Below are 72,089 nucleotides of genomic sequence, written 5' to 3' on the forward strand. Positions count from 1 at the left end.
GCAGCTTCAGCTTATGGATCGATAAAAGCCCCTACAATTCTATGGGAGTTATGCCATAGTTTCTATAGGGCTCGTGATTATGATTCTTATTCCGATTCCCGGTGTACCACCAGCTAAAGCTCACTAAGAAAAGAACTGAAAGGGTGCCTGTCAATTATGGCTCGTATTGTATTGGGAGAGATTTGGAGTAAGTAATAGGTCTAGGGTAGGGGCGCCATTAGCCTGCTAGAGTAAGGGAAGGAATTAACTGACAGAAGTGCCTCACATTCATAAAGAAATAACGGCTTTATTGGGGAATGACGTATATAGTCCAAAATCCCCACCTTCAAAACTGCTTCCTATAAGCTTTCATTCGAGCAGTTAGGGCGACTGCCCGGGGGTTTAGCCCTCAAACACTGGACCTTTCATATTGGTTCGACCAGTTGTGCATGCACACTGTAATAACCGCATGCCTAGTATAACAAGGGGTGAAACCTCGACGCTGAACAAGAAGCTTGACTAGCGCAGGGGCCCCTTAGAATAGTGGGGGAGCTTGGAAAGTTAGTGGCGACTTTCCCCCCCCCTATACAAAGGTCATTGTCTACTCCAAGCCGTCGAACCGCCTCATGCCATTAACCATTAGGAACTACGTCCTGCTGTGTTTGCATTTGGTTAAGCTCAGCATCACCCCTGTATCTACTGGTTAAGGGCTAAGCGATTGCCCTACTATTCTATAGGCTTTCCCTGTATTCTCTCGGTCAAAGGATAGCCGCTCCCTGAGGTTGATGCCATACACCATTGGGCAAGGGTTGACGCTTTAGGTTTAAGCTGCCGGAATGCCCTTTTGACAACATCATCGGAACCCTTTAAATAGTAGGGGGCCGGTGTCTTGTGGCTGTAATGGAAAGGGTGAGCCCCCTTAGGAGCCAGCCTTACACCTATCCAGAAAGCACGGAACCAAACGGGCACCCTGCATTTGAACCCCAGGGATCAAAGAATGCAGGAACTCCGCTCAGGCCCAGCTAAATCTCGAGAGAATCCTACCAACCGAATAAGCACCCGCCACTCTCTTACTTCCACCCTGCAGGGGTGGGTGGGGGGCAACCCCTTTTGTCCTCCAGCCGTTCCCACCCCGCTACCATAGAATTGTAGGGGCCCCCCCATAGCAGAGACACGGACCCGTACCCATCTTTACCTAAGCACATAGGAGGCTACCATCCATTGAAACAGACGTCAGGCCGTGCGTCCCGCTACCCATTGACTTATAGGGGCGAGGCTGCCTTTTTAATATCATCATTGCATCTGAGAACCTAAACCTTACTATTAAAGCCATCCCACATTACATTTATGTTTATGACAGACAGAGCACCTAGCTATCTATGGAGGTAACCGAGCGAACAACCAAATAGGGAAGGGGTAGGAGACTTAATCAACCAGAACCTCCTATAATAGCCCGAAAACAAATGGCGGTCGCTCCGGGCCAGAGAAAGATGGTTAAGAAGATAGGGGAGGGGCTAGCAGATGAGCGAATGTATGATGCAAAGGTATAGGTAGCTTCAGTAGCACCAATTTCGATAGCACCAGTAGCTTCGTGTGGTGCGAGGTGTACTTCTTGTAGTGAAGGTCGAATGGTAGCATTAATTCATGGTGGTTCGATCGAGAGCCCTTTAGAATAGTAGGGCCCCCCCCCTTTCTATAGTTTTATAAGGATGATTGGATCTTAAAAGAATGGAGCCAGATTTGAAACGAACTATGACTTTAGCAATGGAATCGGTCCATTCACTGACTCTGTTACTGGTTATAGGTCAAAATGCAAATGCTGGGTGGAGGTGCTGGGTCAATTACCACCTTAGCTGCTGCTGAATCCGCTACTGGTTAAGGGATTGGAAGGAATGCCATCTCTACTACTTTTGTCTCTGCGGTGTGCTTTTGGTTTTTCAACTGGGCATGCATGCCCCCTACCATTCTATAGGCTAGCAAGCTGATTAATTGAGTGGTATACTGCCCATGCCTCTGAACGCTGGTGAAACTCCTGCTTTTCCCTGCTTTGCACGCCTATAGGGTGAGAGAAGAAACTACGGGGTCCTGATCTCAATCAAATGCCTCTGGAAACAGTGATGGGGCTGCTACTTAGAGCTCTTATGAATATGGGACTGAGCGAGGCCCTACGGCCCCCCCGACTATTATAGTTGCTGATTCGAGCCCTACAATTCTCTCGGGGTATCTCGAATTGTGGGAGGCTCCCTTAATTAATTAGCCTAGCTCAGTCAACCCCATATAATTGTTGGGAATAAGCTTGCTAGAGTAACCCCATAGAATTGTAGGGCTAGTTGGAGGTAGATGAATTGTAAGGGGTGGAGAGGTTGGAACTGGTGTCTGAGATGCTGGCTATAAAACGTCGAACAGGTGTATCTAGATATGCTCCTAGCACTCGGTCAATTGGCTCTGGATCATCAAGAGGCTCTGAATCTCCAATTGCTGCCCCTACCATTCTAAAGGGCCCCCTATCAATTCTATGGGGACCTCTACCAATTGAATATGGAACTAGCTATCGGTCTGACTCGGATGCTGGGTCAATTACCTTTGCCTCTATGACTTCTGCTCCTATCCGCCTCTACCACTTGCTCTACCACGGTTGCTTGCTCGGATGCTTCTTGCTCGGTAAACGTTTCATGTCGGTGGTTCAACTCATGGTCCTGAAACCGCTGCTTCTACCTCTGCTGCCGGTGGACCTGTTGGTGAGACTCGGGCAACTGAATCTGCGTATGGCACTGATGATAAGACTGCTTTATATGATGGGTCGACTGTTGGATCAACAGGTTCTGAAATCGGATAAACTCGCCTACTATTATTTATGCGATATGGATCCAGACGAAGGAAGGAAGGAAGCTGGGACTGGAAGGTATGGGAGCTCAGACGCTTACTCGGACGCTGCTATTGGTGGTTCTGGGGCCACCCTTGCTTCCTCTGCTGCTGCCACCTTAGACGTTATCCCTGCCACTGGTGAATCTGCAATGGGTTCTGCCTCTGTAGGTTATGGCGGCTCTGGAACAGATTATGGCTCTCCAGGCACTGCCCCTACGGGGATCTGCTACTAGGGACTCTGCATATGGAACTGCATCCACCGTTAACACTGGCTCCGTCCTAGCCTTTACCTATTCAGGTGAAAGTGGGGTCTCATATTGCCAGGGCTCTGCTCCTTGGTCCCTATGAAAAGCACTTCAGTGTCGGTCGATGACGAAAGCTTTGTTGGCTCAGTTTCGGTTTCCCCCATTATTTATATCGGTGATCGCAAGCAGCAAAGGCTTGCTCCTGTAGACGCCATGACAAAATTTGACCTCGCTACGTATACTACACGAGCCCTTGATGGCGACAAAGGTTCACTTTAGAGGGCTCGACGAAACGATCCCCCCGAGTAGCACGGGGGAAGGAGAACCGGGAGAACCTTTTTTTATGCTTCAATTTAGTACGAAAAGCCCAATGCTTGCTTAGCCGCGACAGCCTTAGAAAGTCAATATTCCACTGATGAATTCGGACAGCTCTAGGCGTGCTATTCGCTGGATCATTAGTTCAAGTTCCCCCAGATGTGCATGTTACCGGAAATACATGTGCTATGTTGTCGTAATTATGCCATGTTATCAGTGCTATGAAGATTGAATAACGAGAAAGAAGAAGCAGTTTAACCAATGGCGGATACGGAAAGAGGGTTTGACCACCAGACGCAATGGAGATAGTCTCAAAGGCAGCACCTAACCCTGATCCATATTTCTTAGCGGCTGACCGACTATACATACACTCTCCTATGAGACTTTCTCTGTACACTTTGGTAAACGCGTTCCGTACTTTGACCCGTAACTAGTCAATCTCTGTCTATGACTTTGGTCAAAAACTTCCATCCCTGCTTCCGGCTCCGATACTGCTACTAACACTGTTGCAGGTAGCGCTGCTGCTCGTTATTCTACAAATGGAATAGGATATGCATACGGTCCGATGGAGCTCGGATGTACGAAGGATGCCACTCGATCCGTCCAAAACCAACACCTTCGTAGCGTGGTGCGACCCAATAACTTCTTTCGGGGCGGAAGAAGTTAAAGTAGGGGTTTCAAAGTGGGGAGAGGCAAAAGCCTGGGTACAGGCGACATTCGAGTAAGCATTCCCACCATTGACGGATCGAAACCCAGTTCAGGGACCATAGCCCCCACCCAGCGCAGCCTTCGCCCGATTCCGGGTAACATAGCCCCCGCAGTAGATTCCGTCGATCGAGATCGGAACCTACCCGCATCAACCGCTGCGGTTTTATTCATTGATCCAGTTTCTTCATAAGCAAAAGCAACCATTTGACCAGTCAAGAAATCCTTCAGGTTCTGCTGCTGAATCCGCAAGGCAGAATGTTAAGCGGGAAAGATGTATCCTTTCCAATTATGTAGCCCCTAACAACGGAGCGAGCTGCGAGAGGGGCAGGAGCAGATTCATTTCGATATTCATAAGTAGCCGCAGAGGCCTAGACGAGGACAGGGGAGAGGGGTTTCTCCTTTCATTTCTCTTTCTTCTATGGGCCGGAACGGAATAAAGAAAGAATTCAACCTCAATTTTCGGAAAGCCTTTCGAACCAAGCCCAGCTGGAATGGAGTGCAAATCAATTTCCCTTCCTGGCGCTTCATTTTTGTTCCCCATGGATTTGCAATACCTGAACCAGCGGATTAAGCTTTTACCAACCCAAGATCAAAGGCAGAAAGGAATGGCAGGCTAACGCAGCTAAGCTAAAAGTAGTGGGCAAGGAAGCGCTCTTCACCGCATGCCCTCGCTACATGCCCCACAACCCTCAATGACACGCTGTAATAAATTACCCTATACCACGCTAACGAAAGCAACCTGACATAAGCGCACTAGCACACTCATTTCAATCTGTTTTTCATAAGTTTGAATCTACTCGTGCACCTGGTTTTTACACTTTTTGAGCCAAAAATGAGGCTTTCCACGCACTTCCTTTTGTCAAAGCCAACCCCGAAAAGAATCACTTTATGCCCCTTTGTACACTTAGTTTAGGCCACTTCTTTCAATTCCAGTTTAGGCAACTTCTTGAAACGTTCCAAGCTTAAAAGCAAAGAGGGCTAGGCCAGAACAGAAGTGGCAGGGTGCCAAGCAGTTCCTTCCATAGATAGAGATAGGTGGTATTCCCGGATCACGCGTAGAGAGAGCGCTAAAAGGGAGGAGTTAGCTCGTTCGAAAGAGGTACTATTACCGCGAAAGGTTCCGTTCCCTGGTTGCTCAACCCTGTTTAACCCTAAGGGACCGGGGCAAGCTGAGCAGTTTATCCTTTCCACTATTGACTGACTGATTCCAGGACCTGTCCTTATATACAACCATCTTCCTTTAGTTTAGTTGCGGTTGAGTGCTTTGTTTCGCTAGTTACGCGCGAGCTCTTTCTTCGCTGCTTCTCCTGGTTGCCTTCTTTTCTGTCGTGCTTGCTTATGGCAGGCCCTTACTGAGCATCCCACCCCTCCGCGCAAGAGGGCTTCTTCTTTCGCCGCTTCCGCTGCTTGGTGTTCCGAGGAGTTCCGGGCTAAGTACGAAGCAATTACTTTAACCAACCTTCTTTGGAAAGGCCTTCCTTTCACCAGGAGAAAATGTATCCTCGCTTGCTTATTCATATGATGTTGGATTTGCAATTGATGTTGGATTTGCAATTGAAACTAAAGCCTCACCAGCAGCTTCATCTTCTGCAAAAAGTTCCCCTCTGCCCTGAAAAACCGATGTTTTGGACCCGGGGACCTAAGCTTTGCTAAAGCCGTGAAAAGGAGTGGACGGTTTTCTTTTGGCCTAGTTGGACTGGTTCGCCTAATCGAAGAGCCCCTACCTTACTTGTTTACCGTACTAGACCTCCATATCATATGGCCCACCTCGGATACGAAAGAAGGACAGGATTGGTTCCACTAGCCGATGCTTAAGCGTCAGCCCTTGCCTCCTCTTCCCCATAAGCCTCATCTGCACCTGAAGAAGAGTCATAATTTTCCAAGTAATCATTTTCAAAATCTACATCCTCCGAAGCCTATCAATGTTCAATATTTAGTTCCATCCGCAACAAGTTACCCACCTACCTTGGGATAGGCGGTTGCCGGAGGCTTGAAGCTGACTTTAATGGGCCACCAAAGCAGGCTCCTTTAGCCGCATCGATTGTTAAAGCTCACTTCACACCAACAGAATCGTAAGCTTCCTTCTTCGCCTCAGCTTTAGAGCTCCTTTATACATAAAGATCTGGCCCTGCCCCATTCCTATCCTCGATCGACTCCGGCTATGGTGCGATTCCTTGCATATGTACACCATAGTAGCTAAGGCAACCCCGTCCCAGCTCGCATTGTATTTTAAGTTGAGGAGTTAGCTTCTGATGTAGTAAGTGAGAAGCTAAGTTCCGTTTTTAGCTTTAGCTAGCCTGTGACTGCCTGAACAGACTAGTCTACTTTCTCACATTCCGACCTTGCTTTGTGACTGACAGTTCAGTGGATGCGATCGCCGGGGGGTATGGAATTAACGAATCAAAGCACTGTCAAAATGCACATCCTAACCGCAGGAATCAAGCGCTCTCCCCATCTTTCCCTACGAGGATCTAGATATCGAAGTATCCCGGGCTGCTTGCTACAGCAGCTCTCAGATAGGTACTCACCTATTGCATACATCATATCTAAGCATCACAGAGAAGACAACACACACCCCGCTGCTGCCCTGCCCTCCCTTCACTCAGGTATCCCTTCCCTCCCTTATTTTCCGTACATCATCTCAGCAGGCACTTATATCTCTCCTGCTTCCAGATGGCACCCACCCTCTTACCCTTCTATTCTTCGCTCCATTACAAGTCTTTATTGATATCGTTTGTCGTTTTCTCTCTTATGCCCCTTATCCTTCCTTTTCCTTCCATTTTTGTCTTCCTTTCCTCTTCTTGTTGATCCGGCTTTATTCTTGACGGGTACAACTAGATCCGGCCATACTTGCTCGCTTGCTTGCTTGCCTACCTACATTATTGCTGCTCCTATCTTTCTTACCTTCCTTGCTTTTGCCAGCTGAATGAGTATGAGGTAGGATGAAGGCTTTCCTACTCTACCTTCTCTTCTAAGCTTAATGGATGAGTACCCTTATCTCCCTGCCTATGGAATATTCTTCTTTCTTTAGGCCAGCCAGGCCTGGAAATAGAGGTTTTCTCACAGGACCTTCTAATTCCTTTCTCGGTCAGATAACAGGACCTTACCTGAGGGAATCCACCAACACCCCGTAGTCTGTAGATCAAAAAGCTCTGGCAAGAGCCGAAATAACCCATCTATCACGAAGTGGGCTTCAGTGGCGGTCCGAAAATGCCCTGATAAGCCCCCCTGTTATTGTGTACTGTCAAGAGCATCTTGACCCGGTCTTGATTACTCGACTTTGATATGTAGGGAATAACCTTCTATAGTACCACTATAATTCGAGAAGGGAGTCAAACCTATGCATTGGACCTGTAATTATGACCGGCTTTTCATAGTCGATCTTACTTCCCTAGCCACATAAGGGCTGCGATGGGTTGGTAACCTGACTGCGGTAACCAGTCCGTCCCATCCATCTAGTTAGTTCCCGGAAGTCTGAAAAGTACATGCATTTTTTTATGCATGCATGCCACTAATATATCCTGTACCTCAACGATTGTTAGGTACAAGTTCAAATTCTTTCGGAAGGCCTGCTGTGATTGCTATTATCCGCCCTTAGACTAGTCAAAAAGGTTCATTTTGGCCCACCAGTACAAAGAATTCATAATCGTTGCAGCTACTTCAACTATTATGGAGAGCAACATATAAGTGGTATCTGCGATGTGGGTTTTTGACGAGCGATACTATTCATCATCTCATAGTCTTCAGAAGTCTTCACTACTTTCTAGCTAGTTCGATGCGGGGCTTCCCGGGTGGGAGAAGGAAGAGGTTTTTTTGACTATTATCAGTAACACGAGGGCGCATAGCTGTAATTAGAGTGTTGAAGGGCGAATACGTTTACGTTGGCGTTGGCTCAGCCCTGAGCGATACTGCAGTGAGCGTACTGCCTTGGTCACTGTCTATAATGGAGGATTGCTTACTGCCAACTTGGCCTAGATTTTGAATTTGTGTGTATGTTGGCAGTTCCCATGCTTAAATAAAGAAAGTAAGCAGTCGTCGAACGATTATGGAGAGGGGAACAAAGACTATAAAACCTCTCTATTTATTCCCTATTTTTCAAGGAGCTAGCTTCTTTATTCTCCCTTCTAGCTTGAAAAGACTATTTCAACGAGTTGTGACCCGCTGATTGGGTTTTGGCTCCTTATATAATGAATATCTAAAAGAATAACTTATGGAGAATAACTTATGAAGAATAGTGGCCTATCGGAACATTATGGCGAACACAAATGGCAAAAAAGCAACGGGCGTTGCTTCCGTATAAGTTCTGCTGCTGAATGCTACCAACACCGACACAGAGGTGCTGCTCAACCCTATTAGAGTCCTTAGCTCGGAGCATTCCCCTCCCTCCCTTCATACTTGCTTGTACAGTGAGCGGCAGCGAATTGGTTAATGCGTCTATATATATATATATCAACACGTTACTGTAATATGCCTATACAAATAAAGATAGTAAGAGTAATAGTGAGTGATCGAGGGCTTGGGAAAGCCAATCATATTACGTAGATAACGACACTTTCGAGCTCCTCTCCGGTTCCTTTCGCGAGAAAGGGGTCCACTCCCCTCCCTCTCTATTCCCCCGGTCAAAACAGACAGTGAGTTATTCCGAACATGCATGGGGTAAAGCTGAAGGAAATGAGAGTCAATCCAGCCAGAGTGAATCGGGGAAGCCTTTCTAAGGAAGGACTGAATCAAGGGGAAGGGCAGACGAAAGTAACGAAGATGCCCCGACTACTGAACCACCATCCATTCGGGGAGGGCCGCAGGTGCCTTGACTATTTGTTGTTTTGTGAGCCATTAGTAATTGTTTCCAGTTCGCTGCACGGACTAGCAGGGACCCGAAGGAAAGCCAAGTATCTAAGGCAGTAGCTGGACCTTGGCTCTGATGTCAACATCCTTCCAAGGAAGTCACGGGAATCGATGGGCAGACCAATGCTGGTTTGGTCACCCATCCAGTTGAGACTGGCCAATTGGTATAATAATATTGATCCTATTGGTCGGGTGAAGAATGTATAAGTAGAGATTAATGTAGTAAAGACCACAGCTGACTTCGAAGTGATAGAAATCATGGATGAGAAGGACCCCTATCTATCCGGCGGGGATAGACTGGGCATTTGACAATAACGCAATTCTGAATCGGAAGCAGAGATGTCGTTTTAAACAGATCAATTTCCCATAGTGGCTCCCTTAGATCCAAATGAAGGAGAAAGGTTCAATTAACCTATCAATGATGAGGTCAAAAGTTGAGTGAAATCAGAACATGACAACATTACTACATGAAAAGAAGACTATGTGAATCCCACTGCAGATGAAGAGCTGAGCTAGAGAAGCATCTGTTCCATTGGATACTGACTCAGAGGAGGTGTTGGATAGGTGGCAGACAGGAGAATACGATATCTCCACAAGGAAACCCCTCATCTTCATGAAATGAAGGTGAGTGAAACCCTCATCTTCATGAAATGAAGGTTACGGAGGTGCACATCTATTGAAAAAGAGATGCGTTGGATTGGAACAGAGCTTCACGACCTTCCGAGATTAGATGGGACTAAGTCCGTTACGACATTTGTGGAGTAGATGGAAGCCTGTGTACCAGAGAGCCAAAGATGACAAGTACTAGATGCAGCAGTGAAAGGAAACCCTGCGCGGTGGTGGGCGACTCATAGAAATTATATGGAAGATTCGACACAAGTGGTGAACTGTATGATTCTCTGATTTAATCCATCTAAAGAGTGATAATTGTTGAACAGGTATAAGGGCATGGCGGATCTATAAGAACGCCTTTGGTTCTTCCAGATGAGATGGACTGAGAATAAATTGACTCAGTAGGAATGGACTCACAAGTTCATTCACACCTTAGACGTTGTACCTAGGAGTTGGTATGTCCAAGAGGTTACTAGCAGACAGACTAGAGATTGGGATACGATTTCTCAACAATTCTGTGCGACATTCAGATTGACAACAGAAGATCCCGCGTTGTCTGGTATTTTGAAGTATATAACACATTTCATCTTCAGCAACGATGAAGCAAAACCTACAGGCCGAGCGCAGAGAATGGTATGTGTGTGTCATATAGAAAAGGAAAAGTTGAACAGGTCAGTGTATTGCTGGAAGATGGACCGAGAATATCCTACAGAGGAAGAAGAGCTCTGGAATATTCAAATTTCTTAAATTGTTGGAGAGAGAGAAGTCAGAGGAAAAGATCCAGGTAGCAGCAGACCTTATTTCAGGGAGCCCTTGACACCAATGAAATGGAACATAGGCTCTGAAGAATACCCTAAAATGGTTAGTATTGTAGCTTATTGGCATGAATAGACTGTGAACAGGTGGTGGAATTGCTGAGGGAATATGAGAACCTATTTCCTAAGAATTTGTCATAAATTAAAGGGCCGGAGGTCTTTTCCTTCTGAGGACAAGGAATTGTAGGATCCTTGGGAAAAATGAAGATTCAACTCAAATCTGATGCGCACCCTCTGAAGAAGAGACCATATAGAATTCATCCTATGTACAATGAAAAAGTCAAGCAGGATATAGATAGAATTCTCAAAGTAGGAATTCTTTTCCCATCTGAATGGATTAGCCCTATGGTGATTTAGCCCAAGAAGACAAGTGATATAAAGATCTGTGTAGACCTCAGGGGGTGGAATGCAGCTTGTGTAAATGATACTTTCCCCACCCATGTGGGAGGGAAGGAGGCATACTCATTCACCGATGGCTTCTCAGGATATCACTAGGTTAGGATTGCTGAATAAGAGAAAAAAAAGACCACCTTTGCGACAGAATGGGGAGGATTTGCATATAATGTAATGCCATTTGGATGAAAAAAACCCTTTTTTTTCTACTTGTATTATTTGCTGCTTTCAAGGTGCGTTTAGCTTATTTACCATTGGGGGAAGGAGCGAAGCCGCCCAGGAGGGGAAGGAATTCATGCACAAGTTCCTTGAAGTCTACCTCAATAACTGGACCATGTTCAGCCGAGCATATTTAGGTACTTAGACTAATGCTGGATAGATGTAGAAAACTGTCAATTTTGTTCAATCTGAATAAGTGTGTGTTCTGTACACCCTTTGGATTCTTGTTAGGGCATGTAGTGTGCAAGGAAGGATTGTTAGTAGACCAAGCAAAGATAGCAGTGATTGTTGATATGCCCCCTCCTACTTTAGTAAAGACATTGCACGCAACGCTGGGACATACAGGATATTATTACCGTCAATTCATTTTCCATTATGCTAAGATCACTATGCCAATGGAGAAACTGCTCAATAAAGATGCAAAGTTTATATGGACACGAGACTATCAGAAAGCCTTTGATGTGTTGAAGGAAAATATGGTGATTGTGCCTATTCTCATATTCCTAGATTGGAACTAGTTGTTTGATGTTAATGTTGATGCCTCTGCCATAGCAGTTGGCGCAGTACTTGCGCATCCTGGTGAGGGGAACATAGACCATCCCATTTCCTCTGCTAGATTCAAATTGTCTTATGTAGAGCGTAACTATACTACTATAGACCATGAAGGGTTGTCTATGGTCTACGCTTTACCACAGTTTATACACCATAAAAAGAAAAGCCATTGATCAAATTCTACACGGACCACTCAGTGTTCAAATCCCTGGTAACACGCCTGTGTTGGGGGGGGAGGATCTGTCGCTGGTTACTTCTTTTCTGGGAGTTCAATTTTCTTGTGGTAAAGCCTGGCAAACACAACGTGGGACCAGACCGGGTGGAGTCAGGAGAAAATGGAGGGAGCTTGAATGAGGAGTTTCCAGATGCATACCTATTTCGGGTTGAAGTAGTACCAGATCATTTCATAGATATTGCAGAGTTTTTGGCATCTGGTAAGGCACTTGAAGCATATACTTGCATGTAGAGGAGGAAATTGGTAACCAGAGCAGCAGATTACCAGTTCATTGCAGGGCAATTACACAAGCTAGGAGATGATAACATTCTGTGCATATGTGTGTTGGTACATGAAAATGAAACAAATTGACATGGTTTTAATGAAGTTTTTTGGAGGACACTATGCAGGTCAAAAGGCTGTGCAGAAGGTGTTGCGCGCAGGACTCTGGTGGCCATCCCTCTTTCAAGATGTCAAGGAGTATGTGAAGTGCTTTTATGTCTATCAAAGGATTGGAAAACCTTCCGGTCGGAATGAAATGTCGTTGTTTCCTATAGTTGCACTAGAACCATTTTCAAAGTAGGAAATTGCTTTTTGGGATCCAATCAATCCCCCGGTGCGAAGATCCGGTGCGCGCTAGATTATCACTGCGACAGAGTATTTGACGAGATGGGCAGAAGCTGCGCCGGTAAAGGATTGCACTGGAGATACTACTGCGCGCTTTCTTTTTTTACACATTGTGACCAGATTTGGTTGCCCGAGAGTATTGATGAGTGACCAGGGTTATCATTTGAGAAATTAGACTATCCATGCATTGAATCAAGAGTTGATGATACATCATCAGAAAAGCACACCATATCATCCACAAGCCAACGACACTGTTTAATCTGTTAATAAGATATTGGAACATGCGCTGACTAAGATATGCAATGTGGAGTGCGACGATTGGGATGAGAGAATTCCTGCAGTTATCTGGGCATACAGGACTACATGCAAAAGGTTAACAAAGCATACACCCTTCAAGCTTTTTGGAAAAGAAGTTATGATGCCCATGGAGTTTCTAGTCCCTAGTCTTCTAATTGTTGTCGCTACAAAAATGTATGATGAATAGTCCCTAGAAGCAAGGTTGAATTAATTCATGGAGTTAGAAGAAGATCGCATTATTGCTTTAATCAAACAGTGGAGAAGAGCAGGCAGAAAGCATGGCATTACAGAAATAGAAGAAGCAAGACTATAGAATCTGGTACATGGTTATTATCTTACAGTCAGTTTTGAAACACCTTTCCAATACATAGATCCAATACATAGATCCAATACATTCTTTAACCCGCAACAAGAATACGGGCTGGTCGTAACAACATTAGCACTACAAACAAAGGATAACCATAGCAATATGACCAACAATAGCAACAACAATAACCATACATTCAACCAAGTAGCAACGACTTCTACTTGTAGCCTCAATTTCATCATTATACAATTTGTGGTTTTTCTTTTTGACTTTCTAAAAACCCTAACTAACCTAGTCGGTGCCATAATGACAAAGCATTACATATAATAAATAACTAGCCAACTTAGCAAAAATAGAGTTTTCTTCCACTTTGTTGTGCCCTTAGGCTCCACATTGCAAAGCTAAGGCTATCCATGTGTCGTGTTATCATCCTTCTTATGCGTAATCCCAAAAATGAAGGGGCCAACAAGCCCCGACCACACCTGTTGACTCACCTTCGAGTAAACTCCGCTACTTTGTAGCATCTTTCTCTCTTCCTACCCCGAAAATGAAGAGGCCAAATCTAGAACTAACGCCAATGCATGAGTGTTGAATTGACTGAAGGTGTAAAGCTCCTTAGTCCATTTCCCTCAAAAAATTGATGCCTAGGTTTGTGCCTGATCATTGTCTGGTTTGGGGGGCTACATTTTGATACTAATTACCATTCCGCATCTGCAAAATATTCCAACTGCATGAACTCAAAATATGATTTTCTTTAGTAGGCTGAAAGTGCTTGAAGGCCACGAGTGTCTCATCATGCATAGCAGCAAGCTTATCATCTGCAACCAGGATCTCCTTCAACTTATCCGATCAAGAGGGTTGGGGATTGCACGTGCCTCAACAGTAATTTGTTTCATCTTATCCCACCACTCTTTAATTGGTCACTCGCACTTATTCAGAAGCCCCATCTAATCCTAGACCATAGTATAGATTAGTGGGCTCTCCTCCATAGCCTTCTTCAATCATGCTCGAACATCCCGACCTTGAACCAGGACAACATGGACATTATCCATGAGCTCCTTCAGATGTTTCTCTTCCTGACTGCACCCCGAATCCAACTCTAATTGCTATGAAATGGCATGCTAGTGCAGCTATCTCCAACCCAAGTAGATGGTGTCTAATGTTGTGGTAGGTAGACAAGCATGGGCAAAATCTGCTAGCTCTGAATCAACCTACTTCAATTAAGGCTAAAGATTCTCCAGATGAACCCTAACCATCTCTAGCTCATTCTTTGCATGCTGCCTTGCTTGTACCTACAAGTCTATATCAGATGTGATCTCTGCAAGTTGAATGCATAACTGCTGATGGGCCTGCTAGAGGTCTTCGTGAGTCTTAACCACCTGAGTCACTCTCTGGACGACTTCTTCAGTAGTGAGTTGAGCCATCCTCAAAAAACTTTTTCAAAGAAAACAGATAAATTGTTTGTCCTTACTAGCCACGCTGAGATCCTCCAGGTGGGAACCAGTTCAATGGTAACCCACTGTCAATAGAGTGCGAAGACCATGAGGGTGTATCGGCTTCAAAAACTGGAATAGATTGTAATCTGATGAATCATTGAAGGACCCTGTCTTGCATGGCATTTGTGAAAAATGGTCTAACATAAATATGCTCCTAATAGATCTGCAACATGGCTGAAAAAGACGGAGGATCCTATGTAAACTGCTCAATCTGTGCCATTAATGAGAAGTGCTCTAGAGGAGATGCTAGTGTCGGGATAGTCAGAGGCTCTCTCGGAGGAGAAGTGATCTGTGTCTCATTGGCTGCAACCTCTTACATGATGATATCTTCATCCTGTGGTGGTGTAGCAATCAAACATTTCATTTGTCCCGAAGGTCTATATATTAACATTCACCAAATCCATCCATTCCACCACATGCATGTATTTCTTCAGTACCGCTAGGGGCACTGTGTTTTCAATCTGATGGCGGGGTATTTTTGGCATATTCCGATGGTCATGATTTCTCCTGATGGGGGTATGAAACCCAAGCATGTTGTACCTCGTGTTCAATTGGGACACCCGGAATGTCCACAAGAACATCAGGAGCGTCATCTTCTATTTGGACCAAAGTAACAATAGGACCTTGTAGCTCCTCAAATTCATGAAATTCTTGTAAGGCAGAAGAAAAACCTCTTTTATTTGCAAAGTGAGCCAATTAGATGAAGAAAGCATTGCTCGCTTCTATGCGCAAGCGACTCGAACGCCAAACTGTAAAACCAACTGGAACATTTACTGGCAAAGGAGCTGAGGGCCTCGGTGGGATTACTGGGACTTCACAACTCAGAGGCTTCACAACCCAAGGATTCTTGTGTGGATTGTCACCCTATAGATAACTCATAAAAACACCTAAGCACTGCTTTATGTCACACCCTGATAAATTGGCGTCATCCAGAAAACGAATAGATGTCGACTTTTTTGGTCCATAGATGATGAGCCCCCTTCCACTTCACTTTATGTTTGGCCAACCCCTTTATATATATAGAGTCTTTGAACCGATTGATATCATTTGGATACTGGGGCAGCAATCAGAATAAGGAAGAGATAGCAGCTATATAGATGAGGTTCGTCCTTGGAAGATGGCGCTTGAGGAGGAGAAGCTAGGGTTTCTGCTCAACAGTCAAGTCATTGATGCAGGTTTGGAGGTTGTCAAGGTGAGTACTCCACCCCCTAGTCGCTTCGATCTAAGTGTGGAAGAATAATGGTCTTTCTAATGTGATTGGGGAGACCGAGCTATGATCTGCCGTACTTCGATTGGCTTCCTCGAACACGCTACGCCAGCCAGTAGCAACCGCCACGCCAACCAGTAGAAATGCAATACCAACCAGTGGAAACGTTATGCCAACTTTGATATACGCTTACGCGACGCCAACTGTGAGAAACGCTACGCCAACTTTAGAAGACCCAGATTCCTGCCATTGGGGTAGAGCAGTTTAGAGGCAATTATTGAGGGAAATAGGTTGGGAAATCACTCTAATTCCTGCCATTGGGAGAGCATCGTTCATAAGAGATAATAAGGCGTGAAAGAGGAGATAGCACCTGGCGTTAAGCAGAGTTAGGTGCCTTTACTGCGAGATCACACCGTTAACAGTCCCCCTCCTGCCTGTCGTTTAGTGGGCTTCACATCCCGAATCACGACCTGCGGTTGAGATCGGCTTCCCTTTTCTTCCTAGTAATATCGCTTTCCTCCAGTAAGACCGCTTTATTCCCGTTATTGAAGAGGTGCCTTAAACATCTAGAAGAGGTACCTTTACTGCGAGGTAAGACCGTTAACCAGCCCAGTTCCTTCCTTGAACTAGGTCGGCTTCACATACCGAATTATGACCTCTGGCACCTCTCGGATTCCTCCTTCCACTCAATAGAGAAGACCGAACCATGACCTCCGGCACCTCTCGGCTTCCTTATTCCATACTCAATAGGTAAGACCGAAATAAGACCTCCGGGCTAGGTTAGGATTCCTCCACATCTCCAATAGTCAGAAATACCCAGTCAAGAAGTAAGGCAAGGTGCGAGAGGAAACACCCAGATACGGTTTGGTGCTTTCCTGGTATTCTATCCAAGAGAAGACTCAATACGAGTGAATAGGAGCCGTTAGGCGAGTGAAGAGGAGCCGCGAGGCGAGGTTATACCATTAACCAGCCTGGTTCTTCCTGTAGCTTGGGTTTATTACATATAGAAAGTCGAGATCTGAGTTTGTCATAAACTATGCTTAGAACACACCCTGTAGGCGTTAGAACACACTATGTAGGCCGTTATATCAACCACACTATGTAGGCGGTTATTTTAACACAACTAGTGTTATTAGGGAGATCCGAGGCATAACCCATGGACTAGATCCGGGTAATTGAGTACTGATCTTATTAGGCGAGTCCCATTAGCTTCCCAGTTCCTGCCTTTTTAGTTAGGTAAGCTTCTCATGAGACTAAGAGACCGAGACAATACCTTCGGGTTAGATCGGTTATTCTAGTACTTATTTGTTTAGGCGAGGTGATCCCGTTAGCCAGCCTGGTTCTTCTTTGAGCTTGGGATAAAGACTTCTATATAAGGTAGGCCGAGATCTGACCTATGGGCTAGATCGGCTTCCTATTTTTCATAGGCAAGTCGATAGCTCATGCTCATGCCGAGACAACTTCGTAGGAGACGTTACGGGCCCGGATTCCATAGGAGACGTATTCGCAATTGTAACGGGCCTGGGCTCTGCCGGAGACGTATTCGCCATTGTTTCACCCCTGTTTCCATTCACCATTGGGCTATTTAAGAAATCATTCTATATCCCATCGAGCAATCAACAGAGCATGCCAATATATATGCAGTATCTTAAGGGTCAAAAGTGGTCATAGAACACCCGCAAATGCCTGCCCTTTTAAGCCGCATTTCAATCCATCCACGTCATGTCTATCTATACACATATATCTAGATTTCTTTTTATCGAAAGAAGTGGATTCTTAATAAGCAGCAGTAAAGGCAGCAAAGGCAAGGGTTACTTAGGTAGATATTGTCAAAGCACCGGCGGCAGAGCCTGTCCCAGAGCTTATAGATACAGGTCCAGATCCAGAGCCACCAGTAGCATCTAAGTAAGCACCATCAGTAGCACCATATTATCTGGTTTAAGTTCGAGCTGCAGTTAAGGATTTCAAACCAGTAATGGAATTAAACCACCCGGGGGTGCGTCGTCTATAATGGACGTATCGTTGTATCGTATTGGATTGACCCACGCCTCCCTAGCTCGTTACGATATTTTGCACATCTTATCCTGTTCCGGCTTTTTGCACACGCTACCTAGTTCCATTTCAAGTTCCAGTTCCAGCTACAGAGCAATCACCTGTAGCACATATTTCTGTTCCAGATTCACTTCGTCCAGTTCAAGATCCAGCAGACCCATACCCCATAGCCTACAGCAGTAGTTTAATATGTTGTTGACTCTAACCCAGTAGATCCAGTAGAAGCATCAAATTCTGATCGTGATCGTGACGAAGTTTCGGATGACCCATATGCAGTGCCTGTTTCGTAAGGTCCTTATGATCGTAATCGTGATGCAGTTGTTCCTTCGGATGATCGTGATCCTGATTCAGATCTTCGTGATCGAGATCCATAGCTAGCAGCACAAAAGTAAGCATACCTATAAGCATACCTAGGTGGAGTAGTTCCATACCCAGTAGTAGCAGTTCCTGGTCCAGTTCAAGATGCGGGACCAGCATAACCTGTATAGCCACCACCACGCTTAGCACCCCTTCCGGGTTTAGCTCCTGTTCGTCTCGATTATGCCTTTCCAGATCGAGACCCAGCCATCTGCTCGAGCTTCCTCTTTCACTCATTCACTCACCTTCATTTAATCGACGATTACGGGGTTTCCTCAATTAGGTTGATTACCGAATATCCAACGCCGAGGGAAAGGATAAAAGGCAGCAGGAAGGCTGGTGAAACCACTATAGCGTAGCGTACCTTACTTAGACGATGAGGGCTTATTGGCTTACTCCAGAAAAAACGTATTTATAGAGTTCCAAAACAACTGAGCTATATGGGCTTAGAGAACCTTCTAGCTCTTGATTTGGATATAGTGAACATGTCTCCCTCCTTATGCCCGTCCTTATTGAAAAGGAACAAACACTATCCATCCCTTTCTTTCACATGTAAATAGACAGGTCCAGTTGATATGGTTTCGGACTAGCTCCAGTAACAGTAAAAACCTCGCTCGAGGAAGGCAGGAGGCCCAATGAGATGCCAGATCCGGTCCCCCTTTTCTATATAATAATGGCTGAGAAGTGGACCGAACATAACCTATTCCTTATTCTGGAAAACTGGTAACCCATCCGTGAGCACGGATCCGAACCCTTGCCGCATCTCTCGACGGGCAAGGTTTGATTAATAAGCTGGGATAACTAATTAGACATATATTAAAGCAGTTTCCACTAGTTCTTAGTAAATGGAATAGCAACTTGCATATCCATAGAATTCGATATCACCCAGTGGACTCCATAGAATGATTCCCTCTCGGCGGAGCGGAATAGTCAGACCCCTCGCACGCACGAAAAAGTGATTCAAAGAAAGGAATGATATGAGTGGGGGAGAAATAGGAGCGGCTTAGGCAGGGGTGGACTTTGATTGGAAGGCAATGGGACGAAGAAGTATTGAGTGGTGGACCTTCGATAAACTTGAGCTAATGGTGGGTGGGCTTATAGAAACAACTCGTCTTATAGACGTATTAAACACTCTCCGCGCCCTGAGATTTCTAGCATCATTGGGGCTGGCGGGAAAAGGATGAACATGGGAAGTGTGCTGATCCATAGTACCGGCCCTCCCGACTGGATGTGCAGAACGAACCTGTGGGCTATCATAAGGAATGAGCATGGTCCAATTCCCATCTATCCACTGAAGGCTTTGATTCATTCCGGCCTTTCCGCGGGTGGGATAAAAGAAGTTGGCAGCAAGGTGGAATTTGTATCCTTCATTCACTTTTATTGGAAATGCCTTGGTTTGGGAAAAAGGTAGGTGAGGGGTATGGACATCCAGTAGCCAGAGTTGCTGCGCTATCCACCGCAATGGAAGTGGTATGACGGAGCAAAAAAGCCCCGCTATAAATCATCCGGCCGGGAATCATCCTTTCACTTATTCCGCCGTGACTTCCAAGCCTCATAGATCTACGAAATGGTGGTAGTAAAGACACTTGGATCTGCTATCTATGGTTCCAAACATCAGACTTATTAAGTGCGGGAGGTATTTAATTAATAAGGGGTTCGTTCAGTTGGGAGAAATAAGTGTTGTAGCTATCTCACAAGCCTATGATCGCAATCAAAGGAATTCTCAAAATGATATTTCTTCGATGAGCCAAGTGGCGGGTTCCCCAAGGCCCGCGCTATGCCACCAGATACCAACCCCACGCAGAGGCGCCATTCACCCGCACCCCCCCCCTTACTTAATAAAAAAAGGTAAAATGGAACGGAGGAATTGGGCTAAAGAAACTTGCCCGCCTGGGGTCCTCGATCCCAGTATCGGTGGTCCCGAAAAACAGAATGTCCACGCGCAATGAATAACAGCTCATCGATCCGAAAGTCAAGTGCGGAGGGGTCAAGGATATGCTGTCACTTCCCTATTCCAACCGGAGTCCAGGCGAGGTGTATGACACGATATCTCGGGGGTTGTTCGCATTGGAATAGTGGCATACAGCAAGCTCTCTCCGAACCAAACTACTTTTTTTTCAGAAAAGACTCCTGCAGGCGGGAATCAGGTCCACTCATATCGGTTGGTAATTCGGGTTTTTCCATTCACACGCAGTTCAATTGAAACTATATTCTTATTGCTATTTACGGCCTTCATAATAAGAATCCCCAATAGATCAGATATTGGTTTTAGTCCTTCCCCATAGTCCTCCCTTTCACCAGCTCCCCGCCCACTCCATTCGGTCGACTTGCCCCCATTGCGCTCAGGCCTAGCAGGGAGATCGGGCAGACGCGTGTCCCACTGCCCCCATTCCCATCTGCTCGACACATGTCCTATCACCTTCCCCTTATAGAATAATGACAGGCCGGAGCAGCTACCGAACTTGCAAATGTTGATGCTTACTATTGAAAAGTGAAAGGTCATGCCCCACTTGATCTCCGTCTTTCGGAACACGGGCGAGCAAACGCTGGCTCTTACACACATCAACTCATTTCTTTCTGGATCGGACGTATTTATTGAAACAAGCTCGACCTACGCCTCCTTCTCCCGATCCAAAACCACTGAAATCTCTCTTGATTCAAGGTCGATCGATCCGCGTTTCTATGACCGCACTAATACCTTGTTTGTTGCGAATTCTATAGTGCCAGGGAAAGGTGTCTAGGGAGATGGTTTAACGATACGATTTCAGCGCTATCTATTGGCCCAGATGGAGAAGTGAGGAAGTGGACCCGAATGAGTTGGATCTCAGTCCCTCGTCAAGTCCGGCTACAGAGTTGTTGGGTTACCCCGAGAAAGACGTTCCCATGGATCCCTATTCCAATAGAGACGTTGGAAAGTGGGACTGAGATGAGGACCGCGTCCTCCAGGCGAGTTCGGATGCTTACAAAATCATTGATTCAAGTCATGTTTTCCAAGTGCCAAGCTTCACATCGGTTAGAAGATTGGCTTCGCTCGCCCTCTTATTATATAGGCTAAACAATGAGCAATTAGAAGAATGCTTCCCTCGATGGTCAATCAATGGATCGAGAAAGACCAACCAATCTCAATTGCGAGCGCAAGAAGGACCAACCTTGAAGCAGCTTCCACCTCCTCTCCCCTGCATTCGACCTTCACCACCAACCCACTTTGAAAGCCGGATCGATCAATTATCAAGGAGAGAGCATTTATGCACTCGACTTAGAAGTGTTATTACATATGTAATAACACTCGCAATTCATTAAAGGGTAAAAAGGAAGATGGCATTTATGCACTCGACGTAGGGAGAGGGAGAGCGCTCAATCTCACATGGTCATTTATTCCACCCTCCGTGAGTTGAGGGAGAGGGGAACCAGATCGAACCTGGCAACCCACTAATGGAATAGAAGGTCACTTGCCGAAATACATACGAGAGATAGATTAGATGCTTGCACTCTCCCCTCCTACTCTGGAACGATTCAAGGTCGAGTCTGTTATATACGTGAAAAGAACTTTCCGGGATCGACTCTCAATCGAGTTATAGATTTCGGTCGAGTGCTTGCTCTCTCCCAACAAGTCGAAGGTCGAGTCAGATCGAGTCTATTAGTTCACGTATTACTCCAAGACCCGATAGAAGAGTTGGGGAGAGCGGGGAGAGGCTCCACGGTAAAAGGATATTTGAGTGGTTCACTTCTCCGGGTGATCTCAATGTCGAGTGATGGAGGTCCGGGTGTTGGGAAGAATTTGTATCGGCTGGAAGAAGGCGCTCAATCAATCTATTTGTTGGTTCAACCAGCTATTATCCCACGGGGAAGCATCAGTAAATCACTAACCTTCATTTAATTAAGATGAGGGGTTTCCGTAACCTTCATTTCATGAAGATGATGGTTTGTTTCCTCGTGAAACTTTTTCATGAAATGAATAATGGCCTGTGCTTGCCAGTAATGCAGATTCAACTACAGTGTAGGCTGGGTGAGTCGAGCAAGCAGTCGAGTCCTGTCGTTTTTCAACGCCAATCTATAGAGTCAAAATTTTGGTTGTTGGTCCAATCATCAAAGTTTCCCTCCCCGCTGGATAGTGGGCCGAATTACTCTGACCCTTTATATATATATATATATATATATGTGGGGTGATCTGGAGCAGCTCGATGCAGATAGTTTAGCATTTTATGACTGCTGACTATAGGCGAGAAAGGGTTCATCTCTCCCAGTATTCATCCACTCGAGGGAAAGGTGGTTTTTCAATCACCATCTATGTCTCAATCCCCCTACTCTTATAATAAGGAAACCCCCATCTCCCGCTTCCTGCTTTTCGTTGGCAATCCACTTCACTCGACTTAAATAATCGAAATGGGGATTCATTTATTAATAACGGAAAGCCTCTGCTGCTTAAAACGACTATGAAAAAGGCATCACATTCATTGATATGAACTAGATAACCCCTACTCCTATATCTGGCGGACTGACTAATTAGCGACGGGGCCCAAAGAACAACAAAAACCCAAATCAAGTGGAAGGAAGGATGGAAGGAAGGAAAGGAAAGGGACTAGAAATCTTTGGAGGTTTTGGACTAGAAATGCAGCAGGGGAAAGGGACTAGAAATGCAGGTTTGGTTTGGGACTAATTTGATTGATGACTGATCTTGCAAAACAAGAAGATTGATGACTGATCGATCTTGCCTCAAAACCTGCCCTAGCCCCTAAACCGGATACCGAAACACCACTCATGTTACGTATAAGATTAGTGAGGTATCACCGGAAGTATGGGTTCGAATCCCATGTAATCTCAATAGGCTCTCCAGAGCGCCGAAAGTAGAAATCGGTACGGATTGAGGGAATAAAATAGTAGTATCCTTCAAGGTCAACTATCTTACCCTTAAGTGCTTTTTCCCCTTCCTTATCTCACAGATATGAGATCAGTTTCTCTCACTGTGTTCAGAGTTGGCTTTTCTGGGAAAGTCAATCCTTCGACAATGCTGCTATTACATATGTAATTACGCCTTAGGTTCGAATCATCGATCGTACCCTAATAGAAAAATATCGTCGATAGATCATTCTATATGTAATTATGCTTGCCTTAAAAGAGCGGGTTAGAGCGGGAATAAATCAATGGATTCAGTGACCCCATTTCCCCTCACACATTGAATCGCATTTAATCAGATACGAAAACATGTGATTCTGTTGGCTCAGCATAAGGAGATGCAGCTATAGATTATGCAGTATAGTAAGATAGCCCACTATGGTAGGACCCGCTAGGGTAGGACACACTAGGTTAGAGCCCACTATGGTATAGAAAGAGGGGTAGAACCTATGGAAGAGCCCACCCCTATATGAAGAGAGCCTAGGTAGAGAGCCCACCCACCACTAGCAAAGGCGGTTGATCACCCATCATCAGAAGCGAAGGCAAGGGCATCAGAGCCTATTGAATGAATAACCAAAACCAATTGACCGAGTCGATCCACCCGTAGCATATGTAGCATATATAGATTCGGAGCAAGTAGTTTAAGGTACAGATCCTGTCCCAGCTTCCCTTCGCTTGGTCCCTTATGTCAAAACCGTATATGCTCATTTAGCAGCGGGTTATCCTGTTGTTTAAGCAGTTGATTCTTATGATTATGCAGGTTATCCAGTGAAAGCAGCAGCACCTATTGGGCCAGCGCCAGTGAAAGAAGCACTACCTGCAGCAGGGTAAGCATATAAGCATATCCATAAGCAAGGGCAGGTGCATATCCATAAGCAAAGGCAGGTGCAGCAGTAGATCCAGTAGCAGGACCATACCCTACAGAACCAGATCCATCCGGACCAGAACCCACACAAGTACAGGTGGAGGTAGAACAAGTAGAAGCAATAGTGCCCATTGAACCAGCTAGCTACCTTGATCCAGCAACAGCAACAGTCAAACCAGTAGAAGCACCAATAGCATAAGTACCCATACCACCAGTACGAGTAGCAGCTCCAGGTCCAGATCCAGTCCCTAAGCTAGTAGACTAGGAACCAGGACCATATCCAGTTGATCCAACACGAATAGCTGCTTCAACTACTGGATATGCTTATGGTGCTGCTCCTGCTTCTTATGCTTCTGGATTTGTATCTGTATCTGGAACAGGATATGCTGCTACTGGAGCTACTAGTGCTCCTGGATATGGATAATCGACTTAACCACCCATCTGCTTACTCAGTTGCTGGATATGTTCTTGGATAAGCTGCCCATAGAATTTGAAGGGGCAACTGAATCCCATATAGATAGAGGGGCTTAACTAATTGCTTAATAAACAGGATCAACCACTACAACTATTGGTGCTTCACCGACGGCTGCTTCATCGACTGGATCGACTGAGTAAACTGAATAATATACATATACGCCGCTTGGATGCTGCTGATGGTTCAAGGTAAACCACTGGTAGTGCTGCTTCAAGCTCTCGATATGGTCCAGATTTCTTCAACGTATGCTTAAATATGTGCTATAGCTGGTGCTGCTACTCGTGTTTATGGTATGGGTATGAGTCAATAGCTGCTACTATTAATGCCTACGCCTTCGCCCCGTATACTCCTGCTTGGTTTGGTGCTGGGTCTCGATCTTATATATCCGTACCTGGAACTGCTGTTTATGCTGGATCCTTTTAGAATAGTAGGGCTGAATCGACTGGTTCAACTGCGACTTATGATTCGGATCAACAGAAGCAACAGCCTAATCTTAAACCTATACTACTGGGGTTATATCTCTAACTGGAAGGGATGCTGGTCAAGAGATGGATGGTGGTGCTGAAACGACTGAAGCAACAGAAACAACTGTCTCTCTTGGCTCTGCTCTAGCTGCCTCCCGTGCTTCTCTAGCTACTACCTTTGCTTCTCCTACGACTGGTGCTGCTTACCTTGCTCCAGCTACCTTTGCCTCTCCTACCTTTGTCTCTGCTTCTGGGACCGGGTAACTAGCACCTGGCTCTGCTCTTGCCTGTGCCTCTGTGTCCTATAATGCCTATGCTGGTGGATCTGGATCTTGACCTGGTGGTGGGTAGTGGTGGGTGCTACTAATCAACAGCATAATCTACTGAACCAACAACTGCTTCATCGACAGCAAAAGAAACAACTGACTCTGCTTGATTTGGAAGGAATGCTAAGCGAGGTACTGGATAAGCTGGATGAGCTGGATATACTGCTGGTGTTGGATCACGCTCACGAAGGTCGGGCTCTTCCTCCCGGGTCAGAATCTAGCTCACGAACAGGCTATGCAATAAGCTCTGTCTTTGGTCCTTCCACCCTGCCTTTCTATTGGTATTAGCCGCCCAGGTATTTGATATGCCCAGGAAAGAAAGAAGTGGCCAAGGAAAGAAAGAAGAGCTAGCTCAGGTAAGGTAAGACCAGGACCAGCAGAGTAGGGCCTTCTTCATTAGCTCCGGGTCTCGCCTACCCTTCTGGCTGGTAGTGGGCGCCCACCAGCTGGAATTGGCTTTTGGCAACCAGAGTTTTTTTTTGCTAATAAGGAAGGAGGAGAGATCTATCCTTCCTTCTCAACACCATTTCAAAACCTAACGGGTCCTCCTGCCTGTCTAGAGCAGCCATTGCTTGTCACTACTGGGTGGGAGTTGACCCAACAAGTAAGCCCAAACTGCCCCATACCAGCTTACTCGAACCAGTGAGGGAGGAAGGTGAGGGGCATCCTCACTAGCCACTTGTGGTCATACCGCACCTCGTGCGTGTTGCTATTTGGCTTGTTCCTCTACGTGCGTTAAACGAACATAAAAAGGCAGGTATTGACTGTGACCCAACTATGACGAGGTATACGGATACGGGTTCATGCCGGCAAAAGGCAGGGATCGATCGGAGAGTAGTTACGTGAAGAGGAAATAGGCCAGTGACTGACCAAAGCCAAAGGCAGGGATTACATGGTGCCCAACGAATGTGAGGGATTAACCGAACCGGATAAGTGGACGAACGAATAGAGGTATCCTTGTGTTACCGAACGAAGTGCGGTATATTAAGCATAGCACTGGTTGGGAAAGAGATGCTCCCCTTCCGAATCATAGGTAGGAGGTAGGGGTACATTTACTAGTCCAGAGATAAGTACAGGGGCGGGTACAGTGAGCGCTACCTAGGAACTCCAGGCAGGAAAAAAAAGTATCATGTGCGGGGGTTCAATTGAGCCGCCTGCCCCCCCCACGACGCAATTGACCTATTATAAGCTCCGGTCTCAGAAAACCCCTTTCGGTCAAGCGAGAATTGTCGGCCTTATCCTTCAAAAAACCACCCTTATTATTATTGATTCTTCCTTATTTCGTCGTGCTTGCGCGCGCGGGGAACTCTATTTAAGCCAACTAACCAATTAGCCTCCGCTCGTGGGTGGGGCGGAATCACTCAATTCCTACGCCTCCCTCGTTGAAAAGTAAGTCAGGTTTCCTTGTTCCGATTCAATCTAATCTATTAGAATAATAATAAGCAGAGTTTTCCCTTTATTGCTTGCTTGTCTATGGGCGGGTGAAATGATGGTTTTCGGACCCAGTATGGGGAATGACGGACACATGCTCGAATTCGGTTAGACCGAAGAAGCATAGAATTGGATCATGGATGGAGTCTAATCAAATAAAAATACGAGTACCGTTTCATAAAGCAAGAGTTTGGGCTTCACAACCCGTCTACTGCGTTTTAGGTGTAAACCCGTCGTTCAACTTCACGTTCCACTTGTTGCTGCTGGCCCGAATGAGTGATAGGCCCCTCTCCCACCCAACTCCAAAAGCAATTTTGTGCTTCTTGGGTCAAAATCTCTGCTATATTAGATTGATTAGATATAGTAGAGTAGAGTGGAGTAGAGCTCCGGACCCAGTTCTGTTCTTAGTGTGGGTGTGGTGTTGAGCACCCAATCAGTTTGAATCCTAAACACCCCGTTCGGCCCAAGTAACCTAATCGGAAAGCGGCCCCAAGTCTCTTAATTGACGAATGAATGGGAGGCCTTGCTATGCCTGCTATTTTTCACCCGGCCCCCCCTATTCCACCATCAAGTAAAGCGAGATACCGCCATCAAGTAAACGAGATACCACAAGCCAAGCGAGATGGGATTCATCCTTCGAGTTCGATAATAAGTCTAGATAGAAAGCATCCCTTTGAAACAAACTATTACTTTATTGGTCGGTTGGCATGGGTAGGAAAAAAAAAGAGTTGGCAATATAGTTTGTGGAAAGAACTTAGAAACACTTGAGGGTATCCGATAGCGGCTTAATTTATTGATATTTCTGGTATTTCTCCACTTAGCATACAGATTGGGGCATATCGGCTACTGGAAAGGAGAGGGATACATAAACAAAGATACAGATAGGGATAAGGTAGATACTTCCCACTGCACATTACAGGCTGAGGGGCATTCCACGGGCAAACCCGAACCGGGGGCCTTCAACGGAATTAAGGCATTCTCTATCCTAGAATCTAGCCATATGCTGAGGTAACAGGTAACTTAATCATAGATAAAGAGGACGGGAAACGGTATCACGGTCTCTGGTAGACGGTATCACGGTATCTAACCATCTTGGCTACTGGAATTATGGATTTGCGCATTCTCGGCTCTATTGGGCAGGGGCTATCTGGCTCCACATTTATCAATATTTCTGGGATTTATGGCTATTCTATCTATCTGAGTGTTAGTGTGAGTGTTTGTGACTGAATCAGAGGAGAAGACCGCTTGGTACAGATTGGTATTGTTGGTATTTAAGTCGGTAGGATAACTTCTATTTAATATGATATTTCGACAAATTGATTTCATATAAAGCGATTGAACTCTCCCTGGCTTCTCCATGCTAGTGATGGGCGTTTCGGGGGGTGGGTATTCTCTTCTCTTTGATTTGATTCTATTCATTTCAATATATGATCGATCGTATCAGATCGATGTCGCAGTTCCTAGTAGGCGTAAAGCAAGAATGTGACTCAATTCGGATCGGCAAGATGTGTTGAATCGAAAACTATCCCACGCCACGGGGGCTTGCCACCCAAGCTGTAGGGCCCGACACAGCCGATGGCCAGCCATCATATACGATGCATCGTCGCCGGTGGGCAACTTCTTTCTTATTTATCGAATCAATTGAATCTTAGGGCATGTTACGTATAGAATCCACCTTGCCATTCCCACTCCGGCGGGCGTTGAACGCCATAGAATAGTAGGGGCCCGGCCCCCCAACAACCGTTTGAGTGCTCCTAGTGAGCCTCCGTACCATCGAAGAGACCCAATCCCCTCGAGTTGCCTTCGGCAGTTATGGTGATGGAAAAGACTCATCAGTGCCGGAACAGACAAATGGAAGTGATTCTACTGGATATGGGGTTTCTCGCTATCATTCCAACGCAATTCCAATATTAGCTAGCGACTTTCTCGTCGGGGAAATAAAGGGACTTCATTCAGGCGCTCAGCTGACTCCAGGAGGTCAAGGGAATTTCTACCGAATCATTCATTTGTGCCCGCGCCCCCCCGGGCGCATTTCTCATGCCTTCTTACCCTTTCTGTATGTCTTCTTTCCCCCCTGCCGGAAGAAAGATAGGTACCAGAGATGCTTCCCCTGCCCCGGATTGATAACGGCTTTATTGGGCCCGCTATCGATTGATGAACTATAGTTGCTAGGCTTTTATGCGACAGTTATATAGGTAGGGGGCCCGGGCCTTGGAAGATATGCGACCTTTCGCCCCGGGCCTCGGAAGATGGCCTTGTTGTGATAAGAGGGCGATACGGCCTTGTGATAAGATGGCCTTGTAAGATGGCGCCCTACCTCTGCCTATCTATAGTAGGGGGCGGGCAAGAGAGATTGAGAACTCAGATTCAGATTTGGACCTACTCCCTACGCTCGGAGGGCTGGGCTTGGCTTCATGGTTGGGCCCAATCGTTGTTTTCGGGGTTCGGGGCTATTCGGATAGTGCCGGATGACTCCATTCGGCGGTTCGTTAGTTAGAAGATGAACCGGGAAGGAACCGGAAACCGATTATCAGGAAAGGAGAGCCGCCAAAACTAGAGTAGCTTCCCCCCCCACCCCGGGATGACCGCAAAGTTGATGACCGCAAAGGACTATACTAGCGGGGCACCCACAGGGAGAAAGAAATAGAGATAGAGATGCGCTCGATGGCTTTTAGCTTAGGCACTCGGTTGGTTAAAGAGCCACTAAACCAACTCGACCGGGGTGGGTGGGAGGAGATAGGCCGGAGAAGATTGAAACCATCGATCGACCCCTATCCACCCGTGGGGGCGGGCATGCATCATTTATGCGACCGGCCTGTCTAGTTGGACCTTGTGAGAGGGCCGGCAGGCACTCTAGGCAGCTGGGCAGCAATTAACTAACTCTTGACAGGGGCCACAAGAGGAACCGAGCGAAGAATTGAAAGGCGGCCCTAGGGCTCGCTAGAATCCGGGGGCTCTCTTCCTCCCACCCCGGGCATGTTACGTATAGAATCGAGCCTTTAGAATAGTAGGGCGTATAGTCGGTGCTCGCATAACAAGGGGATCTTGACGTGATTTTATGGGGTTCAACTCGGCCGAAACCTTGACTGGAATGCCGGAGTCCGCGTAGGGGCCGATCAACACAGTGTCAAGCTGGAAACTATCCCAAATGCAGGGTGGGAACGTCAGGAAGATAGCCGTTGGGAGTGATGGAGGCCCTACCCACACCACCCCAGCAGACGCCAGAGGGATCAGGGCAAGGACCTGCACCCCAACCTCACTTTAGAACCTACAGGCTCTTCATTTGGGGGCAAGTTTTGTCCTCCATCCTCCCCTGGGTTGGGATGGGCAATACCCCACAATTAATATAGATGGGTGGATGCCCGTTCGGCGGAACCAACCAGACCTAACGTTGGGCATGCAGACCCTACTCAAGCAATCCCTAGATGACGCTCGCCTCGGGGACTAGCCCCTCTCTTCATCCACAGAGGGTTGAAGTGCCGCTTAGTACACTATGGACGGAACGACAACGCCACCTACCGGAGACTCTGCGATGGCCTCTGTGCCACCACAGGTTCTTGTTTAGAACTCTCTCTATATACAGCAATGAATGCTTCCTAGCTCGAGCACAGCTCCTCCCTGATTGTCTCACCTCTCAGGGAACAGATGAGGTCCCGGGGTGGTCAGCATCATCTCAGCGTCAGTAATCCGCCAGGAAACGGTACACGATACCGGAGACTTTTTATGGAAGCTAGCCGTAGTAGCTCCTCCCTGCTCGGGATTATCACCAGCAGAAAGCGCAATCCTCTCTGCTCAACCGAGGACTCACAAAGAGTTAGTTACGCTCTTTATGCAGTTAGTTAAGAGCAGACAGTACTGCCCGCCCATAAACATTTTTCCGACGGTAATAACACAGAGCTGCAGAGGCAGCTGAGTATTCCAGATCACTCCGGCTCATTCCAATTAATCGGGATGGGTGGGAGATATAGCAGGGTGGGAATTCTAGCTGCTGCTTTTAAGCTATTCCCGATCGACGTTTCGTGGTCCCGAGTTGGTGATGCAGCTATCGTTTCACATCTATAGGTAATATCCCTACCCCATATTCATCATTAATGGACTCCACCAATGATTAATGGCCTACTGCGTCGGTAAGGACCCTTGCCTCACCGCCCCGGCACGTTCGGGCCCCTCCCCCTGCCATTAATCAGCCTGCTAGAATAAGGAGGAGGGTCCCGGGGCTGAGGCCCACTAACTATTATAACCCATCCCACCCGCCTGTGTTCGTTCGAGCCACACGCTCCGTGCCCTGCCTGTAACAATGCTAGAACAAAGAGTGGTCCGGAAGGCGCTACGAGAATCGATCGTATAGTGATATGTGCCGCCCACCTTGGCTTTATCGTGAAACCAGTCATTCCTTTTTGAACTGGATAACAACCAATGGAATAAGCTGCATCCTACGCGGGTATGTATTCTTGCCTCTGCCCCTGGTTATGACTTTGTCAATCGATCAACGGGCTTATGACTTTGTCAATCGATCAACGGGCTTTGCAACTAGAAGATCTTCAGCTACCTCTGCCCCTATATCGAGAGATGCGTGTTCTGCCCCTCTCACTGTAACTAAAAGGGGAGAAAGGGGTGGTGAGAATGCGTACGCTTTTGATCTCTATCTGCTTACGAAACCAAACTAAGGGAAGCTAGGACAGGAAGGGGTGCTTGCGCTGGTGGGACTAAATCAATAGGTTCCGCGGGTGAATCTGTTCGATCTCTTACTGAATATGCAACTGAAACGACTGAACCCGGGTCTGCGAGACTGGGGAAGCTGAAACAAGCTCAATTGACGCGGGATCTCAATAATGTACCTCCACCTCTATCTCTGTATCTTTATCTGCGGGAGGCCCCTACTATTCTAAGGGAGACTCCGCTACGGGATATAGATATGGATCTCTAATGAATGGATATGGAATTGCCGTAGCCTCTGCTTATACTTGCTATGTTGCTGGTTATCAAAATGGCATTGGTAGTGATGCTTACTCTAAAAATGGCCTACTATTCTAAAGGGGATCATTGACTAGTTTGGGGTAAGCTTGACTGGTCTACTGGCTTCGAATATGGATATAAAGCTGCTCGGTCAACTTAAACAAGTGCTACTGGTGCTTTAGGTAGATCAACTCGGTAAAATGCAACTAGAGGATCTGCTGTTTACTTTCCTGCTGCCCTTGTCCTTGCCTTTGCTTTTGGCTTTTATGTTGCTTTCACCCCCTACTATTCTAAAGGGCAACGGAATCCCGATATGGAACTGAACGAACCGGAACTCCAGCCTTTGCCAATGATGGTGGAACCAGGTAAATCGCTAATGGCTCCTACCTTAGCTTCTCTAACCTCTTATATTGCGGGGTCTATTGAGTTGTAAACATACCCCTTCCCTGCCTCTACTGGATCATTCACGGGTCCCAGATCAATTGGATTTGGAACGGGCTATGGCCTAAGGAAGATTCTCATGCTAGAGAGCGAGATCCCTACGGGCAGATGATCCGGTTGAAAAACCAGAAGCATCTCAGTAAGGAGCAGGGGAAGCAACATCAGGGACGGAGGTAGGGGCATGCCCATTAAGAGACTCGGAAGGAGCCGGAGCCCCGTTTTAGATTTAGTTCGAGCAAATCCAAATGCATATCCCTAGCCAGTTGACCGGATCTCCTTTAGAATAGTAGGGCTTCCCTTCGCGAATAGTAGGGGCAACCAACTAATCTCTATACGTAATATCCGTGCCTTTGAAGGCATATCATTCCATTGCTTTCCATCCAGGCCTAGCCTAATTAGGTCTTTCCACCCTTCTTGCTCTTTCGTAACCAATCAATAGCTCGAATCCGAGACATGTTACGTCTATAATGAACTACAAGGAGGACCTACTAACCCCCTACTCTATATAGTTTAGATAGGCCAAGAGAGAGTGAAATTAACATACGTCACATCCATCAATAAAGCAGCTAATTAAAGTCGGGAACAACTAATCGGTTCCCAGAGGGTCTTCATCAGAGGGAAACAACTGAGAGAGAAGTGGCAAACCACGAAGTATAAGTTGGTCTTTTTCCCTACCATGTATAAGTTGGGGGTGGGGGAAGGGCCTCCTTACCGTCAAGAGAGAATGGCCGTCAAGATAGAATGTTTGGGTGGGTAGTGTCGGGCGGTTCCCCCCCCTCATTTTATTCCCAACTGCACCCCCTCATTAATCTACGATTCCTAGGGGTGGGGAGAATAAATATAGCCCTACCCTCAATATAGCAGCCCCCCTCTCATTTTCAAAGCATTTTGAACCAGAAGTACCAACGGGGCATTAATATTAATGGGGTTGGGGGAGGAAGAAAGAATTCTATGTTGGGGTGGGGGTGGGGGAATACTAGTGTTTACGTTTTGAACAGGTCTCCTACAAAAGCATTGAATCAGTCTACTCGGCCCTACTATTCGGCAAGGCGGGGTGGTTGTCTTAGTGATGAGATGAATGACCTCACTAAGAGGACAAGGAGTCGAGAAGCCTATACTGCATCATTATGTGCGAATGAGCCATCTCCGGCTGCACAGGATAGGATCCTAGATGGGTAAAGGCTATGCAAAATGAGTATGATGCTTTGATCAGAAATGATACTTGGAAATTAGTTATTGCACCAGCTAAAAGGAATGTTGTTAGCTGTAAATGGCTGTTTGAAACAAAGCAACATAATCCCCACCCGCCTTAGAATTGTAGGGGCCCGGAAGTGTTCATGAGTATGAAGCTAGACTTGTGGCTAGGGGGTTCACTCGTATCGGTATTGATTATGATGAGACTTTCGCTCCTGTGGCCTGCCTTCCATCGGGTTTATTTGTGCTTCGGCTGCGGGTTGGGAGGTACATCAGATGGATGCTAAGAATGCGGGTCAAAGGAATCAATCTATACGGCCCCTGCTTTTCACGTTGATAGAGAGACCCGTGTGCAAGCTTCAGAAATCATTATATGGGCTTGAACAAGCACCACGAGCATGGTATGGAACAATTACTTCTTTCTTTCGTTCCCCGAATCCCATGAAATGCTCTTGTGATAATGATTTGTTCATCGCCCCGATGGACAATATTGTTATTATTCTTCTACACGTGGATGATTTGCTCATCACTAGTCTTTGTTGACAGCTGATACCGATATATAGAGAGAGATTGTGTCAGCAATGTCGAAATGTCTGCCCGGGGAAGACAGGACAAAAGCGACTTTGTAAAGGGCGGAGTGGAAGACGGAACAGCAACATCAAGGGAAGGCACTTCGGGTGAACAGTCTATTGCTTATTCTAGCTCGATTCTAGCAACTATAATTGTAGGGCTAGCTTCTTTTAGCCCCCAATTCTATGCTAAAGGGCGAGACTAGCAGGCGGATTCCCTAGGGGTGGGTGGGAGGAGGCTATGGGGCACATTAATGAACGTCACTATTTTAAGGCGTGTGTGGGGCTTTACTGGTGGGTGGGTGGCAATAAGGGTGGCCTCCCACCCACCCCCAGCCGAATAGTAGGGCGAGCTCGGAGTTTTCTAGCAACTATCGAGTGCAAGTTTCTCGCCGGGTGGGAGGAGGAGGCTATGGGACGCATTCCCTCGACATTCTATGGTACCCAGCCCCCTACAATTCTATGGGGGTAGGGCTTGACTGAAGCCCGCTCAATTATAGAATCGAGCACTCGATAGTTGCTAGAATCGAGCTAGAATAACGGCTGATGGTTCCATGAATTGGTACATCTTTCCCGTAGGTTTGATTCCCCCCTTCTATTACATAACATGGATGTTGGTAGCATTCCAGATCCTCGAAAAAGGCTTAATAAATCGCCGCATCGAGACCGATAGTGACGAAAGTAGGCCAGGTGGAAACGGAATGCTCTATGTATGGTTCCGGCTCCCAACCAGAAATAGCCATCTATAGTGGCCCTCTATTGCTGTGGGCGTTACCGGTAGTTATTAGCCTTGATAGGCGGGCAAGGCTTGATAGGGGTGGGTGGGAGGAGATAGTGCGTCGGGTGGGTGGGAACTATTTTGACACCGCCCCGGGAGGAGGTTAGAACGGTTGGGGGGTTACCTATCATCAATGGGGTAGCAGGTTGCGATCACAGTACCGAAGAGTTACTGAAGGAGCTTGGCTGAGTCAATTACTATCCCCACCCACCCCCCCTACTATTTGAAGGGAATCAGCTTGCCGCAGGTATAGGCGGCCCTACCCCAGGAAGTCAAGTAGGGCCTGGGCCCATTATAGAGTAGGGGTTGTGGATTGATTCCTCTCCCCAATAGAAAGGATAGAAGAGCATACACCCTACTCTATAATGGGGCTCCCTATAATGGAATTCTTCTAGCAAGCTTATTAATTAACCCAACTATAGTTGAGCCTATCCCAAGGCCCTCTCCCCTACCGCGATTCTATACGTAACATGCCCCCTCCCCCCTACCCCTAGCCGAATTGGGCGGGGAAGGGATCAGTAGATTAATGACGCCTGCTAGCCCTTTAGATAGTAGGGGGCTAGCCCTTCAAATAGTAGGGGGGAGGGTATGTATATTGTCATTCTAGCAGGCTAATTAATTAGAGGTAGATTAATTGTTGGGCGCTCCCCTACTATTCTATGGCAAAGGTCTTCGGCCGTATATCTATATGGGTCCGCCTGGGGATAGAGATGGTCGTCGGATCACTACGGATAGAATGGAATAATATTCTGCATGCATCCCATCGGCCTACCATATCTACCAATCGATTCCGCCCGCATGAGATTCCCCCAATATAGAGATAGGCGAACAATGGGGTATATAGAGTAGGGACCGTGATTGGAACCCAAACAATGGAACGGGCCGAACCCGAACAATGAAATCCGAAAATAGGCCGGAAAGGGGCAACAATAGGCCGGAAAGGCCCGAGTCCCTCATATCGCCCGGCGGCACTCCCGATCTGTGTGGAATGGCAAAAGTCGAGTCGTATTGGCCCAATCCACCACTATAAACCCCCTCCCGTTGATAGTTGTTGATCGATCGCATTGTTCACCGGCAGATTCAATGTTCTATCCCACTTCACGAGCTCTCCTCCCCTGGCGTTCAACTTGACTGGAGCGAGTTTGTATTCGTGAGAGGGGTTGAATTGAAAAAAGTCCCCGGGCGGTGAACCCCAGCTTCACTGTTACTATCTCCCGAGGCCGCTGGGAATGAGAGGTTGAGGTTCAATGATGTTGTCAAAAGGGAATGATGTTGTCAAAAGGGCACGATAACGATTACCGCATGAAGGAAGCCTCTGTTCTGGCAATCCGCCCGTGGATTAGTCGGCATGCCACCTCCGCAATGCCGTAATCGGTAATGGCGGTAATCGGTCCGATTGGTCTTGTCGCCCCGCCAATGATCTATGAATGAATGAATGGATGTAGTTGTCCATCCACCCCGATGAAGACCGCGACCCCTTTAGAATAGTAGGGAAGCGGGATAGGGCGATAGTCTAGTAAGTACCAGGACTCCCTTTCAACGTCGAATTGGCGCCTGATCCTATGAACGGGACGAGAACTCGTAGCCACACAGACATGATGCCAGTGGATGGTCGAGCCCCCCTCTATCCCCCATATATAAGAGAGGGGGGGGGGCGAGAGCCCCTATCCCCTATCTCGGTAAAGGCAAGGCGGCTATCTCGCTACATGAGTCAAAGTAGTTGCCTATAGATATATATGGCGGTCGTTTTACCATACCCGTATGTGCAACACCGGTGAATAATCGATACGGAGAAGGCCCCCCGGGCACCTCGCAGCGTCCGAATCAATAGCTGCAGCAGTCAATTCATGAGCCAAAATGGCTTCGGATGATCGGCCACTCTCACCGGGATGGGGACACCGAGAGGATTTCGGATGATCAGCCGCCACATCTAGAATGTCGTCTGGTCTTTTCGGCTTCCCCCTACGGGCCTCCGGAACTCTAGTCCCACCCTGCTTCCTGCATAGGGGTGGGTGGGGGGACAAAAGGGGGCAGGCTGATTAATAAGGAACTATCGAGTCCCTACCCACCCATGGGCCCAACCCCACAGAATTATGTCCACCCACCCAACCCCACAGCACCCACCCCACAACCCTCTACCTCCAACCACTATAATTCGGGTGGGAGGGCGAATTGAACCCCCCACAATAACAACGGCATCTAGGGGTGGGCCCCTACTATTCTATGGCAGGAGGATATAGAAGTTCGGCCCCTGGCAAGGGATGGGTGGGAATAAAGGGCCTCCCACTGCCGGCATTAATAAATAAACCTGTAATTAATCAGTCCATAAAATAGTGGCTTGTTTGAAGTGGGCTATGATTCTTTCCGATACAGTAGGCATTGAACCGACTGAACCTTCTCGCCGAATAGTAGTAGGGGCGACGCCCGAGAACGTCTTCTCCTGCCATAGAATAGTAGGGGCCCACCCCCTAGTCAAGCGAATAGTAGGGGCCATATAATTTGAGGGGGGGCCCGCCAACTATCGAGTGTTGACTGGAGGCGGGCCAGATTATCTACGTAACATGCCATCCCCCCCCCCACTATATATTCTCCACCTGGCCCCCCCTGGGAGGTAGATTATTGTAGGGGCCCACCATAACTATTCCCTCCCACTCCAGTCAATTAATGTACGCCTGCTAGCCCTTTACGAATAGTAGGGGCCCGCCCAATTATAGGGGTAGGGCTTGACTGCAGTCCCATAGCCTCCTCCAGAATAATAGAAAATAGGGGCCCACCCCCCCCCCTACTATTTGAAGGGAATCAGCTTGCCCCTAATGTCCTCCCACCCACCCCGTACGGCCGCAGCAACCTCTCCTCTCTCCCTCTCCACTCTAAGATGCTGGGTTCAACTCGGCCAAACCACTCCTCCACTTTACTATTCCCACCCTGCTGCCTTACTCTAGCAGGCTAATTAATTGGGGGAGTTGGAGAGGCAGTAGCATCTAATATTGATTCATAACCCCCATTAGCAGGGTACCAGTTGACTCAGTCGAAGGAGCAAGAGTCAATTCCGTTGTTTATAGAGCAGAAAAAGCTGCAGCCCTTACAATTAATTGGGTTACTAAAGGTCCATATAATGCAGTTACAGATCCAGGTTAAGCAGTCGATTCAGCGGTAGCCCCAGTACCACCAACAGTAGCAGAGCCTAAAACTAGGGATAGAGAATAGTTAGGTCGGTTCTCCGATCCACCTTGAAGTAACATCTCCAAGTCAAATCTCAGAAGAGACGTGCCGATCTGGAATAGTTGAGTAAGGCGGATCATGCTTATGCGCTGTGGGCACAGAGAGGAATAGGTCGTGCCTACCATCCATCGCTATAGTATTATGTGTAACCGAGCAGATAACCACCTCCTTCCTCGGATGTATAACTCAGTTAATAGTCTTGTGTACCACTGCTATATCCATATAGTGTAGTGCAGCGCCGATCCACTTCGGTATGGCATCATAGAAATTTGCACCGCGAAACTCAGAGGAGTTGGATGAGCCGAAGATCTGCCTCGGGCGATAACCCTTCCTTATCCGATCTGCTTGGCCGACTAGATTGTATTGTATTGGGAAACGTAACCAGAAAGGACTAGTAGCTCCTGCATATGCATCGGCCCCGCCTTGTTCCCGAGGCGGGAGCTTACTCATTGGGAAACGGCCCCCCCCCATAGAAGTAGGGGGAATTGTTACTCTAGCCCCCCCTACCCCTACCCCTACTATTGAAAAGGGGAAAGGGAAAGGGCATAAAATGTCGAGGGGCTATGGGGGGCTCCCCTACAATAACTAGAATAGGGAGGTGGGGGGGGAGGGTTATTGTTCTATGGCTAGCTTATTCCCCTACCATAAAATGTCGAGGGGCTATGGGGCGATTCTAGCCCCATAGAATTGTAGGTCGAGTGCAAGCGCATCCATAGAATAGTAGGGCACGTCATTAATGAACGGCTCGCCCTACAATTTCTAGGGGCTGATGCCATTAAGAGGCATTTGAATACATTTTCTTGGATGGAAGGGTTTACTGGAGCAACCAACATTTCCGTAATGAATGAAAGGTAGGGGCCACCACACCTCTGCCTGGTTTTGATAGGAGATCCTCCTCCCCCTACAATTTTGATGGCCTATTGCCATAGTAGGGAGCTTGCTAGAATAATATGAAAAAGGGGCCGAATAGTAGGGGCCCATAGAATATTTTAGGCTCCGGGGGCATACTCCTATCTCTTGCTTTTGAATCCAAGGTAGGGCATCTGGGTAGGGAATACATCTGGAAGGAGAGGAGCATCTGGGCATGAAAATACTCCTCTATCCGGATTGGCAAGGCTAGGCCCCTATACTGTCTTGATTCGGCAGATGGAGTTGGTAGGGAACAGAGTTTAGGGATTAGCTGGGGTGGGTGGGAGGCCCCTACTATTCTAAGGGGTTCTGCTGTTCCATTCTATTCTTCTGAACTGAACTAACAAATATGGAGAGGTTCACCAATGCGATCTGGGGATTCAATCAAGGCATTCAAGACTATTGGTAATGAGGTGGCCTCCATCACTCCTATTCCTTCTTGCAAGCCGGGGAGCATCTATCCTCTTAAGCTCCTCTCCCCTTAACTTAACAGTGGAGTGCAGGCCGTTGGTGGATTGGCTCCCGCGGAGGCGGTGGGTGGGAAGATCTAGTTGGCAGCACCCGGGTTTGAACTATCGAGCCCCACCCAACCCGGACTTCTCCTATATCCTCCCGCCAATATCGAGAGTAGCCCTCAGCCTGCTAGAATGAAAATCTACATACCCTCTTTATTAATCTAGCAGGGCCCATATAATTCCCCCCACCCCCCCAAAGAATAGTTGAATAGTTGCTAGAGTGACGGAAACTATAGTTGGCATAGTCGGGGTGGGACTATAGTTTCATAATAGAATAATAGGGCTCGATTCTATACGTAACATGCCCGTTCCATTCTAGGGAAGGACGGCGTACTACGATACTTTCCGTTTCGCCGAGCCCTGCTTTGGTCTCCGGTTTGATGGTTGTACGCGCCAAGAATCCAGTACATCCCGTTCCGTCCTCCATCCCAGTGTTTCGCAACACCTCGGGTTCACCCATTTTGTTAGGTCCTGACCTCCCCGCCATGATCTCCCCGGTGGTTCATACAGGAGCTATTGCCGTTTTATCCTTACCCGTGGTCATGATGTTGAATATTCAAATAGCGGAGATTCACGAAAAGGTATCGCGCTATCCACCAGTGAGCGGTATTATTGGACTGATCCCTTGGTGGGAAATGTCCCTCATCCCAGATAATGATCACATTCCATTATTACCAACGAGCATAAGTACAAACTCTCTGAGATATACAGTTCATGCTGGAGAAATACAGGGTTGGACCAATTCGGAAACATCGGGCAATTCACTTCATACCTACTATTCCGTTCGGTTCTTGGTTTCTAGTCTAATTCTGTCAGTAGCCATGATTGGGGCTACAGTACTGACTATGCATAGGACTACTAGAGTTAAGAGACAGGACGTGTTCCGACAAAATGCTATTGATTCCAAGAGGACTATGATGAGGAGGACGACAGACCCACACCTACCCACCCCAGGTTCCGCCCCTACTATCTATAGGCCCCAATAAAGAAATACTTCTCACCAATATTGGGGCAGGGTAGGGGTGGGCGGGTGGGCCATGTGGGGGGGGGGCAGGTCGACATCCATGGGTAGGGGTGGGGTAGGTTGTGCCCCGAGCACGATTGAGAAAGTTTACGCTGGCCCCTCAAATTCTATGGGCGAAAGAAAGAAAGAAAGCTATATGCCGAACCTTCCTACCATTTCCCCCCACCCCGGGGTAGGGTGGGGTAGTCCCTCTCCTCTGCCCTTCTTCCCAACCCACCCCGGGTGTTTGAGTGTCTCTGCTCTGCTAGTAGAGGTAGGTTGGGGTTGAGGGCGTATAGAGTAGAGGAGGGTTTAAAGTCGGAAGGGTTGTCCCTGGCTCTCTCTGTAAGTGCTTGAGGTAAGGGCTTTTCTTGTTATCTGTTGTAGCGAGCCGCCCTCGGTCCCGATAACTTCTTTGGTTGGTTGCTTCCGTCGAGTGAATCGGTCCGTTCGTTGCTTGATTCTGTCCAGCCCTTTGCAGCCTTCTATAGCTATAGCTATAGTTGGGCCCTGCCTTCTATGCATCCATGGATTCCGATCCGTCCAATGAATGGAGTCCTATAGTGGTGGCGGCCGGCGGGTGGGAGTTCCATAGTTATGGTGGTGGGGAATAGGCTTCGGCAAGTCTTTAGCCGGGTTTTTCTTTCCGTTCCTTCGGTCCCCTACCCGGCCTGTTTGTGCCCGCCCTATCGCCGCCGGGGGGGTTCCATCTGGAGCTCCATGCTTGGTTGGTTGAAGTGAATGCTTCGTTCGCTGTCCTTCCGGCCGAGGAGTAGGGGAGGCCCCGCTACTCTAATAGCTATAATGGCTTAAGGTCCATACTATTTACGTAACATGAGTGGCCCCCCTCCTATTATATTGGGGTGATGCTATGCAAGTTCTATATAGTAGGGGGGGTATGGTCCTATAGTGATGCAGTCCATTCCCGACTGAGACTATAGTGATGCAGTCCATTTAATATGCCTAGTCTTATAGTGATGCAGTCCAGACTCTATACGGAACATGAGTGAGCCGGTGCCCGCCCCGATCAGGTACTATCTATAGGGGCGGCTGGAGGGCCCCTATCTGGGGAAGCCGATGGATAGCCCTACTATCGGAGATCCGACCTCTTATTCTTCTTCATAGCCGGTCCCACTACAGAATCTTCGGATCAGGGATGGATTGGGATTCGATCCGCCAATGTGACACCTTGACCTGAGGAGGCCCCCTACCTCGGGTTGGGGGCTTTATAGTGGGACTGCTGTACTGCTGAGTTCCAGTCGAAACGGATTCGATCTTGACTATACTAGCTAGACTAGACTAGACTCACGATTGAAGCCGGCCCCCATGGTCGAAACGGATGCGGGGCGATACGACTGATGTTGGGATTCTGACGGTGGGATGGATGGGCCTATAGATAGTAGGGGATCTGGACTAAGGGGCAGCCTCGAGCCATAAGCTCTTGACCCATTATTATAGCTTAAAATAGCGGGCTGATTAATTGACTGATTAATAAGAGGTGGGGGGGTAGTTATGGAGAAGTATAAAGATGCCGATCTCCAGGTATGGAGAGTTTGGATAGGGCATGATGGAGGAGTTGGGGAGTATTAATCTACGCCCCTCCGGGATGCCGATCTCCGATCAGGTCTTCATGATGGAGGAGTATGATGGACCCTCTCAACTACTATCGGCAGTGAGATGTGATGATGAGGCCCGCCCCCCCACTATAGGAAGGGTAGATAGGCAGAGGAATCGGCAATCTGCCCTATCTCTCCACTTACTACGATAAAGCAGTATCGGTTAATGACGATGCCTATCTCTCTCTAGGGGGTAGGTGTATTCATGTTGGTAGGCGGTTTGTAGGATCCGTGAACTGCATCCGAGTTCTCCGATTCCGTTAGTCTCGCCCCCGGAACTATTGTCCGGGTGGGTGGGAATCATAGGGTTCCCGGGTGGATATAGATTGTTGTTGGGTAGGGCCTTGAATCGCAGGTCGTTATGGCTTTCCCAGCTATCTCCGCTCGACCTAACGTATATAGAGCACTCGAGTGAGATTCGATTACAGCTATCGCTGCAGTTGTGGTTCTCTTCATAGTAGCATAGTAGCTTTCTTTAGATTCCTCTCCACCCGGATTCGCAGCTCCCGGCCTTGGACAGCCTCTTCGCCCTAGGAGAGATAGGGCATCCACGCCAATTGACTTCAGCAGCGAGAAGATAGGGGTAGGGCTTGCTTCAGCTATAATACTGACACGACATCAAGGACTAAGCCCCTACCTCCACTATAAAGGTAGGGGTGGAGGCTGGACTATCATTCATCCCTTGGACCATAGACCCGCCGAATCATACATAGACCCGGGTCCTTTAATCCCATCTTCTGTCTTTGAAGAACTCTAGTTATTCTTCTCCCGTCCCGATCAGTAGATCAGCGATCAGTAACTTTGAACTCGGAGCTGGGTGGGGGGGGGTCGGCGATGAAGAGAAAGGGCCCACCCCGGCACTATAGTCGATAGTAGGGCCACGACTGAGCAAGGGGTGGGTGGGAGGATATAGGATAACGGGTGGGTGGGAAGCCCTTATTAAAATAGTAGGGGTCCCAGGGTGGGAGGAAGATAAGGCGGCAAATCAGCCCGGGTGGGGGGGAACTCTAGGATGGGGGGCGTGTAGTTCCTCCCACCGGCAAGGGTGGGGGGGAACTATAGGGTGGGGGGTTTCTTTTTGTTGGGGGTGGGAATAGAAGTTGGTGCCCCTGCATTGGGAGGATCAGAGGTATAGTGGGCCAGTTGTCTCCAGCCGAGTGGTCGGACTTGCCCCCATGTTGGGCATTCGTGGGGCGTGGGTTTTGAGTAGCATAGATAGTTGTGGTTCAGCCGGCCGAAGCGGCCGAAGATGGGGTATAAATTGATATGGTTATGATGGCTAGGCATCTCCTTCTCCGTTCACAGATTGATCTACAGATTCAATCGACTATGGAATCAGTACCGGTTGTCCATACTTCAGCGTTAGGCGGCCCGGTGGATCTAGTTATCACGGTTAAAGAACTGACCTCAGATTCAAGCTCCCACTAACGGGATGCAAGCACCCGCTAGTTACAGGACTCAACCCGGCCGGCCCTTCTCCACAACCCCCCGGCGGCCCTTACCCAATGCATTTGATACCCATTTAGACGTGTTCAGCCCCCCCGAATAGTAGGGCTTACGCTCTTGGGCATTAGGGAGGGTCCGAGAAAGATTGGTTGAACGGAACCGGCCTTCCGGAAGTGGTTCCGGCGGGGCCGGTGGATGGTTACGGACCTTCTCTCTCAACTGTAAGGGGAAGGCAACTGTAAGGGGAAGGGAGAAGGTAGGATTGGGAAAGGTAGGGAAAGTAGGAGAGATAATTACCTCGGCCGGGGGCTTCAGCAACTATAGCCTCCTTCTTCTAGCAGGTTGATTAATGGCAGTGGGAGGGACTCGATAGTTGGCTAATCCCCCCCTTCTAGCAGGCTGATTAATGAAGTGGGAGGTCTATAGTTTTCTATGGCCCCTACTATTCTAAAGGGGGGCCTCGGGTATTACGTACAGGATTGAGTTAGCACGGTGGGAGAATTCAAAGTGGGAATACTTTATGCCCACCCAACTCGACAAAGCAATATTAGTTAGGTAGATTAGCAGGTTGCCCCGTAGAAGAGGTTGGGGTTCGAATCCCCTATGATCCTAGAATCCAAATCGATCGATCCCTTTAGAATAGTAGGGCCCATCCTGCGGCATCATTATAGATCGGCGGCTCAACTATATCCACCCACCCCTGCTCGATGTCAATTTGGGGGGCGGCCGGGGGAGTCGCCCGTTACGGAGCGCGGCCCATGCATCCAAAAAGTATCACCGGCTCTCGGGCCGGACTCAGTGTGGCGCGCTGAGTCAAAAAATGAACCCGAGCCAATCGGGGCGGTTGGTTTCTGTTGTGACCTCTCGATTGCACCACCATACTACAGCCGAGAGTCCAAACGAAGGCGGCAGGGCTGATGACCTTACCTTCCCGAATCAGCCCACCGTTAGGAGTCCAGTCCATCCCTTATTAGTTTAGGGCCAATCGGCCGGCGCCAGCGGCCTTTTGCGGCGTTGTTTTCGAGCGAGCTTTCTCGACTGCGAAGATGAGGGACGAACTGTTCCAGCCGATCAATTACAGAAGACGGCCTCTACAGAGAACGACCCGCCCGCGATAGGGACCCAAGGAACGAGGGTAGTAGGGTAGCTCCTACCACCACGGAAGAGCCGACGATCTATCCGACCACCCGGCCAGGGGGGAAGGAGTTCCCCGTTAATGGATCGAATCGGACTTTCCGGTTGGACGGACTGTAAGGTCCGCTCCCCGTCTCGTGTACCCTCTCCCTCTCCAATGGTCCAGTCGCTCGCTACCCTTACAGTCCGTCCAACCGGCCGATTCGATCCATTAACGGGGAACCCCACTACTATATAAAGAGTGCGCAAGAAGGTAGGCCATATGTACTGATTCAGTTCGGGAGACATGGCCACAACAGGGATAGTTCAATGGAGAGATGGCCTATTACTTTCCCTTCCCCACCCCGAATATGCGGAGTTTCGGTTCGCTTTCACATATGAGCCAGACTTTCGACGAAAGGGGTCGATTCTAGCAACTATAATTGCTTCGAGATAGCGTCAAAGTAGCGGGCTGATTCCGTACTCTAACAAGCTGATAAGGGGTGGGTGGGAGGAACTACTATAGTTGTTGGCTATGGGGGCCGTATTCATTTTTTGGATTAATTCCAGATTAATCAGCTTGCTAGGGTAAGCATTCATGGGGAATTATATCGGGCAGCAGGGTGGGGATTATAGTTGCTCGTCGTGATGCCGCGGCCTAAGAATAAGTGATGGGGCTGCTGAATCAACTCCCTACCAGCACTGGATCGAATCCTGCTTTTCACGGATAGAAGGTACCAACTACTATTACTTAGGGCTCCGCTAGATCGTATCAATTATCTGTGGTGTTTGCCTATGCAGGGCCGAATAAACGCTCATTCGGGAACCGGCCCCTAACCAATTTTGTGATCTACCAGTCCCTAATCAACACCAGTGCTTTCCCCCTCCCACCTCTGGATATGTAGTTAGCTTCTTCAGGAGCATACAGAAACATGTTTCGGAGCCCTTAGAATAGTAGGGCCCTTAGAATAGTAGGGCGAAGATAAACTCTTTAATAAAAAAACATCTCAACATTTATGATATGACCGGCGATGCGTAATAGGGGGACAACATGAAGGAACTAAAGGTTCTATGGGTCACTGGGTGGGAGGAGATGTATGTCCGCGAGACTTTTGATCAATGAATTGATCCGGGGTGGGGGGAAATATTGACGAAAAATCAATGGGTCGGCCAAATAAACTCTAGGCAGTCATATGACCTAAACTTTTGATCAATTCCGATAACTCCATAGAATTTTAGGGGCCCTCCAACCCATATTAAACAATTTATGTTCGATATCAATTTTCATTCTATACGTAACATGCCGGATTAAAGAAGAATAAACTGTGCTGGCGCCCAGTAGGTTCCTGAGAATCGCGGTGGGTAGGGTGGGCGTGTTAGTTATTTTCTAATACTCTTCCCCTCTCCATGATACTGGCCGAGCCGACGCCCTATATCTATATAGCAGGATGCCATGACTATGGCTATAACCGCTGTAACATGAATCGAATCCGAATCTCGCTGTAACGTGAATCCGGTAACAACTATGAATAAGTGGGCTCTTACCAACATCATCTTGAATATGTTGGGAACATGACAGCTCGTCATAACCGCGTGAATCCATCCGGTAACAACTAATCGTAACCGCATAAATGTGACCACTCAACCATTCCGGCTAGAGTCTCATTCGACATTGATGGGCTCGACCACCTACCTTCTTTCCCTTCTCCTGCCCCGGCCCTACGGGGCGGGAAGGTCATTGTTCCGATCATGTCGTCCACAGGTCTCGTCCACGGTCATTGTCATCTATGCGCCTTCAGGTCTGCATTGGCCACCCAGCATCGTACTCGTATCGTTGAGCCCGCCAGCATTACTATATCATGTTACGAGAATCATGACCGTACGATGTTGATATCACGTTACGTTCATAATCTTCCCACACTTGCTCCTACACTTAACTTGTCGAGCAAGCCCACTTATTCATGTTGGTAAGATGATTCATGTGACGCCAAGAGAGCTGTTTGCCATCCATTTATCTCAACTCAACCGACGACCCATTGTTAGCCCTCGGAACCCTTAGAATAGTAGGGGCCTCCCAAAAATGAATCTACCCTCACGCTAGAATTCCCAGGGCCTCCCACCCACCCCGGTACCGTTCAGTGGTTGATACGTCCCCACGTCCCCCCCTCCGCTGATTCCCCTGCTGCTCCAGCCTCCATGGTCGGATAACCCGTTGGTTGGTCCACTAATCCATGACCTATTACCGAATCGGGATCCCCGTAGGGGCCGGTCCATCCCCTCCTTTTCTGGAATCCGATATGTGGGCGGATGGTGAGTAATCCCAGCCGGTCATGAATGTGCCAGGATCGGTTTGAGACGATCGACTCGCCCCTATGATTCCCTCCCACCTTATTCTAGCGTATTCTAGCTTACTCTAGCAGGTTTCTCCATATCAAATAGTAGGGCCGAATTAATTACTGATTAATAACTATAGATGCCACCCGATTCCGAAATGGATAGTCGACCTGTCCATGCATCCCTTATCGATGCAGCACCACTGGCATCCGCCCCTTATTTAGATTATTGCACCTCTATCCCCAGCATTCACCCTACCTGATCCCGGCACGGGAGTTGATGAAAGGATCCCTCCCTCGGTGATGCTCTACTCTCTTCTATGGCCATGAAGAACACCCGCTACTGAAATCGCTGCTCCAGCCGATGCTGCCACCTCCCCCGCTAATGAAAGAGATATTGGGAGTGAACCGTGCGATCGATGTAATGGAGGACCCATCCTCTGGCCAGCAGAAGAATAGCCTGCCTGGACGCGATAGGGAAGGGTAGGCCTTATGACTCTTGTATTCATGCCTGCCTGCCTGTTCATTAGCCCACTAAACGGGAAACTCTAATTCCCCCCACCCCCCCTCTATATAGTTACTCCAATCCTACACAATTCGAGGCACCCAACTAGAGTTCCCTCCCACCCAACCCTGGCGAATAGGCAACCTCAATTATTGAGAGTTGGCGTACATTAATTGACGGCTACCCCGAATAGCCCTACAATAACAACAGTTAATGGCATCAGCTCGCTAGCCCTACAATAACAACAGCCGGGCCCCCTACAATTTGATAGGACGTATAGAATCGAGCACAACTAGAGTAGTTTTGTTGGAGGCCCCAACCGGGGTGGGTGGGAGGACAATTACTATAGTTGGGGCCAGGGTAGAAAAAAGGGTACTCAATTCTATGGCCTACTATTCAAAGCCATGGGGCCGGGGCTACAATTCGGCGTTGGTGGGTGGGGGGTATGGTTCAGTCGGTTCAATGCCTACTGTCTCGGCCCTACTATTCTATTCTTATCATACTCAAAATGGCTGGCCCGAGTTTGATCCGTAATATGTTCTTTCAGAAATCAAGAACAACCGGTGGGCCCCTACTATTCTATGGTAGCTGCCCCAGTTGGTAATACATATACAATATTTTGATCCCACCGGAACTCTATATCCACCCACCACTACCCTCGCGGGCCCCATGAATGCACACTGCCATTATTCTGATGAAGCCAGGGTGGCCCCTACTATTCTAAGGCCCCCTACAATTCTATGGGCGATTCTAGAACTATTTTAGATTGCCCCAACCTTCTACGGGGTGGGTGGGAGAACTATAACTAGAATTCATCGGGGGCATGTTACGTATAGAATCTTCACCCCCCCTATGCATGAATGCATGCACAGGGGCGATCGTCAATCCCATCTAAGGCATGTGTAGTATAGATAGAATCTTTGCGTTCTAGTGCCAGAATAGTAGGCCTACCTCAAATTGAGAGAGGTATCTCGATATTGTAGGTTCAGTCGGTTCAATGCCTACTGTATCGGAATGATGCGTCATCGGCGATAGCCGCAGCGTAAACCTAAATTAGCTGCTTTCGTGGTGCCGTACGTAGGGGGCACCCGCAGCATTATTGAGGGGGAGTTATTGATCAGAAAGAAACTGTTAAAATGGGGCAAGAACAAGCTACCGAGGCAGGAGGCAGAAATAGTTAGATCGAGAAAAGAGGCAATTATCTGGTTACTCGTCATTTGTGGTTTCATTCTATTAATCGGCATGGCCATTGGGGTTGTCGCTGGATACTTTGTGGGCCAGTCAGGATGGCGATGGTGCGGGCGGAGAGGGCACCCTATCACCCAGCTCCAGCGGCGATGGGAGCCCCCGCCCCCCGACGTCACCACCTTCGGGTGATAGTTCCCCATCCATCCTTGCCAAGCTAAGAAGCTCTTTTCTAGATCAATTGCTGGCACAAGCGGGTCACACAACTTCTTGTAGCTGTAGGATCTTTTATTTCTTTATGGGAGTATTTCGGGGGGTCATCTAACGAAGGAGAACCGCCCGTCGAACCGGAGCAGACTGGCCCCGAGCCCACTAATGTGCAAAAAACAGTAAATGGCATTGTGGAGCCATCGGAGGTCGCCACTAACCCGGAAACCCCGCCCCTATTTGAAAGCTCGGAAGAAGAGAAGCAGAAACGGATCGTTGCGATGGAAGCTCTTAGTAGGCTAGAGTTCTTAATCAAGACTAAGCAGATCCGGCTAGATGTGCCGGAGCAGCTGGCACAATACGAGGAGATCCAGCGCCAAGTACGCCTGATGGTTGGACATCTTGACCGGCGCATAGAGCTGCTTCAAGCTCGGGAGGAGGCGCTGCTTTCAGATCGGGAGGGGACCATTAGGTCGGAGCCAACAGGAAACGGCGAACCGACCGCCCTGCCTCAGGACGAGCCGGGCCCTCGAACTTACCCGATGGCGGAACCTCTATGGTAGTGATTCGCCAACAGAGTTACGAGAACGACTCTATCACCGCCTGATGGCGGCCGCGGAGAACCCCCCGAGCGATAATGATCATCCTCATCCCACCCCGGGAAGGGAATTGATCAAGGCCCCCATAGAATAGTAGGGCACAGTCATGTCTGACACCCCCCCCATTAATATTCCGATGAAGATTGAATCTTCGCCTTAAGGGAATTGATCAAGGCCCCCATAGAATAGTAGGGCACAGTCATGTCTGACACCGAAAACCTTGATTTCGATTGAATCTTCTAGGGAATTGATCAAGGCCCCCATAGAATAGTAGGGCACAGTAATGTCTGACACCTTTGAATCGGGGTGGGCTCGCCTTCCCGGATTAAGTTCCCCCACCTATCCTTCCTCCCCCCCTACCTTTTCTAGTGGGCATGTTACGCGGTTGAACGAACTTGAAAGCTTTCTGCTTCCTCCCACTTCGGGGCCATAGAATAGTAGGGGGCGGGAATTGAGGAAGAACTACTATCTATCTATCTATGGCAGATTCTAGACCTAACATGCCCACTCGGTTCAGATTATAGACGTAACATGCCCCCTTTACCTTTATAATAGTAGGCGGGGCCTTCACCCTCTCGGGCTGTTTTGCCAACGGGCGGGGGTCCTCCTCCAATTCTAGTTGGTGGGTGGCGGGTGGGAGGGGCCCCTACTATTCTAAAGGGCCCTACTATTCGCCCCTACTATTCTATGGGCTAGGAAAGGGTGGGCCCCTACTATTCTATGGCAGGAGGATATAGAAGCCAGGTAGTCGGTAGCCCTACTATTCTATAGGCTAGGGAATTCTAGTTATCTCCAATTAGTTCGGGAGGGAGGGCAAAGGTCTTTCCAAATCAGGTCAGGGTCATGACTTAAGGTCCGGGCGGCGAGAAAGGGCATTTAAGAAGAAATCCTCCCCTTCTTTCTGATCTTGAAGGGTCGCCAAGTGTGTATAGGGCTCTGCCTCCTAATAGAATAGAAGAAGAGGGCCCTTTAGAATAGTAGGGCGAAGGAGCAGGTAAATACTTCGATCAAGGAAGGGAAATAGCATATAGAAAGAAAGAGAGGGGAACCGGAGCATATATCTAGATATTGGAGTAGTGCGGATTGGAGTAGATATAAGAGAGACCCACCCATAAAAGAATAGAACAGGTAGTCTACCGTGCAGTAGAGTGATTACCGTGCAGTAGGCGGCAGTTCCGTGCAGGTAGGTGTGGTACCTTGGTACCGTGTATATAGAGGGTGCACCCACCCAGAAAAGCATAGAACAGAGGGTGGGTGTTGGTTTTGTTTTTTCCACCACTATGGTGTATTGTATGCAGTGATATATAGGTGTGATGATCTTTTATTCGGAGAATCGACATTGTCGGAGAATAAACAGCCTAAGGCGGCGAATCTCAGGAGGAGAATTTATTGAATAGCTGTAATCAGACAAATAGCTCTTCGATGGAAAAAAAACCGTTGGTCGAGCATCCTCGACATTTTCTACAGTTAAAGCCCGCCCGGCATTCGTCAATGATCTTTGGAGTTATGTCTTCTCTTTAGGCTATCCCTAGTGACCGAAATGAGAGAATAGTTTACGTTAAAGCTGAGTTAGCGAGTAAAAGCACAAGAAAGACTCCTGCTCCGATACAGGAGACACACACCTCCTCTTCATCCTGCAGGTAGTCCCTTTGATGGAAGGCCCGAAGTCTGGGATGGCACGGCGAAGGGTCTGGCCCTTCGTTTCTAACTCTTCTGACCCACTCATAATCCGGCGGGTTGCAGAACTTGTCCTCTTAATCCGGCTGATGCTGGAAGGAGAAGCCATGCGAACGGGCGTGTTCCTATCAAGAAAACTACTCCGTCTGGGTCATAGTTGGGCCTTGTTCTAATAAAATGGCGTTTCAGAGCCCTTGGGGCGAACCCAAATGCGCAGCAGAATTCCTAGCCAACGTTCCCCCATAGACTTGTAGGGGGCCAATGCCATTCTTGCTGCTAATCCAGAGTGGCAAATCCCAGTCCATTCGGATCAAGCTATGTGGCAGGGCCACTTCCAAGCCCACCCCCTACTATCTATAGGGCTTCGGAAAGTGCCATCAGAAACTCGATTTGCCGATTCCGTTGCCTCCGCATCACGGCACATAGGCGTTGGTAGTTCCATTGATTGAGTCAGAGGAAACGGGCCCTTATATCCGCCCGGGGATGGATTCTGCAGGAAAACCCAACTATAGAAGGTTGGGTCCCTACAATTCTATGGATAAGCCTGCTAGAATAGCTTTCTCAAAATTCTAAAAAGAGCATTTGATTCAACGGTCGCTGTCGCCATTCTTCGTTCCACATGCATGATGGCGGGTGTTCATGGCAATCACTTCTCAGTTGCTTTTGTCAGGTTTCGTCGGCCTGACCAGTCAATGGGTCAAGCGAACTATAGTTTAGTTATGACCCTTAGTCTCTTCGAAAGAACCGGAGAAGATCAGGGAGAGGAAGGAGCACGAACCAAACTACTTCAGAATAGGGGCAGCCGGGGGTTGGCCCGCTTTATAGACTCTACCCGGTTCCTATGGGGAGAAACTACTCACTATCGAAATGAAAGACGATCGATTATCTACCCAAGGGGATAGAAGATCCCACATACGGAAAAAAGTCGCAGGGAGAGTTAAACCGAGTGGCATTGCAAAGGCATAGTGATAGTAGGGTCGGGATATCCCCGCCCTCCGGACCGGACGTGAAGGTCCCCCCTCATCCGGCTCTCCGCAGGGGAATCTCCACTCACTGCTTCCCCCAATATCCCCCCTCTGCCACATCATGGGGAGGTTTACAGGAGATCCCAGAGGCTCGCTCGGAAAGGCTGCTTGCTATAGCAGTCCGGCTGCTCCTGCCGAAATCATTACTATCCATTATATCCCCCGTGCTCTGGCAATTACGCTCCCTGGACTATGGATTGACGAAAAGAAAGATCCAAGCGAGATATAGAATGGAATGATGACGATGCCCTAGCACACCGGCAGGGCCTTCTTTATTGTCCTCCGATGCCGCCAGAGAATAGTAGGGGCTGCCATTAATCAGCCCCAGCCGAATTGGGCGGGGCCCTCCCCCCCCGCCCCCCATTATAGTTGTTATTGTAGGGGAGCCCATAGAATAGTAGGGGCCCCCTTAGAATAGTAGGGCAACTATCGAGTGCAAGTTTATTAATGAACGCATTAATCTACCAGTCCCCTACTATTCTATGGATTAACCTGCTAGCCCCAGCCGCCCCCCGGGAGGTATATTATCGTAGGGGCCCGCCCAATAACAACTATGATGGGGGGGGAGTAACAATTCTAGTTGGAGGGTGGGACTCGATTATTGGCGGTCTTGTAATCCAACCGGCCCCACCCCCCACTACAGAGGATAGGGCCCTGTATCTATAGTTGGGCATCACCCGGGGCTTCTTCACCGGCATGGAATAGGGAATAGAATGCAATGGGATGGTAGAGGGCTGCCTGCGCCCGCGATGACTGTCCCCTCGTCCATAGGGACTGGCATACTACCGCAGCGACTCCCGCTAGATAGCCGCTCTTTAAGGAAAACACTCACCTGACGAGCTTAACCACCCGCCAACTATCGAGCCCCACCCAACCTCGATTCTAGCAACTATAAGAGGCGGGCTTCAATCAAGCCCTACCCCCCCACCCCCCTACCCCCCCCCCCATCATAGTTGTTATTGTAGGGGGCTGGGTCCATAGAATGTCGAGGGAATGCGCCCCAGCCCCCGCCCGGGGGCATAACCGGGGGCCCTTTAGAATAGTAGGGGGCTCGAATTAACTATGCAGGGTGGGTGGAATAGCCCGTGTGTGGGGCAGCAGGGTGGGGGGCTCAAGTTCTCCCACCCACCCCTGGGCCATGCCCCCCACTTATTAATTAGCCTGATAGCCTTAGAAAACTCTATCAAAAAAGGGGGGGGTTGGGTGGGACTATAGTTACGGAGGAAGATAAAGGCGGTGAGGGTCTATCCAGCCTCGTGGAAAGAGGGGGATTCATTCACTTGCATTCCTGCTTGCATGCTGGCACTACTAGAAAGCTCCGGTCTTAACGCCCCCACTACCGCCGGCCGAAGGTTCGTAGAGTCGGGTTTACCGTTTACCCACAACGGAGGAGCCACCCCCCCGCCAAGCCCTACCTCGATAAAGGGTAGGGCTCAATAGGGGGCAGGCGGCCACGGGTTGTAACGCACTCCTCGCACGACGAATCCACTTTGAAGTTGACTCATTTGCTTGGCCAATTGCCGGAATGTGTACGAAATGCCATAAGGGCCCAATATCTCAATAGCACCTTTGTCTGAGGCTTCGAATGAGACTTCGTATCCGAAACGCGGGAACGATCTGACTATGAAGTCATTAAAGACTTGATCGGGGAACCAGCGTTTATTTAAAGAGCAATAGAGTCGATTACCGGAAGTACTAGTTTGAAAGGCTCGTTGGAATCGATCCGCTACGAGATTGACATGATACGCCACGAAAGCACCTAAAGTACTAAACAGAATGGGTATTAGTTCGGTAATGGTTGGAGCAGCAAACTCGGATTCGGCGAGAATCTCATTTTTGGGTGGTACGGAAGGGGGATTGGCCCGGGAATTGGATAGGGGGTCAACACGCTGCGGCTCAAGTGCCCTCCGAACCGCGCGAGATGGTCGCCTATTACACGGCTCACGAACTCTGCCTCACTCTGCATTTGGGGGTACCTATTATTCATTCGTTACTCGCTATTCGTTATCCGTCTAGGCCCCGCGACCAAATGATTACCCAAATGAAATGATTACTAGTACTCTATAGGTAGGGTAGGGTCCCATGCAGGGTGGGCCCCTACTATTCTATGGCATCGGAGGGCGATAGTAGGACCATTTTATCGATTATCTACGTAACATGCCCCCCCTACCCCCGGCCTATTGAAAGGGTAAGGGCTAGCTAAGTACATTAATGACAAGATTCTAGCCCCATAGAATTGATAGGGGGCCCTTCCCTTCAAATAGTAGGGGGCACTCGATAGTTGCTAGAATCGCCCATAGAATTGTAGGGGGGGTGGGCATGTGTAGTATAGAATCGAGGACACTATCGCCCTACCTCCGATGAAGGCATCCCGGGGCACGGATATCATTCATGGCACTCCGATGAACTGTAGGATGGTAACTGCTGCTAAGCTCGAGTGAAACGCTAGATAGCTGTTGGGTCGACGCGACCCGAATACTTCGTACACCACGTTATTCGACCAACGCCAGTTGCGTTGAACCCCACAACAGCGGAAGATCACCCGTCCGGGCTACCTTCCAGCTCTCCACGCTTATCATTCATTGGCACTCATCCACTTCGAATTGACGGCTGGTAACATTGATTCAATGGACATTGACATCATAATAGTACAGCACGGGACACGGGATCAGACCACTCAGATCGGAATAGCATTCACGAAATTGCCGTAACATAGAAACATTGGGAGGATTCGTTGGCAACACAACAGCAGATGGGGCGGAGGGAGTTATAGTAGTTCTAAAATGAACCAAGAGCTAGTCAATGGAGAGTAGGCGTCTGGTAATCAGAGTGCGAAATAATTGAAAATGGTGCCTTCGGGCCTTCCCCCTCCGGGCCCCAATACAATGCTCGAAAATCACTTGTTGTAGGCGGGTTAGTTCCTCAGTCGTCGCCCGAGAAACGAAGTGTTTACTATGGCAAGCCCAGCCATCCGCGAATAGCACATAGGATTCGGCGCGGTCCGAACCGCCTTCTGAACTGATGCGCCACGCCATTTCGTGGAAAAGAGTGTCCATATTCTCTCTCCCAAGGCGGAAAGAAGAGTTGACGCGACCCCACCAAAAACGCTCAGGGAAATTCTCGGAGTGGTTGAAGCGAGCGAGATCCGCCACCGCTGCACTCTCCGATTGCTCTACTAAAGAGGAGCTGTCATCCCCCAGCGGCCTTGTCGCCTGTTCTACTATCGCTCCGGATGACGATGAGGCTCCCCCGACATCAGCCGGCGTTTCATTGAGGTCGAACCCTCGCCCGACATCAGCCGGCGTTTCATTGAGGTCGAACCCTCGCCCGACATCGACCGGGGGTTCGTTCAGATCTAACTCCCCGCCAGAGGGCAGCATCCAACAAGAATTGGGGATAGGGACTTCCCACGGATCAATTCCCCCCTCCATGCCAAGAAAAGAACAGAGCATGGAGAGAAAACGGCTGATCAATGGAAATAGGACCCGAAACCAAGGTGGAAGAACCTCAGATATCGGGTCCGATAGCCTCCTACAGATTAGATAGAGCCGCACCACTATCACACCTGGCACATATCTTATTCCAGCACAACAAACGAAGAAGATCAGGCAACACCGGAAGAATTGTGCGAAATAAGTGAATTGATCCAGTTGGGGCATCATTGCTGTAGTTCCATTTCCTCTATCTCTATATCTCTTATATATATCTATATATATCTATCTATATATATATATAGATAGATAGATAGAGATAGATAGATATATATATCTCCAGAATGAAGCGTACGAATAGTTAGTCAAGATCTGCGGTAAAGAGACTACTGTCAAGATACAACCGGAGATATAGGGATTCGGGTGGTCAGTTTTTACCAACGGAAAGCATGGGGGAAGCTATGAGGGTGGGGGGTAGGGCTACCCGGCACTAGACCACCTTTCTAGACTCAACTCAACTAAAAGCCAACTAGAGTCTACCAGTCAATTCTTTACTGGAACCTGCTAGAGTAAGGGCCCGGGCTAGACTACACTGAACTAAACTGTAGTCGGGGGGGTTCAATAGTCTAGTGGGGCGGTCCTCTCCCGGGTAGTCCGGGGCGGTTCGCCAAATTCAATTATCGCTCACCGCCCCCCCCACGGGCTCTCGACCGCCTTAAAACCCCGCCTCCCCCTCTTCTAATTAACTCTAGTAGGGGGGTGGGGTGGGTCTGCATTGGGAGAGCGCCCTCGGGCTCGACCGGTTGGTCGAGATGTCGAGAAAAGTGGGTCCATATAATGTCGAGGGCTTGACTGCAGTACCATAGCCTCCTCCCACCCGGGGTGGGTGGGGGGCAATAGAAGTTGGGCGAGCCGTTCATTAATGACGCCTGCTATAATAAGGGCTAGAATCGAGGGTGGGCCCCTACTATTCTATGGCATCGGAGGAGATAGTTCGGTCGATGCCCTCGAATTGTAAGTGATTGGTGTAATAATCGGTCATTCTCTTTCCAACTCGTCCCAGAATGGGCGTTAGGGCAAAGAACAAGAAGAAAGCTACTGAAGGAATTTGTCCAATAGTCACATATGGTGCCTCCACGGGTTCACATCCGATCCGACCTGATAGTAAGCAATCCGCCAGGAAAAACCGAAAGAGTTTCTGGTAGATCGGACGAGAACTTGAGCTACGAACATACGAACTTTTCAGAAAAGGGAGAGCCAAAAGCGGTGGAAAAACGAGTGCTATTGCGGCTACACCTCCTAATTTGTCGGGTATACTGCGAGGAATGGCATAGATTGGTGGGAAATACCATTCCGGCACAATATGAGGCGGGGTGGCCATCGGATTAGCGGGTATATAATTGTCGGGATGCCCCAATACATTAGGAGCACAAGAAATCCAAATGGAAAAGAAGATAGCGGAAGCTACCCGACCTACTAGATCCTTCGCGTAAAAATAGGGATAAGAAGCGATTTTATCCATCTTTGAATGCACACCCAATGGATTATTCGATCCATATTGATGCAATGCGGCCAGATGAAGAGGACTGGCGCCTACTGGAATAAAAGGGAGTGGATGATGAGGACTAAAGAAACGATTTAAGGTGGCATTGTCCACGGGGAAACCACCCCACGGCCAAGTCACGATCGTATCTCCCACTACGGGTATGGCGCTAGCTGAGCTTGTAATTACCGTAGCTCCCCGAAAGCTCATTTGACCCCGAGGTAGTGCATGTCCTATAGAAGCAGTCACAATCATTAACAGGGAGATGACAACTCCGAGGCACCAAACAAATTCCCTAGGACTGTCATAACTCGCATAATACAAACCGCGAAAAATATGGGGGTAAACCACGATGAGAAACATACTTGCCCCATTAGCATGCATATAACGAAGCAACCAGCCCCCTTCAACATCTCTCATGATATGTTCTACGCTGTTGAAAGCTAGATCCACATGTGGTGTGTAATGCATAGCTGGAAAAACGCCGGTCACTATCTGAATGGCTGGACAAATACCAGCTAACGAACCAAACCCCCGCCAATGACTCGGATTGCTCGGGGTCGGATAATCTATCAAATGCTGGTTCAGTGTGGAGAATATGGGTTGTTTGAGAATGGAAAATCGTTGTGTCATGTCTCTGTCCCCTCAATTCGACTCCCCCTCAATGGAAATTTCCGGGTGCCAATCCCGCCCTACTATTCTCAAGGGCTAGCAGGTTTATTAATCTACTATGGCACCAAAAAAGATTTGCCTATCCTTAAAAAGCTAATCGGCATCGACTTCCCCATGCAGATCGGGCTTGTGTAGGTAGATGTGGGGAATAATCGGTGCACCTAGACTCCCCCGATCGGGCTTGTGTGTCTATCCCCATGCAGATCGTTGTGTAGGTAGATGTGGGGAATCCTTGTTTTCGGAGATACGACACGGTCTACTATCTATAGGGCCCGGGAGATAGTCTAGGCCAAACTAGACTCTAGTATAACGATGCAGTCTATATACGTCACATGAGTGGCCAGGCATGTTACGTATAGAATCAATTGAAGTTGAAAAGAATTCTAGCCGCCCTACAATTCTATGGACCTCTGAGAAGCAGCTTTATCGTGAGCTAGACCCATTCCATGTCCCGGGGGCCCTACTATCAACTATAGAAAGGCCCCACCCCGGCACTAGTTCTAGTAGGCCCCCCGTAGAGCCCTCTCAAATAGTAGGGCGTAGTGAACTGTTTCGATTCAGTAGGAGCATCCAGCCCCAACTCGCTAATAAGGAAGCATGTCCCGACCACCCGCACAGCCCCGTATGATAGAAGTTGGGTGCTTTCCCCTCTCATTATTAGCATTGTTTCGACGCTCTTGATCTAGAATCGGGCACTGCGGGGAAACCTCTGTTAATTAATAAGCCTGCTAGTGAAACTAGGAGATGGATAAAATAGACCAGCCATAACTTTTATCGCATGCTCCAGATGAACAGTGGGTAGGCCTCACACCCGATGCTTGGAGAGAACATCATTCCCACCCTGCAGGCTTAGATTGGTTCTTCCGGCTAGGCCCCTACGGGGTCAGTCTTGTTTTCCGTTGATTGCTTTTATGCCGCTGTTGCTAGTACTAATCCATCCCATAGATGTCTACTCCGATTGGAACCCCCCACTATAGATGCGGGTAGAAAGGGAGGGGAGGCTCACCTCTCTTTCTCAATGAGAAAGGGTGAGAATCACCCGGTTCATCGAGGCCCCCTACCTATATCGAGAAACGCCCCTCTCCTAATAGAATAGCTTGGAGGGAGAGGACCTGACGGTACTCGTCCGACCCCCGCTGGGAGCCTATCCAAATTATTGATTGGGGGGGGGCCCCTATCCATAGTAGGGGAGAGTATAGTAGTGTGAAGTGATGCCATAGTATAGTCCTCTAGTGATGCAGGACTATAGATAGTGAACGGTACACTGCATTGACGGTCAAGGCCGAGCGCCCCCGGGCGACCCGGTCTATCGAGCGGAGTGGGCGGCGATCCCCGTCATGATCCCCATCATATAACGTATGAGATGACCGGGGAGTAGATGACCAACCATCATCGGTGACCCCCATCATGCAACTATAGTTCGATGGCGCATGATCCTTCTTGCTCGAACAATCCCGTGTGTAATCTCCAGCCTTCACCGGCATATCTTATCCCCCAGCTATCTATAGTAGGGGCCGCCCTATAGATAGTAGGGGAGGACCACTCCTTTTTGCAGGGTTAGTGCATGCGGCGATTCATCCATCACGCAGCGTATATAAGAGAGATGACCCATGACTCGTCTATAGAGTGGGACAGAGTAGATGACCGCTCCCCACCTATCCTTCCTATGGGGCAACGGTGTTCGATCCTTCGATGGGGCGCGATCCTCGGTGCCGTGGGGGGAGGGCGGTCGACCATTGGGTTATTCCATTCGTGTTCCATTCAATGTTACTACATTCCTCGCTGCTCCTACAATCCTATCGTCTTCCCACAAGTGCTTACAACATCCCATGTTGTTCCTACCCGCCCATAGGTGATGCACATCCGAAAGCACGTGTTCCTTCCATTAGCAGAGACAGTTGACCCGATTGCCCTACTATTCTAAGGGCCAGTTGATTCAGCAGCTGAAGCAGCACCAGCCCTACTCTATATAGCGGACTTGGATCAGTCGACCCGGAACCTGTGAATATGCCACACCAGTTCAGAAAGGAGCCACCTGCATGAGGAGTAGCTATAGCAGAGGCACCCTTTAAGGTTTACCTTGCCCTAAAATTCTATGGGGAATCGGTTCAGGTGCCAGTATATGATCGGGATCGAGACCCTTCCCGACCGGTTGCGGAGCTAGAAACGGTTGACTGGGATAAAGAATTCCCAATAGGAGCCGGGGCACCGGGCACCCTAGAGTTCCCCCCCGCCCGGCTATAGTTGGGGTCCTAGTGTCCCCTCGCTCTTCAGATTCACCAGTGGTAGTGATGGTTCGGGATCGAGTCGCTTAGCCACTAGTAGCAGCTTACTCATAACCAATTGATCCCATTGACTCGGAACCACGAATAACATATCTAGATAGAGCTCGTTCCCCAGTCCCCTAACTAAACTCGAGAGGTCTCGTGGCACCATAAGCCCAAACGGAGGTCAGGGAAAATCGGCCTCGTCAGCAATGGATTTGTATATTCATCTGCTATTATCTCCTAGCTCGGTCACCCGTGTCTGCCCCTGTCTCCGCTACGGGGGGCTCTATAAATGGAAGGGATGTTGGGCAAGCTGCTGGCAAGGAGGATGCTCGAGAATCTTCGATCGCTGGTTCCTTATAGAAAGAGTAGGGCAAGCAAGCCATTATTTCGACGTTAGCTGGTTCTAGATCAAATGCGAATGGAACTGAATCCGTATCTGGAGGATATGGAGCCGGCTATCGACCTGGAACTTCCTGTACTAATGGATCAACTCAATCCACTGCCTCCGCCCCGTGCCGCTTGCTCCGCTTCCGCTGTCTCTATCTCTATCTCGATGACCCTTTAGAATAGTAGGGCCCCCCCATTATAGTTGTTGTTTTATATTATTGGGGGGGCATGTTACGTATAGAATCTAGAAGATAGTCTAGCCCTAGAATAATAAAGAGAGGGAGATCGATGAGCAGAACTTCTAGATCTTTCTCGGTGCTGATTATCGATCCCATAGCCCTCGACATTATATGGGGCGAGGGGCAGCACCAACCAGAAAGAATTGCTTTCCATCCGGGCCATAGAATAGTAGGGGCCCTCCCTCTAGATTCTATACGTAACATGCAACTAAAGTTCGAAAGCATTGTTTCTTCCACTCTATTTTGCTTCCCACCAATCAGCATCCCTAACCCCTTCTATTCCCTCCCACCAACTATATCTTCCACCAACTCTCCTCATGCCTACCATAGAATTGTAGGGCCCTCCCACTTATTCTAGCTTATACTAGCGTCAAAATAGCAGGCTGATGCCCCGGGTGGGTGGGAAACTTGACTATAGGTTCGCCCAAACAAATATATATATATTGCTTCCATCCTTGTTCAACTAATTTCCTAACGCTTCCATCTGTCTAATCTAGTCTCCCTGCCTTCCGAACAATCCATCCATAATATTCTTTGTTTCCTGTCCTAACGCAAAGAAAAATATTGATAGGAGCAAATTGGACAAAATTATTAGCTCGAATTAACGCCCTCCAGTCTGAGCTACCGGTGAACACCAATCTATTCAATCTCGACCAATCCCGACCTGGTGAGGTGTGGTTCCTATGCTACCTATGCCCTATCTATAGTGGGCTACCGGTGCTTACCACTCATTCTCTTTATCAGCAGGTCCAACCGGCGCGGGTGCATACCAAGCAGCCCATCTCTACAGCCCTAGCTCATGGAGTACCGGTGCTCACCAAGCATTCTATCTATCCACAGCGGCTAGTCCCATCCCATCCGAGGCGGCTCCCATCTCTACCAATCGAGACAGACTTCTTCCATCTATCCACAGCGGCTAGTCCCATCCCATCCGAGGCGGCTCCCATCTCTACCAATCGAGACAGACGGTGGATTTTCACCAACCAATAGAGACAAATGAGGTGCATACTTTCTGGGGCAGACTAACCTGGGGCATACTCTGCATCCGAACCAATCAATGAAGTGCACATCCCAACCAGTCTCTTGGGCGGGATCTAACCATTCGAACCCAGCGAGGTGATGGTGCGGACCAATCCTCCCATACACAACCCGAGGTGGGGTTATCAATAAAGATTTAAGACCAATCGCCGTCATTACTACTACTTTCATCCTCAACCGGGAGTGGTTTAACTGGGAACAAAGCTCAGCTAATCGATTCGCATCTGTGCCCATATAAGCATACTTTCCCATACCAAGTATGCGTGCGAGATTGATGTTTCCATGCAAACGGATGCTATCATTATGTGTATCTGATCGCCATGAGGAAAACCAAACAGATAGCTCCGAGAATAGAGGAAATAAAAAAGCGGTGGGTGGTTTACGGAGCATTCTATTAATATATGCTGGTGGTACGAATATCTAAATAGATAGATATCTATATATATATGCTGATGGTCTTCCATCAGGGACTCCAAAAGGTTTCGTCCCTCTCTGTACTCGGATCGATGATAGCATGAGAGGGAGCTTCACTCAGGGACTGACCCTGCCGTCCTTCCCTTCCGTTCGGGTTTCAGTAGTACCATCTTATTGCTATGCCCCTATGACCGTTCAGTGATGTGTTACGAATCCCGAGCCATCCAGATAGAAGCGATTCTATGTTCTCGCGCATGCATATTGAATAAGCAAGCTATTTACTGTTCTCCGAGCTGAGAAACGTTTGGTGGGCTCCCTTCCCCTGATTATGACATGGTCCTCTCTCTGAATCATGTGTTCTGAGGGATCGCCCTAGACCTTACCGTCCAAGTAGAGACCTTGTATAGCGGTAGTAGCCTTTGCGTCGTCCGGTTCCCAATCATGAATCAGTTTCCTCTTGCTCAATTCGGTTAAGGATCCTAGCCATCCGCCCGTCCGTCATGGAGCCCCGTATATCGCTGGTTGAATCAAGCGCTCACAGATAGACACAAAAAGAGCCACACCCATCCAATGCGAATCAGCAGTCGACTGACCAGGCACTCCGCGCCAATCATCAATATCAACAGAACTCTAGCGAAAGCGCCAACAATGCTCATTATAGCCCCAATAAAGTGCATCCATAGTCGACTGACCAACCACTACTCCGATTATCAATGCCCGAATCAAGCGCTTTCAAGTCTATGCCCTCCACATAATAGAGCCATCCGTCCAAAGCCTATTTACAGCCCACATAGCCCCAAAAATATCTAGTACATCCAGTCGGGCTTACCACACGGTACGGAGCCTTTATCATGTTCCTAAACCTACGCCATGAGTCTGTGATCTAGTTTTCAAATTGAGTCTTTACTTGTGGTTCAAGAGTCAAAGTTGACTAATACCCAGAGCCAGTTAATGATCCAGCGGAGGCAAGCAGGGGTAAGCACATAAGAAAGGGCCGCCCACCCAAGAACTACGATAGGCATCGTATATAATACATTACACATGGAAGGGTAAACTTCATAGGTCATACAAAGGCTGGGTAGTTGTTAGTCCAAGGTTATAGTCTATAGGAATCAGTTGAAACACCAATTGAAAAACCCCTTATAGTTCCAGTTTGTTCGGATCCTCCAGCGGCATAGGCACAGGCAACAGAGGAAGCAGCATAATAGCAATAAGCAGGTCGTCGTGTCAATTTGATCTACACTGCAGGTTCTTAAAGGATCAATCACCAAGTCAAACGCCATGTTAATTAGGTAAAATCACCAGCTACAATGACATGTTCGCTAGGTAGAAATTACAAATATGCTAGGTTCTTTCTGTATTATTGACCAATATGCAAGGGTTGGGATGGAAATTTCCCAGGTACAAGGCCAGGTTATTAAATGTCAATATTACAGCCATTTTTCCAGCTTCGTTAGCTCAATCTTCCATACTCTCTCGCTTCATTTTTGGGAAATTGCCAACCCGTATTAAGGCTATTGAATAGGAGTTGACCAGTTTATTAATACCAGTCAAATGCCAGTTTAACTACGGTAAACTTACCAGGTACATAGCCAGGTTCTTTATGTCGAATTTACCAGTATCAGGCAAGAATGGATGCTGCTAAACGAGGTCATGGTTCTCCACCTTTCAAATATGGAACTAATCCAACTAGTAGGGCTGTTACTTCAATACCTAAGAAACTCCCTTTACCTCTGCTGTTGGTAGTGGTGCTTCAATAAATACTATCTTAGACTCTCTTATAAAAAGGGTCTTATACTATCTTAATCATACTAAATTGCTTGTTACTCGAATAGATTGAGGGAATTCTCCTAAGTAATCCTGGCGTTCTATAGGAATCTTAGACTCTCTGGTACTCATCCTACCTACTAGGTCGTGGTGGGACATCTCTATCTCTTACTGCTGATGGTACTCCTTCTCAAGACATAGGGATAGGGACCTCTTAAATCCTTGCTGGTAGTGGTGGTGCTTCAACCCATCTTATACTCGACTTATACTTAACTTAGACTTTACTTAACTTAGACTTTACTTAGGCTCTCTTAGTAATAAAAAGGTCTTATACTATATGAGCATTCTTATACTCTAGAAGGAACATTAGTCTTCGTAATCTTTAGCTTATTCTTACTATCCGTTCTCTATCTTATCTATCACTTGTAATCTACCCTTTAGCTTTATTTATCCTATGCTATTCAATATGCTCCTTAGGGCACTACTTCATACATTTAGTAACTCCCTTACACAACCACACAATCCACTACAGCACCTGCATATTATGATACATCACAGGAGCCTTCCACAACTTTATCATTAGCTCCTTCATACACTGGTTTCCTTCACTGGGTAAATAGGAACTAGAATTGGTACTCCTCCATCCACTTGGTACACTGAATCCACTCCTCGTTATGGCTTTGGTGCTTATGAAGGGCAGGGGAGAACCTGGTGGGTAAGACACTGAAACAACTGATGAAACCACTGCATCTTATTATGACACTGGATCAACCCATGCTTAAATGCCGGCTTATTACCTCTTAGCTACTACTTATGCTGCTCCTTCAGCTACTGGTGTTATGCGTCAACAACAGGGGCTCTTACTTCTTGGTATAGGTAACGGTACTGCTGACCTATACCGGCCCAAAGACAGACCGCCAAGACGGTTCAAATTCCAATCCACCCGTACGGGGTGGGTGGGAGGACATGCAGGGGTAAGCTGATTCCCTTCAAATAGTAGGGGGGGGGCGGAAACGGAAGAAGAAACGGAAACAGAAATAAAGGCGGTACTGCCGCATATTATGGCCGTGATACAGTCCACCGAACGAAAAGGAGAAGGGCCACGGGGAAGGGGGCCGACCATGGTAGTTGCAGACCCAACTACTTAGAGGAGAGAGAAAGCGGGTACTATCCTCCCCATATTCGGGGTTGTGCCCAGGTCTCCGGGTGGGGAGTAGTAGCCGAGAGCTGTTTCACCTTCAGACCTAACTGTCAATCTGAGGTAACCATTCGATGTGCCCACGTCGTATCCACCTCAATCAATTATCGCATTTCTATAAGCTCCATAGATAGCTACGCCATTTTTATTGCAAATGAATAAACTACGCCTACCGATGCCCTACTATCTTAGTTCCCGGTGCTTTGGACGCGCTAATTATATATATATATACAGGTTGGACCGAGGCAGGATCAGATTACACATAAGGATTTATAGCTCCTAATGTCCCGCCCTTTCAGAAACTATTTTATCCGAAGCGCCCTCTATATATTATTGTCAATGGCAACGAATCTAAGAACTGGGGGCACCATTTAAGCAGCCCGGGCCCCGGGCCTTTAACAGCTTCAGCTCTTGAATTGGTTACTTCCGAGAAGTTATTGAGTCTACGTAGTAAGGAGAAGATCCGATAGCTCACTATAGTCGGGGGCAGTTGAGAAACCGACCCTACCTATTGAAGTAAAGCCTATTGATCCCGACTGCTATAAAGGGCGGGTATGCAGGGGCAGGATCAACCTTAGTGGCTGGAGTCAATAAATCAATGGAGGCGAATCCATCCCTAACACCAGTCATTGTCACTGCGAACGAAGATAGGGAAGTGGAAACATCTGGACCGATCAAATCTTCGATATTCAATTTTCCGGCTTCCTCCATAGGTTAGAAGGAAGGGGAAGCACCGGATTCAAAACTATCTATTTATTCTCCGTCGTACCCCCCTCTATAAAATTGGTCACACGAGAATGGGTCAGGACCTTACTAAACAACTTCAGGAAAGGCTAACTAGCTAACTGAAGATGGATCCCGAGATGATTTACTAACTACAGCAATAGAAGTAATAGTTGGGATTAGCCGGTTGTTACTGCGGTAAAGTGTATGCAAGAATACCAAGAGCTAAATCAGTTACTTAAGAATCTGCCCTATCTATATCCGATACCCGAGCAATAAATGCATACTAAAATGTCGAAGCAAACCCACCCGAGTAAAGCAAGTCAAGTAAAGGTGATTGTATAGGGATCTTTCTCGATCGGAGCAAATAATAGTTACTCATCTTGGTGTGCCGGGGATTAGAAGAATTGGACATGGGAATAAATCTTTAAGCGAATGTGTACTAACAATAGAGGTAGGAAGTTGAGTAACTCATAGTTGTTTAATCATCTGACTCACCGTACGTATCATTAATAGTAGGGGGCTAAGATTGGTTAACCAGGAACGCTATATATTGCATGAGATGAGTCCGCAGGTAAAACACATCCATTTATCGGAGCTATGCTATGGTCATCTCATTTATTGTGCCTTAAACTAGAGTTCTTGCATATATATTACATAACAACATCTGCTTCCGAAACTCAATATGATGAAACTAGGTGCCCACCCCTACCATTTTATAGGCTCTATCTGCATATGTAATTGAAACTTACTAAGCTTTGTGCCCTAATCTATCTGTAGTGACTAATCTATCCGATCTTATAATGCTTGGACCATCGAAGAATGAATAGGAGGAGCCAACTATCGCATACCATCTATAGTTACTGCATTCTCAACCTTGGCCCGGATCCCGTTATCGTTATAACACCTACACCCGTTCTTAGATATGCAGTTCCCATTGATGACGGGGAATAAGGCTTAGTAACTACGGGCATTTCTCTTCTATCAGAGCGAATAGGTCTATCAAAACTCTCTGATCCCGCTTCAATTCAATAGTTCGGTCCTTACTCACTAGGCTGTGGGTATTCTATTGTATCCGCATACTCGACTGGCTCTGAGAAATGAGATATAGTAGAGGTGATTGTCTGTCTCTCTAAGATCCCAATAAAAACATTCAAATTATTCGTCCAGCCCGAGACTTGGATATGCAGAGGGAAGAGATGCTTAGTGATATGAGTACTAATACAATTCATTTTTGAGAGCCAACCGGTCTATCCGCTTAAGTTCGACTAGCAACAGTAGAATTGACTCTCTCTGATCCGGCAACTGAATCTGAAACATAAAGGGGTGGGTAGGGATGTGTAGAGCCAATCAATGCGATTAGAGATATGGGTGGACTTGGGTAATGAATCAGAGCGAATTCGTCAATTCTCTGGGGTGGAAATAGTCAGTAAGGTATAGGTAGGCGTGCTAGGAAGCAAATTCGTCAATGGCATTCGATTCAACAATTGTGTATATGAGGCATGCTACTTCCCTTGTTTCAGCTAATAATAAATACAAGCCAACTTAAGAAGGTGAGGGAGAAGATGCGTAGTAATATGACCAAGCTTGTAATCCCACATCCCTATCTGACCCAATAATTCCATTTCCAAGAACCATTTCTCAATCCTACCCGCCTATAATTGCTATTCCCTAGATTCTGCAGTAACTATAGATCGAGACGGAGGGGGGTACTGTCCATGCCCAATCATTTTTGAATTCCCTCATTATTCTGGTCCACCTACTGTGGGGCGAGTGTTAGAAGCTCCAACCAGGAAGAGGGAAATCCTCAATTATCCACCTCAGTTGCTTTCTTGCCCGCATTACGGATCCATAGCGGATAGGGCAGCAAGCGTGAAGCTCAAGGCTATCCTTCCTGTCCCCAGCAAATTAGGAACCTCTAGTTGTGGACGGCTTTAACAAAGGTAAACGAAGCAAAGAGAGGAGTTGATGGTTCCCCTCGTCAAGCGGGCGGGAAAAAGAGTCTTGGCAATGTAGAATAATGGTGGGTCTCACAAAACCTTATTATACCTAAAGATAAATCGGAGGTGCTGTCCACTAATCGGACTACCACATAACTATGGATGCATCAATGTTTTGGGACAGGATGGAACCTATTGATTTCTCTCTCTATCTCTGCAACGATCGGCCTAGTATCCACCGGGCGATGTAGTAGGCTGTCCGAGCCTTAATGAATAGGAGTGTGGGGAGGAATGGATAAATGTAGCGATAGAAATAAAAGCAAAAGGAAATAAAACAGAACTAGATGAAGCAATGGTTATTCTTCCTAACTGACAAAGGTGGATTAGGTTTCCAAGATGCGTATACGGGTTGGGTGGGAATAATTAGGAACAATAGAGGAATGTTTTCCAACCAAAGTAATGAATATTTGAATAAAAAAGCTTAATTGGCAGGAACATTTCAATTACCTTGCTACCCTTGTCTCTGTCCATGAGTGCCTGGCCCGATCATCCATGGCGGGGACATTATTACTTTACTTAGGTAGCCTGTTCCATTTACTATATAGTACCACTGTTTAATCGATAACTGAAATATACCTATGGATAGCAAATTAGGATCATCTATACTTCGGCTCCCACTGGAAGAGGCATCATCTGTAGATTGCAATACTAGAGATAGCTGAGCAGCTTACCCAAGCGAGCCCGTACCAGGAAAGCGTATCCGCTGCCCACAGACAGATCCCCATAAAGCGCTATTAGTTGACCGCCCAGACACTCCGACCCGCCCCAGAGATGCATAACAACAGTACGAGATCAAGAGATGCGCATATAGGCTACGAGATAAAGCAAGGGGCAGCTGGAGAGCCTGTTGGTCGAGCAAAGTCAAAGCCAGGGGCAGAGGTGAAAGCCGGAGCATAGCCTGCCCCAGTGGGCCTTATTATTGACCGAGAAACAGCTACTATTGATCCAGTTGCCCAGATAGGGAATAAGGGGCCCAGCAGCGAAGGGAGTTGATCACCCAGCAGCAAGGTAAGCTACAGAGGCAAGGGTAAAGTCAAGATAGGAAGAGCGTTGACACATAATCACCAGAAATGGGGAGAGGTGCAGGGGTAGCGGGAATGGTCTAAGAGTCAGCCCCTCGCCCATCATATCCAAATCCAAAGATGGACTCTGTAGAAGTTTAACCCGTTACACAATAAGTTTCTTTTATTGATTCAATTGAATAACCAGAACCCGTTGACTAAGAATAAATAGCATCCCCTTTGGTTTTAGTAGTGTATGTGGCGTCCTTTCAGTGATTTTACCGAGCAAAAGTAGCAGTTTCACCATATTGAGATTGAGTTCGTTCCCCCGATCGGGACCCAGATTGAGCTTCACCCGAATAGGTAAAGTCGCCAGTAGCATATCTGGATGCAGATCGAATTCCATAGGCCGTTGAAGACCCAGAACCACCTATAGCAGAGGCCACAGGCGCTGACCCAACAAATAGAGTGCCCGTAGTTGCTGATACATGTGCGGATACAGATCGGAGCCCCTTAAAGTGAAAGATTGAGATCGAGGAGCAGATTATCCAGCAGCAGAGGTAAAAGCAGATTGAGATACAGATCCTCCAGGAGCAGATCCAAATCCACCTATAGCATAGTCTCCTCTTTAAGAGCCAATTGATTAAGAACCAGATTCTGTTGATCCAGTCTTAAAACCAATTGCCTTTGCCTCTGCAGAAGAGAGAAAGAGAAGGATACGCCCTTGCTCACTCCCCCCGTGTACCATTTCATTCATGATCGAGATTAGAAAGACGAAGGTCCAAAGAGGGCCCTATGGATATGGCTCTGGATCTGTATCTTAAACTGAGTGGTCCCCTCGTTTTGTGTCCCTCAGAATAGAATCCCGGCATGAATATACGTAATAGGTTACACCTTCAGGGACTGAAACTCTTACCGTCTCTGCCACCTTCTCTACTGCTGGTGGTAAGACGCGGTCTATTGCCCCTGCTGCTGGCATGGGATATGGATATAGATCTTTTGATGGAGACTTCGCAGCTAAGAGCTATGGAATTCTATCTTATGAATCTCCAGCAGGCACTGCAACTAACGGATCTTTAACGGGTGAAACAACTGCTGCTACCTTAGGTGCTAGAGAAGCCTTTGCCTTTGTTTACTCTGCTATAGCTGCCCTTTATTATCGAATGGGAAGCGTGTACATTTATATACGTACATAAAATTGATACCTATTTAATGCTATTAGGCGGTTGATGGTTAAAGGTGAGACTCAGTCAACTCCACTCGGAACTGGACCTAGGGCATGGGTCCGGGGGCCTGGCCTGTCTTATGGTGTTTGATCGACTGGTTTCGCTCCTTTCGTTGCTTATCCGTTTGCTTCGGTGATGGGATAGGTGGGTGCTAAGCGAGGCGATGGCTTGTATGCCTTTACCTTTCACTCTGCCTTTACCTCTGCCACATAAACCGCTGCTATTGGTGCTCGAACGGAAGGAACTGGAATTGGACCTGAGTATTCCATACCACCTTAGCTAGGACCTGTGCTTAGTCATTCTCTTTATGCTGATCCTGATCGGATGGGCGTAAAAGGTAAAGCATGGAGGTTAGGATTGGCATAGTTAAGTCTTGGGGTGAATATATGCTACTGGCACAGGATAGACTGCTACTGTGGGATCAACCTCAATGGATTATGGCTCAACAAGGTTAACTAGGTATGGATCCGTAGCTCGCTCTGGGTCTTTAACCGGGACTGGAACTAGGCATGGAGAAGCTCGATCAACTCGATCAATAACTGTTTCTGAAACGGCTTAGTAAACTCTATATGAACCCAGCTATGCTCCTGCCCCTGCTTATGGGTAAACAACTGAATCTGTTCCTAGCACTGCGCTTAGCGACTTGGATGCTTTCTTTGTTGCATGACCAGAAGTGCTTCTGCTCGTAGAAAAGGATATGAAACCTACCGAGGGGAAGCTGGGACAAGGAAAGGATGCAATAATAAAAAGAAAGGGCGGATGCCAATGGTGGTGCCTCTGCCCTTGGTAGATCTCCAACTCGATATCGATCTAGAACAGAAACTAGGCGGGGTCATGATGGCACTGGGACCGCGAATGTCAGAAAGAGTGAACCCCTATCTCCATCTTATCTGTAAACACATGACAGGGCAGGTAAAGGCGGGGCAGCAGGACAAACGCACGGGCATCGGGAGGAACATATTGGTCGAGCGGGACACACATTGGTCGGGGGAACATTGCGGTCGGTAACATATCCATCGGAGATAAATCGATTAGCAGAAACACACATCGGTCCAGGGCATACATTAGCCCACTGCCCACCACAACCCAGCAACGCATCCAATAATCACCAAAGCAACGAAACCACCGAAACGAAACAACCACGCAGCCAATAAAACTGATGCAGATGATGACAATCTCTCACTCCCACTACAATCTCTCATAAACGCAAATTTGAACCATCAAACATGCTATCATCGATAGGCAGAGCAACTTCGAATCATGATGGTTGGAATAAACGGGTTTCAATCTATAGGCCAAAAAGCACACGAGAACCAGCAATGAACAACAGGAAGGAACATACCTGCTAGACCAACAACATTATCACACACCACAGAGTAACATCGGGTGAGCAGAGCTCACAATCGGTCACCAACAACCGAACGAACGAACACCGCGCATCATCGCCTAGCAGCGCAACGAAAAGAAAAAGAACTGACACCTACCAGCAGCTCACGAAAAACCGACACGAACGCATTGCATTGCCCATCGCCATCCATCGCATACCCATACCAATGTAGCTGCCCATCTCAATGCCCGGAACCCATGCTAACGTAGAACATCCAATTACAACTAACCAAATCACACCATCCATCCCAATGTAGCACATCCAACCCAGTAAATCACAGTAGCAAATCAAACCTATCCATACCAATGCGAATCAATCACATCGAATAAACACAACGTAGCGAATAAGACTGAACAATGTCCCATAAAAAAACACCTCGCTCAGCACCTACCTAAGCCAATCATACCAATGTAGATTACAAACTAGCGGCGAATCAAACCTACCCACTCAATCGTAGCAAATCAATCCAACTCCCATCTCTATAGCCCCGGCCATAAGACGAGGCCACAGAACCCATCCAAATGCCTATATAATAGGTACAAGAAACGACGGAAACACAAGCCATGGGTGGACGCTTTTATTGGCTAGGTCAGGTTGTTAAGTGCTAATTTGCTTCTTAGCTATCAGTGCTTTAAGCCGGATTTAGTGCTAACTTATTAATAGAATAGTTTGTTGTCCGGACTTATAGAATTGGAGTAGGTTGATTGGTGTCCTCCTATGCTCCGTCCATACTGGGAGTGAGCTCAGCGGGTTAGCTCCGGGCGCTTATTCGGAACAAAGTAACCTTTATTAGTAAGGCGGGCCATCGTCCACCCACGATCAGAAGGAGCCAGAGCTCGCCATAGAGATCACGCCTTCACCCTTGCTTTTTGGTAAACAAGGTAAGAAACTAGTTATGCTATAGAGACTGGAAAACAAGCTCGATCTCCAACCAGATATGG

At 47.9% G+C, this 72,089-nt stretch overlaps 2 protein-coding genes across 2 annotated transcripts; one reads left to right on the forward strand and one right to left on the reverse strand.

Moving 5' to 3' along the window:
• Positions 1–33,739: 33,739 nt before the first annotated feature.
• LOC131871156 (NADH-ubiquinone oxidoreductase chain 6-like) lies at positions 33,740–40,129 on the forward strand. The gene is made up of 2 exons (XM_059215926.1): positions 33,740–33,874; positions 39,425–40,129. Exons 1-2 carry the CDS (start codon positions 33,740–33,742, stop codon positions 40,127–40,129), a joined length of 840 nt encoding a protein of 279 aa, XP_059071909.1.
• Positions 40,130–55,525: 15,396 nt separating this feature from the next.
• Positions 55,526–58,799, reverse strand: LOC131066028 (cytochrome b-like). The gene has a single exon (XM_058000707.2). It carries the CDS (start codon positions 57,457–57,459, stop codon positions 56,251–56,253), a length of 1,209 nt encoding a protein of 402 aa, XP_057856690.1. The 5' UTR covers positions 57,460–58,799; the 3' UTR covers positions 55,526–56,250.
• Between the last annotated feature and the right edge of the window lie 13,290 nt (positions 58,800–72,089).

The sequence above is a fragment of the Cryptomeria japonica genome, unplaced genomic scaffold (assembly GCF_030272615.1).
Source record: "Cryptomeria japonica unplaced genomic scaffold, Sugi_1.0 HiC_scaffold_375, whole genome shotgun sequence".
In the NCBI taxonomy this organism is placed as follows: domain Eukaryota; kingdom Viridiplantae; phylum Streptophyta; class Pinopsida; order Cupressales; family Cupressaceae; genus Cryptomeria; species Cryptomeria japonica.

Bases quoted from the DNA above. Each gene is read 5' to 3' on its own strand.
- LOC131871156 (XM_059215926.1), top strand. From the start codon at position 33,740: ATGTCTGCCCGGGGAAGACAGGACAAAAGCGACTTTGTAAAGGGCGGA. The intron at 33,875-39,424 runs GTAGGGCTAGCT...ATAGAATAATAG, and splicing joins CGATTCTAGCAACTATAATT to GGCTCGATTCTATACGTAAC.
- LOC131066028 (XM_058000707.2), bottom strand. From the start codon at position 57,459: ATGACACAACGATTTTCCATTCTCAAACAACCCATATTCTCCACACTG.